Consider the following 72,089-nt stretch of genomic DNA (forward strand, 5'->3'; position numbering starts at 1 on the left):
GGAACGCCGAATGAACACTTGGCGGGGTTGAGCTTGATATCGTACCTGCGAAGGTTGGCGAATGTTTCTACCAAGTCAGTCTGCAGGTCGGAGCCTTTGCGTGACTTGACTACGATATCATCCATATACGCCTCCACATTCCGACCGATCTGGTCGAGGAGGCATTTTTGGATCATGCGCATAAAGGTAGCTCATGTATTCTTCAAACCGAATGGCATAGTGATGTAGCACAAGCACCCGAATGGGGTGATGAAGGCTGTTTTCAATTCATCGGGGCCATACAGACGGATCTGACGATAGCCCGAGTAGGCATCAAGAAATGACAAACACTCGCAACCCGCAGTCGAATCGACAATTTGATCGATGCGGGGGAGCGGAAAATGGTCTTTCGGGCAGACCTTATTGAGATGCTTGAAGTCGATGCACATTCGGAGCGACTTGTCCTTCTTGGGCACCATGACAACATTGGCGAGCCACTCGGAGTGGTGTACCTCGCGAATGAAGTTGGCTGCCAAAAGCTTGGCCACTTCTTCTCCGATTGCCTTCCTCTTGTGCGCGGCGGACCGACGCAGGCGTTCTCGGACAGGCCGAGCAGTGGGATCCACATGCAGTCGGTGCTCAGCCAACTCCCTGGGTACACCTGGCATGTCAGAGGGCTTCCATGCGAAGATGTCCCAGTTCTCATGGAGGAATTGGGTGAGCTCGACTTCCTATTTAGGATCGAGGGTGGTGGAGATGTTCGTCGGGGTAGCAGTGTCGTCTGTCGGGTGGATGCTGACCTTCTTCGTCTCTCCCGCCGACTGGAATGCAGACTCCGAAGCTGGCTTCTTCGCACGCATCAAGTCAGCAGGGTCGACTGTTTTCTTGTACTCGTCAAGCTCGAGGACAGCCATCTACTGATCGGCGATCCTTGACCCCTGCTGCAGACACTCTTCGGCCCGCTGTCGATTGCCTGTGATAGTGATCACGCCTTTCGGGCCTGGCATCTTTAGCTTCAGGTACACGTAACATGGACGGGCCATGAAACGTGCATATGCTGGGCGGCCCAGAATTGCGTGGTACGCGCTCTGGAAGTCCACCACCTCGTACGTCAGCTTTTCCTTGCGGAAGTTCTTGTCGGAGCCGAAAACGACGTCCAACGCGATCTGGCCGAGTGACTTGGCCTTTCGTCCAGGGACGACTCCATGGAACTGCATGCTTCTCTCGCTGAGTTTGGACATCGGAATGCCCATCCCCTTGAGAGTGTCGGCGTACATGATGTTCAAGCCACTGTCGCCGTCCATGAGGACTTTGCGCAGTCGGACTCCTTCCACCACCGGGTCGACGACCAGAGCCTGTCTCCCTGGGGTGGGTACGTGTGCTGGATGATCCGACTGGTCAAAGGTGATCGCAGTCTGAGACCATTTGAGGAACTTGGGGTTGGTAGGGGTGGCCATGTTCACCTCCCTGTTCACCAGCTTCAGTCGACTCTTGCTCTCAACGTCAGCAAAAATCATCAGTGTTGCATGGACTTGGGGGAACGGATCCTCCGTATACTCCTCGTCTTGTTCATTGTCCTTTTCACTCGGTTGCCCTTCGCCGAACCCCTAGATCAGGAGGCGACATTGCCGAGTGGTATGCTTCGGATATATGGTGTTGCCCTCTTCATCCATCTTTGTATGAATCGGACATGGCTGGTCCAGGATGGGATTATTGAACTGCTTCTTCTTGGGGGTGAACTGAGCCTTCCCCTTGCCCTTGAACTTGGCTGTGGTAACAGCTGCAGCTTCTGCCTGCGGAGTGGACGGAGCTTTTTTGCTTCTGCTTCCGAGTGTTACTCCCATCTCCATCGGCGACTGTTTTGTGCTTGCCGCTTCGGATGCGGTCCTCTTCTTCGCCATTTGCATAGCGTGTCGCTATCTCCATCATCTTGCTCCTGGAGATGTCGCCTGTTCGGCCGAACTTCAGGTACAAATCCCTGTACCTCACGCCTGCCTTGAAGGCGCAAACTACTTGATGCTCTGTGACATTCTCCACCGTGTGGTAGAGGGTCGTCCAACGCTGAATGAAATCGCGCAGGGGCTCATTTTGCTTCTGGACACAGTGCTGGAGCTCCACGAGGCCAGCAGGGCGCTTGCACGTCCCTTCGAAGGTCCTGATGAACACTCGGGCCAGATCTGCCCAGTTGTAGATGCTCGAGGGGGCCAACTGGTTCAGCCACGCTCGCGCCAAGCCGTCGAGCATCAGAGGGAGGTGCTTCATGGCGACGTGGTCGTCCCCTCCTCCGATCTGGACTGCCACTCGGTAATCATCCAGCCACGTTTCTGGCTTGGATTCTCATGTAAACTTGCTGATCCCCGTCGCCAATCGGAAGTTGGGAGGGATATCAGCCGAACGGATGGCTCGACTGAAACACTCGGGACCAGAAACGATGGTCATGCTTCCACTCGGACGGTCAATATCGTGACCATCGCGGTGGGCTCGGCCCCTGTCGACCCTCCGCTGGGCGATATGCCCTCTCGCGTCGGGCCTTGGGTCGTAAGTGTCACCGACTGAACGCCGATTATCATGATGTCGAGGCCCGTAGGGCCCACCCCACGGAGGGGTGCGTGAACGTCGACGATCTTCGGGATTTATGGAACGGCTGCCTCCCCTGTGTCGCTGATGAGAACCAGGGCTATGAACTGACCGATGCGTGTTCGCATGAACAGAACTATTGTGGATCCTGTTGTGCGGCTGGGAGACCGCCGAGTTTTGCTGCTGCGCCGTGTGCAGCAGGGCGCGGATTTGTTCGATCCCCCTGTCAGCCTCTGAATCAGTCGGCTGAAGGGAATCGGCTATCTTGGCTGCGGCAACCAAGTTGAGGATGGGCGTGCGGAACAACTCCACGTTGCTCCGCCGAGTGTGCCGACTGGCAGAACGGCGAGGTGGACGGCGAGCGCCGGATGTTTCGCCGATCTCATGCTCGTTCCGGCCAGCTTGGCGGGGACTTTCATGGGAGTTGGCCATGTGTACTTCTGCTATAGGCCCGCGACCCAAGTACTCGGAAGGGATCTCAGTTGGAACCGAGTCCGAGCGCTGGGACGGCGGGGAAACCACAACCGACTCTAGGACCGCCACTTGCGAAGACGCGTTCTGGCGCGCCTGGGCTTGTTGCACCCAATGCTGGAGCCACGGGCAGCGGGACCGCTTGTTGCGGCGCGTGACGGTGGCGTAGGCCGACACCGGAGCCGACTGCTGGAGAAGAAGAATGCCGCGGGCGCTGGCACGGAAGTGCGTAGCTCCGCGACGGGGAAGCGCCTCGACGTCGAGAGCTGCGTCCCGAAGCCATGCTGAATCGTCGATGATGAAGGAGAGAGCGCCGAAGAGGATCTCGTGACCCATGCTCGAATCTCCGCCGGATGACATGACGAAAAGATGTAGTAGCAAACTCGCCGGAAGTCGCTTAGACGCCTGCCCAAAGGTGGGCGCCAACTGTCGTGGGTATAAGTCTGACAGTAGATGTGTAGGGTACGAAAGGATGGGCAGAGCCTTAGCTACGGCGAGGTTGTATGAAGGATGTTCTGGCGGAACGAGAAAAGTCATTGGAGCAGGCCCGTGAGGCGAACAAGGCTTTGACTGCTGAGGTGGAGAAAATGGGGAAATAAAGGACGGAGCTGATGGGGCAGATGAAGGTGCTGAACAGGCGGTGCATAGCACAGGAAAATTACGTCAGTGACCGCATCCAGTTCACCAGCAAACTAAACCTTTTCAGCCCTAAGAGTCTCGTACGTTGTCCCCATCTCGCAAGTTTTCTGCCAATCAGCGCCAAGAGACGGTCAGACAAATTCAACAATAAAAAATCTAAGTTCTTCAGACCCCTGCCGACGCAAGCAGTCGACAGCGGTCTCGGGGACTACACCCAGTGGGTTCACTAAGAGTGACTCCGCCGGCATGAAACTCAAACAGGTCCGCCCTATTGAGCTACATGACAACACCTAAGCCTATGAGGCTACTACTACCCGACCTGAGTAAAATTACCCTCAGGGACTCATTCAGTAGGTGCACTCCGAGTGCCCCAACTGTTAGCATTCGAACAGATTAATTTTTGATCTGCTCAAGTCAACAAAAAATGTGTATAAAGACAACTGTTGGTGCAAGCACTCGACAGAAGTCTCGGGGACTACACCCACTGGGTTCACTTAGAGTGAACCCATTGCAAAAATCATACGATATCCGAGCACACCCAGTGGGTTACAAGAGAAAAGTAAATACTTACTAGCCCACTTACTCGGATATCGTCCCGCAGTTCCAAGCTTCGCTCGTACAGGGACGCGATGGAGTCGTACGCCTTCTTGGCCTCTCCCGCCATCAGCTCCGCCTGCACCATGGCCCCCTTGGCAGCTTCCACCTAATCTTCTGGGAGGCGCTGGACGTTGTACTCGACAGTCGACGGGCCTGGCATCGTAGGAGGCTCCTTTGGCATCCCAAGGCCCGCTCTAGACGGTCCAGCAGCGATCAGCGCCGTTTCAGTCGACGGCATCACCTCAGTCGGCGGCGCGTCCGTGGCGAGAGTGGTAACCGGCGGAACAGCCTCAAGGACAGGCACCGCAGCTTGCTCAGACCTTCCCTGGTCGTCATCCTCCACAAAAATCACCCCTGAGAGAAACCCGACCGAACGGCGTGAGACCACAGGAAAAAGGCAAGACCAAAGACAAAATTGGTGACGCAATAACGTAGGCTCTCGGAGTCACTACGACACACCTGGCTGGGATGTGGCAACGTTGTCCATGTCCATGGGGTCATCCCCCCGGCGTGTCGGAGAGGTGGCAGAGGTTGCAACTCTGTCGAGTAAAATACATTCGACCAATAAGCAGGAGTTCAATCAAGTACTGAAGGAAGATAGAAGGACAATGCACTTACGTTGAGGTGACGCGAACCGTGACCCTCATCCGCGGCAAGGCCTTCCGAGGCTTAGATCCACTCGGTTTTGCTGCTTTGGAGGGTTGGCCAGCGGGCTCAGCGGCAGAATTCCTGGTCCTCTTTGCGCTCCGAACGCTCGGAGCCACGGGAACGGCTGGCGAGGCACTCGGTGCCACAGGAGCAGCTGGGGGAGCTGGCGGCGCACTCAAGGACGCTGGAGGAGCTGAAGGAGCCACTGGTTCATGACGGCGCTTAGTCCAAGGCTCTGGCTGCGGAGGCGGCGAGTTATGCTCCTCATCTGCCTCTTCTTCTTCTGCAGACTCCTCTTCCGTCTCCCCGCTGTCAGAGACGTACTCGCCGCTCTCCATGCTGCCCTCCTGGCTGCCTTCTTCCTCCTCGGCCGGATTCCCGTTCGAGACGGGAGAAAACCAGTTAGTCCACTCCTGCACGAGATACAGTCGACGACATCAGACGTCAGACAGTGATTCAAGAAAGCAATAAATCTAAGACAGTTGTGTGCACTCAACAAGTTGTACTCACTGCGTTTGGAGGAGGGTTGTCCGCCCGGAAGGTCTTCACTCGCCGAGATCCTCTAGGGTTTTCGCAGGCGCCGGTGATGTTGAGGACCCACGACGCCACCATCTCCCCGGTCACGCACTCGACGTTGGTCCGAGTGGAGTCCTCAGGCCCTGTGTAATGCCACATGGCGTGGTCTCGAGCTTGCAAAGGCTGGATATGCTGACCCAGGAAAACCTCCAGCAAATCTATGCCAGTGACTCCCTTTCAGACAACCTCTACAAGCGCGTCGACCAGAGGCTGGATCTCAATTTTCTCCGCCTTCGTAAGCGCGAGCTGCCTAGGAGGAGCTGGCCGGTCTAAGCTAAAAGGAGGGAGTCCAGTGGAAGCATTCGGACAAGCGACGTCCTGGCAGTAGAACCATGTCGACTGCCAGTTCCTAACAGATTCACTCAACTGCAGAGCAGGATAGCTACTTTTACTCTTCTTTTGAAAGCCTAAGCCTCCGCAGAGCTGGAGAAGGTGGGTTTTGTCATCCGACTGGCTAAGCCGTTTGATGGTCTGGGATCTAGCAGAGAAGATATGTTTGAAAAGCCCCCAATGGGGGGGACAACCAATGAAACACTCGCACAATACGACGAAGGCAGAGAGATGAGCTATGGCATTGGGAGGAAAATGGTGGAGTTGCGCCCCGAAGTGGTTGATGATACCTTTGAAGAAGGGGTGTGGTGGCAGAGAAAAACCTCGGTACACGTGGCTGAGGAGCAAGACGCGCTCCCCCTCCCGGGGCGCCGGCTCGATCTCGCCTTCCACCGGCAACCTCCACGATTTGTGCGCGATCATCCCGTGCTCCACCAACTCCAGCAGGTTATCCTCCGTCACCGTGGAGGGGAGGAAATCCCCCTAGATCCACCCCGCCGGGAGCGTTCACTGCTGCCGCTGAGCAGGAGCCGCCGCCTTCCCCTTCTTCTTCTTCGCCTCTAGCTTGCTAGTCTGCCCCTTGGTCATGGCGGAGGGTGCGGATTCGCAGGGGAGAAGAAGGAGGAAGGAGCTTGAGATGCGCAGGGGGTGGAGAGAGGAGCGGAGCAGGCAAGTGCAAGATATCCGACGAGTGTAACGAAAAAACCCTCGCCGCTCAGGTTTAAGTAAGGTTCCGACTGGGTCACTGGCAAGTGGCCCCGAAATCTTATCCCCCGACCGGTCGCGGCGATATCAGTGGAGAAGATGAAGGCGCGGGGATCGAGGCGTCAGGTACTACTCGAGCGCGATGTCGTCATCCCCGCTGAGCGCACGGTAACCGAAATTTGAGGATCCCGGAAAATCCGCCGCTGTCAGTTGACTGGTCACGTCAGAGATACCACGGAAGCACTCGGTTTCCGGCAGTTTGTTTCACAAATACTTCCACTCGGATCGTTGGTCAGAGAAGATAAAATGGATCGAGGCAAGCAACGCGAAAGTCGCATCCGTACCTCAAGCATCGCTTCGTCGTTCCAACCCCAATCCATTCGGGGACTAATGATGGGGTTATAGTCCTAGGGTAGGGTCATAGGCCTATCCTGTAGGTCCTACCCAAGGACTACCCCTCATAAGGGACAAGGCCCTTAGTCAGTTCCGACTGAACTAAGGGCTTCCCATCATCCAGTCGGTAACGAACCCTCCACCATCCAGTCGGAGGTGAGCATTCACAGTATATCAAACTAACCGACTGGATTCCAGTCTGTGCATCGTAACCCCCCAGGAGGGAAACGGTCGTACATTTCCATGTGCCTTTATTAGCATTTAATACATAAGTTACCTATAACATAGGCATTTATTCGCCACTACTCCACCCCTGTGCATCGAACCGTTGTGGAGGGCAGCGCACTCTATATAAGCCGCCCTCCCCCACTGGTGCAGGGGTTAGCAATTCACTGTATTCCATATTCCACTCGACAAAAAGCTCCCAGAGCACTGAGACGTAGGGCTATTACCTCCACCGCAGAGGGGCCTGAACTCATACAACCTCGCCGTAGCTAAGGCTCTGCCCATCCTTTCGTACCCTACACATCTACTGTCAGACTTATACCCACGACAGTCGTTGAGTCTCTTTCTCTGGTGGCCCCTCCGACTCCTCGACATGGCCTACAACTTGTGCAGGTCCCTCATCTACGCATCCCTAGTGCTGGCAACACCGATGTGTTGCCTTCGTCCCCAGTGTGTTCCCAGGCCTAGCAAACATGGAGCGACGCATCATCAACAACGTCTTCGTCCATCTACGCATGCCCAGTGCTATCAACACCGATGCGTGCCTTCGTCCACGAAGTATCCGCGGGCTTGGCAAACCCGGCGCGATGCATCGTCAACTATGTCTCCTTCCCGGCGCATCACTACTTTGACACAACTACGCCCATGACTAACTCGGCACCTCCTTGCGCCCGCGGCTTCACGACGACTTCCTCGACACCGGCTACCCCGACTCAACATCGACCATGGTGTTCTTCGCACGGCTACCTTGATACACGGCTCCCTTGACCACGGCTACACTATCCTATGCTCTCGGCTACCTCGACAACGACACAAAGGGCTACCGCCTTGCTTGAGAAACCACGTCGGTTTCCACTCCGGCCACAACTTTCGCGATGCGTGGACCATTACGACTGTGTGGGAATGTCCATTGGCTTACCTTCGAATTCTTCTCCAGTCTTACCGTCTGGGTCACTACCGTTCAGAAACATAGATAGACAAGGATTTGTTCCTGGCTTGACTTGTACTCCAAAATAATCATGTACTCTTATATATATGTCCACGAGACCCAAACAATACAACAACTATTCCACCAATATCCCTCTCTCCCTTTTCGTGAAGACATGGATTGCTTCCACAAAAGGCACGGACGTGCCTCTTGAAAAAGAAAAAAATATGATTTTTTTTCTTGGAAGGTACGGATTTACTTTTCGCATAGGCATGAATTTGCTTGAGCAAGTGGCACGACCGTGACTCTTGAAAAAAGGAAAAAAAATACCCTTTTTCCTATCATGAAAGGTACAGATTTACTTCTCGTGAAGGTACGGATTTGCTTTCGCGAGAGAAACAGTCGTGACTCTTGGAAAGAAAAAACTTTTTTTCTACCGCGAGAGACACAGATTTACTTGTCGCGGAGGTATGGGTTTGCTTTCATGAAAGGTATGGTTATGCCTCTCGAAAAGGAAAAAACATGTGTTTTCTTTTTTTCATGAGAGGTGCGGATTTACTTCTAATGAAGTCACGAATTTGCTTTCGCAAGAAGCACGGCCGTGTCTCGCGCAGAAGGGAAAAACATATTTTTTTTCTATCACAAGATGGACATATTGAGTTCTAATGGAGGCACAGACTAGATTATGTGATGGTCTCTCTTGAAAAGAAAAAAATACGCGTTTTTTTGTGAGAAGCATGGATTTACTTTTCGTTAAGGCACGAATTTGCTTCCGCGAGAGGCACAGTAGTGCCTCTCAGAAAGGGGGAAATCGTACTCTCAACTTAATTTTTCATGAAAAAAAGTTCACAGAAACCTATCAACATGATATCTGGTTTTGAAGATCTCAACGCAAGAAATTGATGAAAACAGTTTGAAATTTGGACTCACAGTTTGGGAGATAAAACATTTCGAATAAACGAATCTACGAAAAAAGGAAAAACTTTCACGTTGCGACAGGTGCCATACATGCAGTGGGATGCTTGTGGCAACTTGAAATGTGGGGATGACATTTACAAAGAGTACTTTTTAATTAATGATTTCACATGAAATAACCATTCAATGGCATGTTGTGTCACCTTTGAGTCGAGCCGGCCCAAGCATGACCCAGTACAATAAATACTACTCCCTCTGTAAAGAAATATAAAAACATTTAGATCATTAAAGTAATAATATAAATGTTTTTATATTTCTTTACTAAGGGAGTACACTTTAGCATTTTAAGTTAAAATTCTATATTACAACATGCATTTTTTATTTTGTAAATCTCTAATTAATACACCTTATTAAGTACATAAATGCATTTTTATTTGGAAAAAACGTGATTTGTCTTTACAAGAGTATAAGGGTCAGTTTTTTTGTTGACTTTTTTTAGCTTCTAGAATAAGCTGCCCCCTACCCAGCTTATTCTAGAAGCTCAACCAAAACTATTTTTTTAAAAGCCTATTAGTCAAGTCTTAATTAATAGACTTCTGAATAAATAAATTTGATAGAGCTTCTAGAATAAGCTGGGTAGGGGTAGCTTATTTTAGCTTATTCTAAAAGCCAGCAAAAGAATTGGCCCTAAGTAGTCCCTCTATTCCTAAATCTATGACGTTTTGATAGTTCAGTTTAAACTACCAGAACGCTATATATTCAAAAACAAAGAGAGTACTCCCTCTGTTCCTAAATATAAGTCTTTTAAGAGGTTTCATTAGGCGTCTACATACGAAGCAAAATGAGTGAATATACACACTAAATTATGTCTATATACATCCGTATGTAGTCCACTAGTGGAATCTCTAGAAAAACTTATATTTAGGAACGGAGGGAGTACAATATAGTGTTTCTCCTAATAATCGTAGCACGCCTATGGCGTTTTTGGACCCAATTGATTCGACCGGACAAAGCACAACCCGCATCCACGGTGCCAGTCGTGATGCCCATTTTCTTAATTTTCAGGCCCAGGCTGACCTGATTTGTCGTGTCCTGCCAGCTGGGCCGGCTGTTACTTCATGTCGCGACGAGCTTTGGACTATACCGTTTCGTACCAGCCCGGTCCGCTTTACTTTATGTCGTCTTTAGACCCTAACATTTCTCTCGGTTTTGTGTCAGATCAAAAAAGCCCAGCCCAAATCCCAGGTTTAGTCAGGACGCATTTATGTACGTGAGCAACAAGTATTCTTTTGGTTGTATGATTTTTGGAGAATTTATGTAGATTTTTCCTATATATATTTGATTTCTTAGGATTGTGTACACATCTCTACTTTTTGTTCCCCTCGACCCCCCCCCCCCCCTCCCCACCATGTCATGCATTACCTTAACCAAATGAAATGAGATCTTACAAGAACCTCAACTAAATCAAAAAAAAAATTGTCTTCTATACTCATACTTGAATCAAATCAAATCTTATCAAGATTTAGAATATGATAGATGTTGAACCACTAGCGATATGTATGCCCCCGTTGTAACGCATGGACAATTATCTTATTGGTCTATTTAAGTATGTCTCGGACTCATGTAGTTTTTATTTTTAGCAAACTCACGTGGTATTAACAGATGATGCTGAGACATCGCCCCCTTCACAGCCCAATATTCAGCAGCCTGGCCTTACACGAACCAGTCTATAGACATGCCACATTTGGCAGCAAGTGTCGATCTTCTTTGTTCACATATCAGTCTATAGACAAGGCTCTTCAACGGACCCATTTTCCTTGAAACTGTCGGGCAGCCCAAGTGAAGAAACTACTTGTATAGATAGTTCTATTGCATCATTAGAGAGTTGATCCTTGAGCCTGTTGGGGAAGATCCAAATCAGAAACCTGAGCGCGACGAGTGCCACTGCCACTCGCTGTCTGAAGTAAATATTTCTGCAGGGAACTCATTATTTGTTTTGCTGGCTAACACTATATTACTACTACACGGATCGCGTGGCCGTGTGTACTACATATACACTTGACTATTTGTTTTGCTGAAGCATCGAGTCGATGCGTCCATCCTTGTTGTACGCCTCCACGATTTTCTTGGCATACGATGGCATATGCTGCTCCGCTCTGCAACATGAGATCCATTCATTAACACTTCCATATATATTGTGCTAACATGTACTCAAGCATACATATAAATATATTATTCATATCAATATATGTTGAGAGCATATATATGTACCTTGAGCTTCCCCATGCCCGGTTCACATACAGGTAGTTCCTTATCGTGTGGTAGTCCAAAGAGTAGCGACCAAACTCCAGGCCCTTGGGCCCAATCTGCACAAACCAATATATCACCCACAAACGGTTCATCATGCATTATCGAGTCCATCAAATGTAGCATTCATTCACTAACCAGGTTTAGCAGGAAGGCAATGATGTTGCCCACAAATATGGGAGCTGGATTAGAAGGGCCTTTTCCTGAAAAATCAAACCCCAATGTACCACATTTTAGATCCAAGAAACTAACTCTTAGTTGCTGCAAATTAAGGAACACCATTTAGTCATATATATACCCATTTTCGCAGCATCATCAGCTTTCACTGTCTCCATCACAAATGGTTGCCTAGCGCCCTGAAGAAGAAATTAGTCGACATAAAAAAAAAATCATACTTAATCCTAAACCACAGTAGACAAATGCACTTCCATGCATAGATGTGGGTGCATACACTGCTGACTGTTGGCGTGCTCTCCAAAAGGCCCTCTACCAGGCTGAGCATCTCCCTCCCTCGCTCGTTCCTTACGATAAGAAGGAAAATCAACACACTGTTGAGTAATTTGATTTCCTTACCAACAGCTGCTTAAATTTGGCTCACTTCACCTGACTGTAATATATTGAGGGTGCTGAGTCATAGAAACGCCAGAATATTTCGGTACTCCCATATAGCCCACCACTAAATCCTGCGCTTTTCAACAGGCACCTTTAGTTTTCCATATGCAAGGGAAGAAACTGTTGGAATAGAAAGAGAAAAGTACTACTCCCACCGATCCAAAATTAGTGTCATAGCTTTAGTTCAAATTTGAACTAAAACCAAGACACTTATTTTGGATTGGAGGGAGTGGTATATACAAGGGGAACCTCACCGCCAAGCCATTTGTGTAGTCAAAGCAGCTGCAGATGGTACAAGTAAAACCATTAGAAACTTCCAAAAAGAACTATTAGTTCGACATTTGAGAGTGAAATCTGACTTTTTATGGATAAACTAAAGCAATGGATTTATGCAGTGAGCATAGCATACCTGTAGCATGATGGTGCAATGACATCAACCAAATCATTGGCTGGCAGGGAAAAATAAGGCACCTGCTTTAAAGTAGGCAGTCAAGAGACAGTTTCGGGAGACCCGGTTCTGTAGAATGACAGACAAACATGTGGCTTACCTCTTCTATATGCCCATCCAAATGTTTTAAGTGAACCTGCAATATGCTCACAGTTATACAACACTACTATGTATCGAAATTGGGAAAGGAAAACAATCATAACTGTTCCATGAAACTTAAATGTTTTCGGTACATACAAAAAATGATTGTGTTGATTGTAGAAGTAAATGGTATTAAAAAAATGAGATCCATGGGCACTAGCACCCAGGACATATTTATAGAAGGACCCCACCCAGGTGAGGCACCAAAAATCAGCTCCCGACGGGAGTAGTTGAACCATATGACCCTTGCCACTAGGGTACTGCCTAGTTCTCGAAGTAAATGGTATTACATATATGAAACTGTTCCATAATGGGAGAAAGAGTAACGATTGTTTCAAATTAAGTTTCACCTTGTAGTCTTGCATAAATTCGTAATGTAGAACAGTTTCTGGTTCACTGCTTGCAGCATTCAAAAATTTATCAAGTCCTTCACGAGTACCATTGTCCACTGGGAATATTCACTAGAGTAAGCCAAAGCTCCAATATATATTACATGCAAGACAGTAATCAGAAGTCGGTAGAGCATCAGTAGTTACCACAGTTCGTGCCGAGCACATAAAGCTTTTCCAAGCCAAGGTACTTCTCTACAGATCTCAAAGCTGCAGTCAATAATTTCACGTTTGATAACTGTGAGATATGATAAACCGCCAGCAATAGAAATAGAAGAATGATAATACCTTGCACTTGACAACCGACACCACAAAAGAGAAGACGCTTTACACCAGCTGCCTGTCAAAGGAAATCATGAAACTCCTAGTTTTCACAGAGTTTATCAGAAATAGGATGTATGAGGCAACAATCATGTCATCATAATGTAATGTCTTTGGCGATAGCAACTAGAGTGGACTTTGTTTTTGCTACCAGAACTGGAAAGGGAATTGGTTTACGTAAATTTTCAGTCCCTAGAATTGGGGTATAGAAGCAAATCCCTGAACAAACAAGTCCAAGTTCATGTTCTTTACTTTAGATATCGATCATCATGAGCGATTTGTTTTCGTAGGTCAACAATAGCAAAGTATATAGCATGAAGAAAAAGACAGATTTACCTCCACTAAGGCTAGTGTATTGAGATTAGGCGATAATGTTGGCTTGACACCTTTGGCTGCAATCACTTCTTCTGGGGTCCTAGCAAAGCATGGTTAAAAATACTGAATCTTAATGTAATATCAAGAATGGGTATGATGAAGAATGAACGGATATGTACCAATAACAAGGTTTAAAGCTTCATAGAAAAGCATAAATTTAGGGAAATAGGGAGTGTATCTCCAAATAAACAACTGATGAAACTGACAATTAATCAATTCGACATTACCTGGCTAAAACAGGCCTCGGGGCGAACCTATCGTCTGGATCACTGAAGATTGTGGCAATAAATAAACATCATTAGTCAAGTCCATGAGTTATTCTTGAGTTGTTGCAAGAAAAGAATATGATATGGTATCCGATTCTTGTCTGGGTGCCTTTGTACACAAACCACGGCATCAACCATATTTGCTTTCAGCATCTCAACTGCGATTGTTGTGATTATTCCTGTCCACTGGGCTCCTACATGTAAGGTAATTGAAGCTCGTGTCACACACACACACACACACACACACACACACACACACACACACACACACACACATAGATATGGTGGGTTGAAATGAAATGAAATTGAATGTAGAAGTTAGGCAAGTGAAACCTTGAACAGGTTCCGTTTTCCTGGCATACAGGAGCTGCTCGTGCACCCCGTAGTACATTTCGTCCATGGTATCCTTCCTGCCCCTCCCATGGACCACTGGTTCCAGATCCTATGCGAAGCACGCGTTAATGGCCGTAGGAGAGCAATGCATAGAAGAAAAGAAGAAGGAGGAGGAAAATGTGGAGGTACTACCTCGACGCGGGACATGCCGTCCCCGAGGAAGGCGCAGGCGTTGTTGACATGGGCGATGTAGTAGGTGTCGCAGAGGCCGCAGTTGCTGCACTTGTCCTTGGCCGGGTAGACGCCCCCGGGAGGGATGGGCCTGGATTTCTCTCGCCAGTCCTCCCTCAGCGCCTTCCCCTTTCCTCCCTTCCCCCCTAACCAAACCAATTCGATTCGGTTCAGTTTGTATTGTATGCATGCTAGGACTGGAATGGATTTAAGGCGCGTAACTACCTGGTGGTGGCGGGGAGGAGGAGGAGCACCGTGTGGTGAAGGAGGGGCGGGGTTTAGGGGAGAAGTAGAAGAAGCAGCGCGCGGCCATGGCGATCATGGCAGGCAGGAGAGGCTGGAGCCGCTCGTGGACGACGATAAGATTTGTCTGACTCGTCGCGGGCGGGCTACACGCTTCCGTCCACACAAACGAATGCAGACGACGGCCGAAGAAACAATTGGGCCTCAGTAGGCTGAAGTTAACTGGGCCGCAGACTACCGCTCCTCCTCCTCCCTGAGGCCTGACAAATTAAGTGATTCTAAAAGAAAAAGAAAAATGGAACGTGTTCTTCTGATTGGCCAAAAAAAGAAAGTACACTGTTTCTACAATAAATAAGGGGGCTGCTACGCATCCACCGGTAGATGAATTAAAAACATCATCCCCTCCTTCACCGTTGGATTGTGACACAAACAGCCATCAGATCTCTCCTAAGGTGCACGTCGCAAAATGCAACAAGATAGATGTTGCGTAGCTCGCTATGCAACAACACATTTGTTGTGAAATCATTGAAGTGTTGGACTCTGTTGTGTTTGCAACAAACATCTTGTTGCAGAAACATTTACAAAATAGAGACGGTGTTGCAGAATTTTTTGTTCTCGTCTTTACTATTTTTTGCAACATAGATGACGTTGCGGGAGGATTTTTGCAACAAAGGTGGTGTTGCAGATTTTTTTTTCGTCTAAACTTTTTTTTGCAACGTAGATGATGTTGCGGGAAGATTTTTGCAACAAAGGTGGTGTTGCAGAAAAAAAATTCGTCTAAACTTTTTTTACAACATAGATGATGTTGCTAGAGGATTTTCGCAACATGAACGATGTTGCAGAATTCAGGCAACCTCTCCATGAGCACGTTGATGGCTACCCGTGACTGAAACGAGAGATGACAGAGAGAGATCAGAGAGAAGACAGAGTCAGTTTTGAATAAAAAACGAGCGACTCAGGTCAGATAAGGTAGAAAGATGTAGTGCGGTGCATGGGTCCAAAAGAGACATGCGTTGCGCGCCAGAGGCGACGGATGCCTCGAACTGAATCGATCGGCTGACCAGGATGTTTTCCCAATAAATAAAGGGTCGTGCTACCCATCGGTCAACGGATCTTTTTAGGGAATCCGACGCCTCGCGAGAAATCCAATTGTACAAGAAAAGACGTTCTTTCTTCTTCTCTAATTTCCTGTCACACTGTTTTTGTTGCAAACTCTCTTCTTCTCTAACTTTCTGCAATAAGAGTCATGTTACAAAAATTCTTCTTTTTTAATTTTCTGTAACAAGATCTTTGTTACAAAATCTTCTCTTCTCTAATTTCCTGCAACACGACCTCTGTTGTAAAACTTTTTTTTCTATTTTTCTGCAACAAGATCCTTGATGCAAAACTATTTCTTTCCTATTTTTCTGTAACAAGACCCATGTTCCAAAACCTCCATTGCAATAGGACCCAACATCTCCAGCCTCTTATATGTATAATGTATTCCTGTAACAAGACTGTTAACATTTTTACGACGAAGAAAGGACGTCAGTGGCCGCTGCTGATGTGGTGGGGTTGTAGCAACGTGCTTTGTTCGAGAAGAGGTGGGGATAAGATTCATGGAAATGGGTAGGGAATGAAGTGATAGAGAGGTAGGCAGTGGCGGACCCAGGCCCAGGCAGTCAAGGCCTTGGCCTGGGGCGTGGCCAGCTGATCCTTTGTTGATTAGGTATAGCTACAATATATTTTATTGTTTGATATTGTATATATGTTGTTTGTCTGGAGCGTCATTTCAGCTTGAGACCGCTACTGGAGGTAGGGATGGGAGGATCAACGTGACAACGTGTGGCTGTTTCGGTACGCCTTTCCGAAACAGGTGCAGTTGCAAGAACTGAGGTACAAAGCGCTATGCATGTTGAGATGAGATCAAAAGAAAAAGGTTGTGGATGAAGGTTGGATTCAATGCATGGAGAGAAGATAAAAATATATGTGACCATTTCGATGAAGATTGGGATGAAGGAGAGAAGCGATGCGCTGGTCCATCAAAACACGTGTCAAGTGTAGAACGTGGCGGATGTAGAAGAAAAGATCCGCCGGTTGACCACTAGTTTTCCATAAATAAAAGCTCATGAAAGCTCTCCAAACCTGCCTTGTTCTTTTTTTTCTTTTCTTTTGAGAGCATCAAATTGCGTTCTCTTTTTACAACATCAAACCTGCCTTTGTTTTCACATAAGAACACTCGTAAAACTCCGCATCATTCAAGCATGCCCTCTATAGCATCTCATGATATTAACAAAGATATTCAGACGTTGCCTCTTTCAGAGCCCAGTATTCAGCAGCCTGAGATGTGGTTCATCTCGCAGCAAATGAGTAGGATCGAAATTCTTTGCTTGTTCGCATCTCTGACCATCGACAAGGCTCTTCAACGGGCCCATTTTCCTTGAAACTGTCGGGCAGACAACCCAAGTGAAGAAACTAATGGTGCACAGTTCTATTGCGTCATTGAAGAGCTGATCCTTGAGCCCGTCGGGGAAGCTTCAAATTAGGACATCTTTAATGGTTGTATGATCATCGTTGGTAAAATTACCACATAAATGATTTAAATGACATGACGCATAATAAAAAAAGAGAGAGAATGTAATCGTATGAACTTGAAGCAACGGTTCACGCACAAGCTATGAGGCAAGCATGGTTATTTCCACCATGTTTAGTGGACTCGTTTAGTTATTTTACATACGATTGACATAGACTCCATTAAAAAGCTTGTATGATGTGTTGTTGGTTGTTGATGTGGACATTTATATCAACGATTGAACATACGAACTGTCGAAGATGCTCTAACCTGAGCCCGACGAGTGCCACTCGCTGTCTGCGCTGAATATCCTGCAGGGCACTCATTAAAGAATCCACAATGCTTGTCTCTTCCAGACTGCAGTGATGACGCCGTTGGAAATCCTGCAGAGACCTGGCCTCCCGTCCATCATCCCGTCCCATGCATGGCTACTGGCTAGTCCCACTCCATCACCAAATAATCTTGTCTCACTCAGCAATCCACATATTCTGCTGTCTGAACTGCATATTCTCCTGTGCGTTCGGTAATTATTTGTTTCGACGGTCGAAGCGGATAGAGGATTCATCTTCATCTGCATGACTACCCGTGTTTACATGGACGGGGAATTCAAAATCTAACTTTGAGATGAAGGCGCTCATGCCATTCGACAAGTCAAGGGGGTCCAGTACGTATAATGACACTTTGGTCATCCTGCATCTTTTCATTCACGTAGTACTACAGCTAAGCTAGTACTGCACCACGCTACACGTTCGGTCTTTCCCCTCTCATGCAAGTGCAGCCAATTTCAATTTCTTTTGCCGGGAAGCCAATTTAATTCTTGTTTGCAGCCAAAGGCTAGCTACGGTGTCAGCACTCAGTAGGCCAACAAGGTACACGTGGACCCTAGCCATACCCATATGTGCTGCGACATGCCCTCGTGTCTTTGTCTTGGAACGGGTACACGTGACCTTTAATTTGCCAGTCTGGGCATATTGTTTCTTCGTTCGTTTTTATCATTTTTATTAATACTAGCAAAATGACCTGTACGTTGTCACGGAAGAAAAAAAAATATAATCTTTAATGATGGTGACCACATTACGTTCACATATCATCACTTGATTTAGAAATTTTGTACACAAATGCAAAAAAAATGTTTCTTCTTTTAAATTTATTCACACGTTAAAGCAATCTTTACATTTTCAAAAAATATATATCATGATTGTCAAAAATCTTGGTAACTCAAAGATATATTCTGAATTTCAAGATTTTTTTTAGAAAATATACAATAATAATCCGATCCATCCAACAGTTAATTATTTAAAATTCACACAGGTATATTGTCACAAAGACTTAGAAGCATTAATGTTTAACTACATACATTAGATCTTTCGTGAACAATTTTCAAAATATGAAAACAATTTTAAAATCGAGAACATTTTTTACAATTTACAAACATTTACTAAAAATCGTGAATATTTTTATATTTCGAACGGGTTTAAATATTTTCTTTTGAATTGGCGACCAATTCAAGAAATGACGAACATAATTTTTTATGTTGAAGGATTTTATTTTAAATTCACAAACATTTTTTGAAATGCATGAAGTTTTTCTGAATAAAAAAATATTTTAATAAATCAGTAATATATTTATTAAATTCATGGACATTGTTTTGGAATTTGCAAAAAAAATATAAAAATCCAGCGGTTTTTTTGAATCCTATTTTTAATTCGAAATAAAAATTCGTCAGCATTTTAATTCAAAATTCCTATTTTTTAATATGCAAAAGTTTTTGAAATTCTAAATTATTTAAATTATAAATAAAAAAATGGAAAGGAAAATTTTAAATAAAAAAAAGAAACTATCAAAACAAGCATTAGCTATTTTTAAAATTTTATGACATTTTTTAAATGCATTAACATATTTTGAATTAGAAAGCATTTTGTTAAATGCCTTTAATAATTTTTAATACATGGAATTGTATTTGAGATCATGGACTTTTCTTATTGTACAAACATTTTTCTAAAATTGCAAACATTCTATTGTATATGCGAGCATTTTTTACAAAACTCCGAGCAGTTTTTAAAGTCACAAACATTTTAGTTTTTTAAATATGTTGATTTATAGTTTTCAGTTTATCAAAATTTTAAAGATTATTTGAAGTTCTAAATTATTTAAAATAAAAAAATAAAACGGAACCAAAAATAAATAAATAAACGGAACTAAAAGCAGGCGCCTGTGCATGGGCCGGCCCATACGGTGTGCTGGCTATTCTCCCAGCGTGCAGAGCGTAATATAGGAGATTTTTAAATGGGCCGGCCCAGTCCAAGATTTTTCGCTTTGTGAAACGTTTTCTATTACTTACCGGTGGCATGGTGGATAATTTATGCAAATTTTAGGGGTAATTTCCAAGACGGACGACCAGAAACCGTATTTGCTTTATTATTAGGGAGAGATTTTTTCGTCCTCCTCTTTTCCTAGTGCACACGTCCATAAGAAACATAGGACATGTCCAACGACGGAGGCCAAATTTCATGTTTTGACCATTTGTGGTTAGTTTAGAGAGATGTGACCTTGGTTTGATTATTTTTTTCAAGATTTGACATTTTTTCTATCGTAAGGACCCTGGCGGTAGGGTTAGATAGCCAACCGCCAAGGACTCCAGCGGTAGACGACTAATCCACGTTAGCGGTAACTAACGACTGTAGTATCCATCGTTCAATCCTATCGTCGTAGGGCCTGTCGGTAAGAGCATCTACAGCCGAACATTGCAAATATGACCCCCCTAAACATCCGAGAACGCGTCCGGTCAGTGATCGGACGTGTCGCCTATTTGTTCGTCCGGGCACACACATTGTTGGATTTTTGCTAGTAGGCTTTTGGCCCAAAGCCCAACTAAAATCTAAAATTCTCATGGCCCATGTGTGTTGGCTGTTTTGTGATGTGGGTGAGACTAAAGTTTAGTACCATACCGCTAGTTGGAAGAGAGCTACACCTCCTTATAAGGTGAGCTCTTCTAGCGCTTGTAAGAGAGTGAGAAGAGAAGAGGCCCTTGCGCACTCCTCCTCGCTCGACTCGCTACGCCCCGACCCGACGCGGGTTGCGGGATTAAGCCGAGCCGAGCTCATACCTACACGCTTATTTTTGTCGGTCAGGAACGGAGAGTCCTTGACAGACACATGGTTTCGCACCGTTCCAGATCATTGCGCCGCCACCCAAGTCCTCTCCATCCCTCCTTTGGGCGTGCACCGCGAGAAGGGACAACAGGCCTCCGGAACCCCGCCTCTTGTGATCCTGTATGGGAGAGGAGCGATCAGGTTTTTGGGGAGCGTACTCACGCGACTACTGGCAGTGACGACTTCCCCGACCTCAGCAACATCTTCATCAACGACATGGCCGAGAACATCAACACTGGTGGTTCGACTCCCGCTGCACCGTATGCAATCTTCTCCTCTCTTTTGGAGATCATGCAAGAATTCGTATGTCTAGTTTGTGTCGTAGATTCGATCTACTCGTCTACTATGTCAGTATGCATTGTTGTTGTAGTCTACGTGATTGCTGTCATGATCTACTTGATGTTTACTTGGATTAGATCTTGTAGTAATTTGCTCATATTTTCAACAAACCAAAAACATGATTATAGGCAATTTACTCCAAGTGGTTTTGCTGCACATCTGAAGTTGTCCCTCTTCAAGGGTGTGCAATATAAGAGGTGGCACACGAGAGCAGTCTACTAGTTTCAAACCATGTACTGTTATGATGCCACCAAGGACAAGCCTTAGGGCAATCTTAATACTTCACAGCAGGAAGCTTTTGAGAAGATCGATACCCTCTTTAAGGATGCCCTTCTGAGTGTTCTTGATGATTCCATTGTGGATTTGTATATGTCGTTTGACAATGACAATGATACGTGAGTTGCACTGGAGATCAAGTTTGGGGCCTCGGACGCTTGCAGCGAGTTGTATGTCATGGAATAATTCTATGACTACAAGATGACTCATGAGTGCCATGTTGTTCAACAATATCATGAGATACAGTCTCTTGCAAAGGAACTTGAGTACTTCAAGTGTGTGTTGTCGGACAAGTTTGTGGCCGGAGGAATCATCGCCAAGTTTCCACCTTCGTGGAACAAGTTTGCTACCTCTCTAAAACACAAGAGACATGAGTTTTCCGTTTCGGATCTCATTGGATCTCTTGATGTTGAAGAGAAGGCGAGAGCAAAAGACACACGTGCTCGAGCTGTTGAGGGAATTTCTAGTGCTCACATGGTACATAAGAAGAACTTCCATCTCAACAAGCCCCAAAACAACAAGAACCAAACTCAGGGCAAAGGCAAGTTTGTTGCAAAGAACAAGGCATCACACTCTACCAACTTCAAGAAGACTTCCCATAAGAAGGGGAAGGGTCTATGCCATGTCTGCCGTGATCCAAATCACTAGGCTCCAAGATGTCCCAACCGCTATGAGGAGCGCAAACTTGAGAAGAGCGACAAGTCCGCCAATGTTGTCATCGGTTATACTGATACGAAGGATCCTGAGTACGGTATTTTTCCTACCATCCTTTCAGTTTGTCATTCTCCAGATTGGTTAATTGACACCGGTGCCAATGTCCATGTTTGTGCTGATGCCTCCGTGTTTTATTCTTATCAGATCATAGGGACTTCCCCCGTGCTGATGGGGAACATGTTAGATGCTATTGTTTGAGGTGTCGGGACGGTCGATCTGAAGCTTACTTCGGGGAAGATCGTGCGCCTGAAGAACGTTCATCATGTGCCCTCCATAAATAAAAATATCATCAGCGGTTCCCGTTTGTGTCGAGATGGTTTTAAGTTGGTTTTCGAGTCCAATAAAGTTGTAATTTCGAAGTATGGACAATTTTTTGGAAAGGGCCATGAGTTCGGAGGCTTCTTCCGCATGTCTTTGTCAGATATTTGCACTAAAATTATTAATAGTGTTTGCCATAATTCTGAATCTGATATTTTGCATTCACGACTTTGTCATATTAAGTTTGGTTGCATGACTCGGCTAGCCAATCTGATTTTAATTATGAAATTCACAAGTGTCAAGAGCTCTAAGTACCAAGTGTGTGTGCAAGCTAAGCAATCTCGCAAGTCTCAGAAGACTGCAGAGGCGAGAAACATGGCAACACTAGAGCTTATTCATTCTGATCTTTGTGAGATGAATGACATGATGACAAGAGGTGGAAAGAGATATTTCATGACGTTGATTGATGACTCCACTAGATACTTTTATGTGTACCTTCTGAAATCAAAAGGTGAGGCTTTAACCTACTTCAAAAATTGTAAAGCTGGGGCAGAAAGTCAACTTGATCGAAAAGTCAAACGGCTTGGGTCTGATCGTGGTGGAGAGTATTATTCCAATGAATTTGATTTGTTTCATGCGGAACATGGCATAATTCATGAGAGGACGCCTCCCTACTCACCTCAGTCAAATGGGGTGGCCGAAAGAAAGAATCGAACTCTAACTGATTTTGTTAACGCCATGTTAGACACATCGGAGCTCTCTAAGGAATGGTGGGGGACGCATTAATGACTTTGTGTCATGTCCTAAACCGAGTTCCCACAAAGCATAAAACCATTACTTCATTTGAGGAATGGGAAAGGAAAAAGGTGAAACTCTCTTACCTACATACTTGACGTTGTTTAGCGAAATTCAACATATCAATTCCCAAGAAGCGCAAGCTTGGACCAATAATCGTGGATTGTGTTTTTTTGGGCTATGCTTTGCATAGAATTGGCTATAGATTTTTGATAATAAAATCCAAGGTACCCAACATGCATGTTGGTACGATTGAGTCGAATGATGAGACTTTCTTTGAGGACATATTTCCTATGAAGGATATGTCTAACTCATCAAATGAGGAGATACCTACTTTATCTTCTCAGGAATTTTCTGTAATTCCTGAACCTAGCATTGCGATGGAACACATTCAGAATCCCAAGGATGATGATAATGAAACTCCTGTAAGGAGTAAGAGACGAAGGACTGCAAAGTCGTTCGGTGATGATTTAATTGTGTACCTTTTGGATGACACACCCAGGACTCTTCCAGAAGCTTATGCATCTTCTAATAATTACTACTGGAAGGAAGTTGTCCTTAGCGAGACGGATTACATCTTAGCTAATGGAACCCGGGAAGTCATTGATCACCCATATGGATGCAAACCCGTGGGATGTAAGTGGGTGTTCAAGAAAAAGCTTAGACCTGCTGGTACAATTGAAAAGTACAAGGCAAGGCTTGTGGCCAAAGGTTATACCTACAAATAAGGTGAAGACTTCTTTGATACAACCTAAGTTACATGATATGCTTCTCTCAAAAATAGAGAATAAAAAATGACAAGTGAATAAACACTCATCGTGAGAATGACATAGCCAGCACAATAAATATTGGCCACCCCTCACCGCTTCATGAGCGATACGGGCATACAAAAGAGAAAATATTTTTGAGATTTTTTAAGATGGCACATGCAAATTTACTTGGAACAACAATGAAATATGGCATATAGGTAGTATGATGGACACAAGTGGAAAAACAAGGTTTAAGTATAATGGATGCACAAGCAGTATTCCCGCTTAGTTCAAATGAAGGCTAGCAAAAAAGATTGAGAAACGCCCAACTAGAAAATCATAATGATGCACATGCATACATAAAATATAACCAACATCGAACAATACACCATAAGTAGGATATAACTTCATTGCATAACTATTGACTTTTCATGCTTTCATAGGTAATCATAAACCTTAACATCAATTTTTGTACTAGAGCATAATTGACTCACTAACATAACTCACATATCATCATCTACATATCTGAAAACTATTACAAAGAATCAAGTTTTTCATGTCCCATATGATTTTTCGTATGCCAGTTCTAATTATTCTACTTGAATATTCATCAAAAAGGGACCAAGCATCATATATTGTACCAATTACCAAGACTATTTTCACACTATCAAAAAGATATAAGTGAAGCAAGAGAGTGAATTTCTTCAAATTTTTGTAACATTCTCATAGAGATATAGGTGAAGCAAGAGAACAAGTTTCTTCAAAACATATAACATTCTCAAAAATATATAAGTGAAGCATGAGAACAAGTTTCTTCAAAACATTCGCACCACCGTGCTCAAAAAGATATAAGTGAAGCACTAGAGCAACCACCTAGCTTAACAAATTTAAGTGAAGCACAAGAAGCAATTCTAATAAATTGTGATGATGTGAGGCCATCTCAAGCAAATGTGTTCAGAGGTGATGATTGTGAAAAACTAATAAGCAAAGACTCATATCATACAAGACGCTCCAAGCAAAACACATATCATGTGACGAATAAAAATATAGCATCAAGTGTGTTACCGATAGTCGTTAGAAGAAAGAGGGGATGCCTTCCGGGGCATCCCCAAGCTTAGACGCTTGAGTCTCCTTAGATATTACCATGGGTTGCCTTGCTAATCCCCAAGCTTTGGCTTTTGCATCTCTTCATTCCTTCATCCATCGACGTCACACCCAAAACTTGAAAACTTCAATCACATAAAACTCAACAAAACCTTCGTGAGATCCGTTAGTATAACCAAGAAAATTACTACTATAAGTACTGTTGCGAACCCATTCAAATTTTATAATTACATTATAGGTACTGTACTCTAACTTTTCGATGACTTGCACCTCCTGATACAATCCATAGATTCATCAAAATAAGCAAACAATGCAACGAAAACATAATCTGTCAAAAACAGAACAGTGTGTAGCAATATGTCGAAAAGCCATACTACTGAAACTCCAAAAATACTGAAAAATTAGGAAAACGTGGACAATTTGTATATCAGTCACATGTAAAAAATTCAGGCACATTAGACGCTATTATGAATTTATAAAATTCGTGGACTGGACGTCAAAGTTTCTGTTTTTCACAGAATTGCATTCACAATCATCCATATCATCCCAAAGGTATTACTTGGCACAAACACTAATTAAAATATATAAAATCAACTCAAAACAGAAGCAAATAACGGAAAAATAAAAAGAACAGAAACTAAAAGCAAAATTTTATTTTATTCATTGGGTTGCCTCCCGACAAGCGCTATCGTTTTACGCCCTTGGCTAGGCATAAAGCAACACATCAAGTATTGTCATCCTTGTATTTTACTCCATAGGTAGCCCGCGTAATGGATTCATAAGGCGGTTTAATATTGGTCCTTGGGAAATGTTCCATGCCTTTTTTCAAAGGAAACTGTCGGGGGGACAACCTCGGGGTAGGCTCAACGAGCCTGCTCCTTTGCCTTCAACCAAGAAGGAGTAACCAGAACAATTCTATAAAGCCCAAGTCCCTTGGCCGGCTAGGAAGCACCTGCTGGCTGGGGGGCGAGGCGGCCAACTCTCTAGCCGGCCAGGAAGCACTTGCCGGCTAGAGATGAGACGGCTACCTCCCCCTGGCCGCCTAGGCCAAGCCAGCCGGCTAGGGGCGAGGCGGCCGTGCCCAGGACGGCTAGTCAAGCAGGCTAGCCGGCCAGGGATCTCAAGTCACATCAGACCGTAAGTCATGACGAGAACCTACGGTTAAAGGTGGCTACGCGTCAGCAAATGTACTGGATTGGGGTACCAGCGTCGGCGGCCATGCCTCTGACCTCCTCCGGCTCTGATCCATCACCCTGCACATTGTCGGCCCATCAAACTCCCACTCCATTACTGCACTCGACATGGGAACAGTGGAGACGGCCGTACTGTTTGTCCATGACGAATCTCGCTGGACGACGTCGGACGTACCACACGTGTCCCGCGTCAACCTTACGCGAGAGCCTTATGGGCTAGCCAACGGGTCCCATGGCCAGACGGGACATCACAGCCGGCGGGCCCCTCCAGCGACAAGACAAGACCCCCATGGTCCCCATGGCCACCCGACGAGGCTGCCAGCCGGGTCCCATTCTTGTACCTTTTATCCATATTGTAGGTCGGTGGGTTTGTCTATAAACCCCTCGGCCCCCTCCATGCAGAGGGTCGGTCAAATCAGCACACTCACCAACCACATAGGAGAGGCAAACGCGAGCCGGCAGCTCCTTCTTCCTCCTCCGCAATACAGCTCCATGAGCACTTTGTAGTCCCATTCATACATCATACACTTCGGCAGGATTAGGGGCGTTATCTCTACGGAGAACCCTGAACCTGGGTACATCATGCGTTCCATGCTTGTACCAACCTCGTTCCCAGCATCCTCCGGTGCCACTTCGGTTCCCACCATCTTTAGCCTACCCATGGCTTATGTTGTGAGTAAACACCGACATTTGGTGCCCACCGTGGGGCCGTCCGCGGCATCGGCTAGCTTCACGCGCTGGGCGGGGCCCTGCTCTTACACCATCGGATGCATCGCGTCTGGACAGATCTACATGCTCGTGAAGCCTGCCTTCGATGAGGCTTCACCGATGATGATCGACGTCCGAGTCCGTCATGCGGATTCGGACGGGGAATCCGACAACGAGTCGCTCCCAACGTCGTCGTCGCTGCTATGGAGAACCTCAGCGTTCTCTTCAGCGATCTGCGCCTCGGCGACGATCCTCGCTATCCCGTCAAGGACTTCGATATCGAGGCGTTACGCGCCAGCTTCAGTAGGATCTCTATCGCTGAGACGCCTACGATCGATGTGTACCCTAGCAATGTACTCGTCTTCGACGGTCCTCCGTCGTCTACGGGGTTCTTCTCCCCGTATCATGTCGCCACCGTCTCCAACATCATGGAGGTGATGGTCATCGGCGCTGGTACTAGCACGGCTCATAGCAAGGCATCAACAGACGCTGGTGAGCCTGTTGCTATCACCGTTGACACTCTTCAGGCCGCGCTTACCGGCCTGAAGACGCCCATCTCCGCCTCCACAAACCCCACCGATGCACGAGCCTCGCTGGAGGACGCTCGCACGCAGATCTTGGAGGAGGGCATCGCCGTCGCCTCGGCTAAACGTCGGATGGAGGCCACGCAGCGCGAGTATAACTCCGCTTACGGCCTCACTCCGGTTTCCGAGGCCCCTAGCCGGCTTGGCTTAGTCCGCGGCCGCGGCCGGGTCATCGCCGAGATTCTAGGCGGCAAGCAGCCCATCTACGAGACTCCCGCGGCCAACTTACGGGCGGCCCAGGCAGCCATGGCAGAAATGCCAAGCTTGGAGGACGAGGAGCGCGCCTTCCGGGAGAAGCGGGTCAAGGATCTCCTTGACGCCGCCAACTAGCAGCAGATGCGGCTTGACCCCGGTCAAGCTCAATCGGAGTCTCCGGGACCCAATCCTAGAGCGTCCCGTAACCCTAGCGGTCATCAGCAAGCTGAAGAATCTTCCTCGCATCGCACTTTCGGCCAGAAGGGCGAGGGCAGCCACGACAAACGTTCCCAGCGCCATAGCGAGCATACTTCAAGCCGGCGTCGCGGAGATGACGAGAGTGATTTGGTATATGTGGTTCCTCGTCTGGGGAGGACCCACGCTACCGGCTCACAAGGCGCCCTTCCGATTGCGGCTCGGATCGGCGCTCGCGTCCCCCAGGGCGACCACGACGCCCGTAGGCGTCTCAATGCCCTGGCGCAGTCAGCTCTTCTGGAGGAGGATGGTCCCATCGGTCCGGCCTGCTTCGGCCCCCAGATCCGAGGGGAGCCGTTTCCCCGAGGCTTCACGCTGCGTCGGGACACTCCCAAGTACAACGGCCGTGCCAAGCCAGAGGACTGGCTAATCGACTACACCACCCCCGTTGGCATTGCCAGTGGAAACAAGCGCGTAGCCGTCCGCTACGTGCCACTCATGCTGGCCGGCTCGGACATGGCTTAACAGCCTTCCAGCCAGCAGCGTCAACTCATGGGTTGATTTCGAGGAGGCGTTCATCCGCAACTTCACCGGCACCTACAAATGCCCTGGCCGGCCACGCGAGCTGGCCATGTGCGTCCCGAGGTTCGACGAACCCCTTCGTGACTACGCCACGTGCTGGACGGAGCTTCGCAACTCATGCGAGGGAGTGCGTGAGGTACATGCCATCCAGTACTTCATCGATGACTGCCGAGACGACACTCTCCTCAAGCACAAGCTCATGTGCTATGAGCCCACCTCTCTGGTGGTGCTCATGGCCAAGGCGGACAAGTACGCCACGGCCAACTCCGCGATGCGGGTCAAGGTGACCGCCTCCGACAAGGCTATCCCCACGCGGGCTACTCCCAAGCCGGCTGGTGACAATCGAGGCGGCTAGAACAACAACAAGCGCAAGGCGGATCAGCTCGATTCGTGCTCCAACAACAAGCTGGTAGCCAACGTGGAGGGAGAGGCGCCGGCTACTCAGGCCGGCTCTCAACGGAGGCGGACCAACAAGAACGACTGGCAGCCCAAGCAGTCCTTCGAGCAGATGCTTGACGCGCCCTGCAAGATGCCTTCTCGGGCGAAGCCCTCTACCCACACCCTTCGACTGTGCAGCTTTGCACGACGACTATCGCAAGGGGAGGGCCTGCCGGTTGCCCCAGGTGCACATGCAGCGCCTCATGCTCCAGCTCCTGGTCCAGGTCCGACTCCACCACCGGCGCCTCACGACAACGTCCGTCTCCACAACGACTACCCCCATCAAGACGGAGCATTCGTCGTCTTCACCAGTGAAGGAGACGACAAGCACAGCCAGCGCCAGTGCCGGCGCGAGGTGAATGCAACGCCCCCCCGGTTCCGCAATACATGCACTGGTCTGAAAAGCCCATCACATGGAGCCGGGTCGACCATCCTGTGGTGATGCCCAAACTGGGCTCATACGCGCTCGTCCTCGATCCTACCTTCGCCTCCCAGAGGCTCACCTGCCGGTTCTCCCGGGTGTTGGTCGACGGCGGCAGCAGCATCAACATCCTCTACCTCGACACCCTCCTCAAGTTCGGGCTCAAGGAGAAGGATGTCTTGCCGACCAACACTATCTTCCATGGCATCGTGACGGGACAGTCCTGCTCGCCGACAGGCAAAATCCAGCTGGACGTCCTTTTCGTTGACAAGGCTCACTTCCGCCGTGAGTCCATATGGTTCGAGGTGGTGGATCTCAGTAGCCCGTATCACCCGCTGCTGGGCAGATCGGCTCTGGGAAAATTCATGGGTATCCCCCACTACGCCTACCTGAAGATGAAGATGCCGGGTCCAAATGGCATCATTACCATTGCTGGCGACTACAATAAGTTGCTCGAGTGTGCACAGGACAACAGCTGCCTAGCCGACGCCATGGTGATTGCTCAGGAGAAAAGGCAGATTGACCGGCTCGTGGCTCAGGTTACCGAGCAGCCAGCGACCCCTACTCCTCCATCGCAGTCGGCCGGCGAAGTATCCTTCAAGCCGGCTAAAGAAACCAAGCAGGTGCCACTCGGCCTCGTGAACCCCAAGTAGTGCGTCACCATTGGGGCTGGCCTCAGCCCCAAATAGGAAGGCGAGCTCGTCGACTTCCTCCGTGAGAATCGGGACATCTTTGCATGGTCCCCCAAAGACATGCCGGGTGTTCCGATGAGTACGTCGAGCACAAACTTCACGTGCGACCGGATGCAAAGCCGGTGAAACAACCTTTGCGCCGCTTCGCCGAGGGGAAGCGGCGCACAATCGGCGAAGAGATTGCCCGGATCCTTGCCATCGGCTTCATCATGGAGGTTTTCCACCCGGACTGGTTAGCCAATCCAGTCCTGGTGCTGAAGAAGAACAACACCTGGCGAATGTGTATCGACTACAAAAGCCTGAATAAGGCATGCCCGAAAGACCCTTTCGCCTTGCCCCGGATAGATCAAGTGATCGACTCCACAGCCGGCTATGAACTGCTGTCGTTTCTCGATGCTTATTCAAGCTACCATCAAATGAAGCTGGATCCAGCTGATCGCCTGAAGACCTCCTTCATCACGCCCTTCGGGGCCTACTGCTACACCACCATGACGTTCGGTCTGAAGAACACTAGTGCGACATTCCAACGCTGCATGCAGCAGTGCCTACTACCACAGATTGGCAGAAACATCCACGTCTATGTGGATGACATCGTCGTCAAGACCAAGCAGCACTTCAGCCTCCTCGACGACTTGCGGGAGACGTTCGCCAACCTGCGCGAATACAAGATCCGGCTCAATCCGGAGAAGTGCGTTTTTGGGGTTCCAGGCGGCAAGCTCTTGGGGTTCTTCGTGTGCGCTCGCAGCATCGAGGCGAACCCTGAGAAGATCGGCACCATCGAGCGGATGGTGAAGCCGGCTCGAATCCTAGACGTCCAGAAGTTCACCGGCTGCCTGGCGTCCCTTAGCCGGTTCGTCAGCCGGCTCGGCGAGAAGGCCCTTCCACTCTATCAGCTCATGAAGAAGTCAACGAAGTTCGAGTGGAACGACTAGGCGGACGAAGCCTTCCGCGACCTCAAGCGGGTCATCTCGAGCCTACCCATCTTGGCAGCACCAGCTGAAAGGGAACCCACTCTCATATACGTTGCAGCGAGCACTCACGTGGTTAGTGTAGTGCTGGTAGTTGAGCGCAAGGAGGAGGGCAAGGTACTGTTAGTGCAACGCCCTATCTACTACCATAGCGAGGTCTTGTCTGCCTCCAAGCAAAACTACCCCCACTACCAGAAAATGTGTTATGGTGTTTACCTTGCCGCAAAGAAGTTGAAGCAATACTTCCAAGAGCATGCCATCACTGTGGTGAGCACTGCTACACTTTTAGAAATCATGGGCAACCGTGACGCGAATGGCCGGATCGCCAAGTGGTCCGTCTCCATGGCTGACCACGACATCCGCTACGAGCCTCACACTGCCATCAAGTCTCAGGTGGTGGCCGAGTTCCTTGTCGACTGGGCTGAAACCCTGTTTGAGCCACCGCCTCCGGATTCCACTCATTGGCGGATGCACTTCGACGGCTTGAAGATGCGAACTGGTCTGGGAGCCGGCATCGTCTTGACGTCTCCGAAAGGAGACCAGCTCAAGTATGCTCTCCAGATTCACTTCGCCGCCTCCAACAACGTCGCCGAGTACGAAGCGCTCGCTCAGGGCCTTCGGCTCGCCAAGGAGATTGGCATCCGACGACTCCTTTGCTTCGGCCACTCGGACCTCGTGGTGCAGCAAGTCTCTGGCGAATGGGACACTAGGGACGCCAACATGGCGAGCTACTGCTTCCTCATCCAGCAGCTCAACGACCCTTTCGAGGGTTGCGAGTTCCACCATGTTCCCAGGGCGGACAACGAGGCGGCTGATACATTGGCCAAGATTGACTCCACAAGACAAGCCATTCCAACCGACGTCTCCCCCGAGCAGCTGCGTGCTACGGCAACAGACAACAGTGCCAGAAATTGACACGTTGACGGAGGCTCGGCTTGCGTTGGTTTTTCCCTTGAAGAGGAAAGGGTGATGCAGCACAGGAGCAGTAAGTATTTCCCTCAGTTTGAGAACCAAGGTATCGATCCAGAAGGAGGGTCTCGTCAAGTCCAGAGTACCTGCGCAAACACAAACAAGCTTGGACCCAAAGCTTCAAAGGGGTTGTCAATCCCTTCAAGATTGTTTGCAAAGTGAGATATGAAGGCGGAAAGTGCAACGAAGTAAAAAGTGTAAGGCTGAAAATATGGTGTGGAGTAGACCCTGGGGGCCATAGTGTTCACTAGAGGCTTCTCTCAAAATAGCAAATATCACGGTGGGTGAACAAATTACTGTCGAGCAATTTATAGAACCGCACAAAGTCATGACGATATCTAAGGCAATGATCATACATATAGGCATCACGTCTGAGACAAGTAGACCGATGCTTTCTGCATCTACTACTATTACTCCACACATCGACCGCTATCCAGCATGCACCTAGTGTATTGAGTTCATGACGAACAGAGTAACGCCTTAAGCAAGATGACATGATGTAGAGGGATAATATCAAACCAATGATGAAAACCCCATCTTTTTACCCTTGATGGAAACAACAGGATGCGTGCCTCGCTACCCCTTCTGTCACTGGGTGAGGTCACCGCACGGTATGAACCCAAAACCAAGCACTTCTCCCATTGCAAGAATCATAGATCTAGTTGGCCAGACAAAACCCACAACTCAAAGAGAATGACAAGGATATGAAATCATGCATAAGAGAGATCAGACGAAACTCAAATAAGATTCATAGATAGTCTGATCATAAATCCACAATTCATCAGATCTCGACAAACACACCGCAAAAGAAGATTACATCGGATAGATCTCCATGAAGATCATGGAGAACTTTGTATTGAAGATCCAAGAGAGAGAAGAACCCATCTAGTTACTAGCTATGGACCCGTAGATCTATGGTGAACTACTCACACATCATCGGAGAGGTCATGGTGTTGATGAAGAAGCCCTCCGTGTCCGAATCTCCCCTCCGGCAGGGCACCAGAACGTGCCCCAGATGGGATCTTGCGGAGACAGAAGCTTGCGGCGGCGGAAAAGTACTTTCGATGATCTCCTGATTTTTTTGGGATTTTTAGGGAATATATAGGCGCAACCCCTAGGACAAAGGGCGTCTAGGAGGCCCACAAGCCTGTGGGCCACGACCTCCCCCCCGACCGCGGGGTGATGGCTTGTGGGGCCCCTGGGCCCTCTGCCTTGGCTCTCAAGTTTCCTGATCTTCTTCCATTACGGAAAAATTCTTTTCGGGGATTTTATTCCGTTTGGACTCCGTTTCAAAATCTCCTTTGAAAGGGGTCAAAAACATGGAAAAAAATAGGAACTGACACTTGGCACTGAGTTAATAAGTTAGTCCCAAAAAATATATAAAAGGCATGCAAAACATCCAAAGTGTGACAAGATAATAGAATGAAACCATCAAAAATTATAGATACGTTGGAGACGTATCACTGCGCAAACCTTCCATCAAGCCGTCTCCGGAGTCGGCATCAATTTTTGTGTCGGCTGATCCCTCGGTGCAAGCGCCGTCGGCTACACCAGCTATGTCGGCTACAGCTCCTGTGCCGGCTACGCTGGCTCTGCCGACTCCAATTACGGCACCGACTACAACCACTTCGCCGGCTACGACTACTTCGCCGGCTACAACAACAAATTCGGCTACGCCAAGCCTCGAATCCTGTCGTCTCGACACCCAGTGGGTGGACGTCATGGAGGTAGACTGCTTCGTCAAGCGCGGGGGCTGCAGAGGGCCATGATACTCAGGTTGAGACGGAGCCAACCTTTGTGTCGGCTCCGTCATGGGCTCAACCCATCCTGGCCTTCCTTCTTCGCGGCAAACTTCCTCAAGAGGAGGCGGAGGCAAGGTAGATCCAGCGCTGATCTGCAGCCTACGCCATCATCAATCTCGAGCTGGTTCGGCATAGCGTGACTGGCGTGTTCCAGCGCTGCATCGAATCAGAAAAGGGACATGAGATTCTCAAAGACATTCACCAGGGAGAGTGTGGGCATCATGCCGCCTCTAGAACCCTGGTGGGTAAGGCGTTCCGTCATGGATTCTACTGGTCCACGACTCTCGAGGAGGTCGTGGACATGGTCAACAGATGCGAGGGCTGCCAACGCTTCGGCGCGCAGAGCCACATGCCGCCTTCGGCCCTCAAAACCATCCCCTTGTCATGGCCTTTCGATGTCTGGGGGTTGGACATGGTGGTACCATTCAAGACCGCTCGAGGCAGCATGACTCATTGACTGGCACTCTCTAGCAATAGCTAGACGAATGCTGATTCTGTGACAACAGACCTTCCCCTGCAACGGCACCAGAAGAATGCTACCAGCACTCCCCGGCAACAAAACTAGAAGAATGTTGTTGACGGCCCACCAACGCGTGGGTTCGCAGCAGTTTTCGAGGGTAGAGTATTCGACCCAAATTTGTTGATTCGCCAACAGGAGGTGAGAGGATACTCTCGAGTATTAGCAGCTGAATTTGTCTGATTCAACCGCACCTGAAAGATTAGTATCTGCAAACAAAGTAGCAGCAGCAAAGTAACGAGTAATAGCAGTGGCAAGGAACAACAGTAGTGACAACAGTAGCAAGTAGCAACAGTAGCAAGCGACAGTAGTAGCAACAGTAGCAGCAAAGCAAGACAAGTAACAGCAGCAGAGCAAGACAAGTAACAGCAGCAGAGCAAGACAAGTAACAACAACAGAGCAAGACAAGTAACAGCAGCAGAGCAAGAGAAGTAACATCAGTAGTAGGACAAACTCGTAGGCAATGGGTCGATGATTTGTTTGGATGATATTCATCATGCAACAATTATAACACGGAGAGATATGTGGCTAGCTCCCATTCGTCAATGTGATGTAGTCATGCATTCCGTGTGTCGTCATACGTGATTAGGGAAAAGAACTTGCATGACATCTATTGTTCATCTCTCCCGTGGCAGCGGGGTCCAAAAGGAAACTACGGGATATTAAGGTTCTCCTTTTAATAAAGAACCGGACCAACGCATTAGCACTTGGTGAACACATGAACTCCTCAAACTATGGTCATCACCGGGAGTGGTTCCGGTTATTGTCACTCCGGGGTTGCCGGATCATAACACATAGTAGGTAACTACAACTTGCAAGATCGGATCTAAAACACACATATATTGGCGACAACATAATAATTTCAGATCTGAAATCATGGCACTCGGGCCCTAGTGACAAGCATTAAGCATGACAAAGTAGTAGCAACATGAATCTCAAAACATAGTGGATACTAGGGATCAATCCCCATCAAAACTAACTTGATTACATGATAGATCTCATCCTACTCATCACCGCCCAGCGAGCCTACGAATATATTACTCTCTAACGACGAAGAGCTTCATGGAATTGGAGAGGGAAGAAGGTTGATGATGACGATGGCGACGATTTCCCCTCTCCGGAGCCCAAAACGGACTCCAGATCCGCCCTCCAGATGAAGAACAGGTTGTGGCGGCGCCTCCATATCGCAAACGTGACAAAATCTTCTCTCTTGATTTTTTCTGGGAAGAAAGTGAACTTATAGAGCTGAGATTGGGGGTGGCAGAGCCACGTGGGCCCCACAAGCTTGCCATCCGCCACCGGGGGGTGGCGGTGGCATGGCTTGTGGCCCACTGGCCCACCCCCTCAGGTGGATCTTTGTGCAAGTATTTTTCATATTTTCCAAAAATATTCCTCGTAAATTTTCAGGACGTTATGAGAACTTTGATTTCTGCACAAAAATAACACCAAGGCAATTCTGCTGAAAACAGCGTCAGTCCAGGTTAGTTCCATTCAAATCATGCAAATTAGAGTTCAAAACAAGGGCAAAAGAGTTTGGAAAAGTAGATACGATGGAGACGTATCACTCATCTCTTGGTCGCCATAGATAAATTTACCAAGTGGATCGAGGCTAGACCAATCAAGAAGCTTGACGGCCCCACGGCCGTCAGGTTCATCACGGACATCTCTGTCCGATACGGCGTCCCCCACAACATCATCACCAACAACGGCACCAACTTCGCCAAGGGTGCTTTGGTGCTCTACTGCTCCAAGGTAGGCATCCGGCTCGATTTGGCATCGGTGGCACACCCCCAGTCCAACGGCAAGGTGGAGAGGGCCAACGACCTAATCCTGGACGGCATCAAGCCAAGACTGGTGGCACCACTTGTCAGATCAGCCGGCTGCTGGATCGAAGAGCTGCCAGCAGTACTATGGAGCCTCCGCACCACGCCCAACCGGTCAACCGGCTTCACCCCATTCTTTCTGGTATATGGGTCCGAGGCTATCATCCCTACGGATGTCGAGTTCGACTCGCCTCGGGTCGCCCTATACACAGAAATAGAAGCGAAGGAGGCAAGAGAAGACGACGTCGATCTGCTCGAGGAGGCACGAGACCTAGCCTTGAGCCGGACGACCATTTATCAACAGAAGCTGAGATACTACCACAACAATAAAATCAAGCCTCTCTCTTTCAGAGAGGGAGACTTGGTACTTAGAAGAATCCAGCGAACAGCCGGCCAGCACAAGCTCTCATCCCCATGGGAGAGACCCTTCATCATCAGAAGGGCATTGCATAACAATGCGTACTACCTGATCGGTGCCCAGAAGCCAAGGAAGCGCAAGAGGGACGACTCCGGCAAGGAGACGGAACGTCCATGGAACGCGGTGTTGCTTCGCCCGTTCTATTGCTAAGAAGGCAAGTAACAAAAATGGAAAGGGCATGCACATATGTATCTTCCTCCCTCTTCGGGATTTCTAATGAATACAAATGGGTGTTTCAAGCCGATGCTTGAAGCATGCCTCTTTTGGGTCATGCTAGAGTCTTCGCTCATTCTGTGAGTCCCTTGGTCCGGCTCCAATGATTGCCTTAGTTGTAGAAGAACATATAGTGTACGCCGGGTCGAACCCTGGCCGTCTCGTAACAGCTAAAGACTGGCTCCCGGCTGTCCGGCTAGCGAGGCGGCGACAGGTAAGCCTTGCTGCGCGAAGAGTTCAAACTACAAAAAGGGTTGTCGGCTCGGGTTCGTTCGATCCTTTTTTTGTGATCTTATTCTAGCCGGCCTGTGCTGGTTTGTGTTCGAGTCTTTAAGTCTTGATGGCTTCGAAAAATCTTAGTCCCATATTTCCAAAGGCAAAAGCCTCGACCCAGTCACAGACCGGCTCCCGGCTGTCGGGCTGGCGGGGTAGATGCTAGAGGGAGTAAAGCGGTTGGAGAAAAAGAAGTCAAACATGAACCAAAAGATGAAAACACAAAGCAGCACACATGGCATTACGAATTTAATGCAAAATTCATACACTCAAATGCATTGGCCCACGGCCGAAGTTCATTACACCCCCTGATACGTCTCCAACGTATCTATAATTTTTGATGGTTTCATGCTATTATCTTGTCAAACTTTGGATGTTTTGTATGCCTTTTATATCTTTTTTGGGACTAACTTATTAACTCACTGCCAAGTGCCAGTTCCTGTTTTTTCCGTGCTTTTGACCCTTTTCATAGGAGGATTTTAAACGGAGTCCAAACGGAATAAAACTTCCGAAAAGATTTTTTCCGGAACTGAAGATACACAGAAAGCTTGGGAACCAAGGCAGGGAGTCCCGGGGGAGGCCACAAGCCCCCATGGCGCGGCCAGGGGGGCTCGCACCTCCCAGGCTTGTGGTCTCCCTGGGCCTCCCCTGCCCTAGCTCCTCCGCCTATAAATTCCCTAAAATCCCTAAAAAATCAAGGGAGTCACGAAAATACTTTTCCGCCGCCGCAAGCTTCTGTCTCCGCAAGATCCCATCTGGGGCACGTTCTGGTGCCGTGCCGGAGGGGGGATTCAGACACGGAGGCTTCTTCATCAACACCATTGCCTCTCCGATGATGTGTGAGTAGTTCACCATAGACCTTCGGGTCCATAGCTAGTAGCTAGATGGCTTCTTCTCTCTCTTGGATCTTCAATACAAAGTTCTCCATGATCTTCATGGAGATCTATCCGATGTAATCCACTCTTGCGGTGTGTTTGTCGAGATCCGATGAATTGTGGATTTATGATCAGATTATCTATGAATCTTATTTGAGTTTCCTCTGATCTCTTATATGCATGAATTCATATCCTTGTAATTCTCCTCGAGTTGTGGGTTTTGTTTGGCCAACTTGATCTATGATTCTTGCAATGGGAGAAGTGCTTGGTTTTGGGTTCATACCGTGCGGTGACCTCACCCAGTGACAGAAGGGGTAGCGAGGCACGCATCATGTTGTTGCCATCAAGGGTAAAAAGATGGGGTTTATATCTATTGCATGAATTTATCCCTCTACACCATGTCATCTTGCTTAAGGCGTTACTCTGTTTGTTATGAACTCAATACACTAGATGCATGCTGAATAGTGGTCGATGTGTGGAGTAATAGTAGTAGATGCAGAAAGTATAGGTCTACTTGTCTCGGACGTGATGCCTATATGTATGATCATTGCCTTAGATATCGTCATGACTTTGCACGGTTCTATCAATTGCTCGACAGTAATTCGTTCACCCACCGTAATATTTGCTATCATGAGAGAAGCCTCTAGTGAACACTATGGCCCCCGGGTCTACTGCACATCATATTTTCAGCCCTACACTTTTACTTTGTTTCACTTTCCGCCTTCAGATCTCACCTTGCAATCAATCGTGAAGGGATTGACAACCCCTTTATAGCGTTGGGCGGAAGTTTGCTGTTTTTGCGTAGGTACTTTGGAGACTCGGCTAGATACTCCTACTGGATTGATACCTTGGTTCTCAAATTGAGGGAAATACTTACTGCTATTATGCTGCATCACCCTTTCTTCTTCAAGGGAAAAACCAACGCAAGCTCAAGAGGTAGCAAGAAGAATTTCTGGCGCCGTTGCCGGGGAGCTTCAAGTGAAGCTTATCCAAGTAACCATCGCAAACTCATCTCTGGCATTTACTTTTTTTGCCTCTCGTTTTCCTCTCCCCCACTTCTAAAAAAAATTACAAAAATATTTCCCTTTTTCGTTTGCCCATTCTTTTGCTTGCTTTCTGTTTGCTTGTGTTGCCATGTGCCTTCTATATGCTTGCATCTTCGCTTGCTGAAAATCTATTGATATGGATCCTCATCCACTTGCTAATCTCTTTAAGAGATCCAATTATGTTGAACCAATTGCTAGTGAGTTGAGTGCACTTGACTTTCTCTATGGAGTTTTTCTTGAGATGCGTGAATCTGAAAATCGTGATGAAGAAATTTATGAAGTGATTCACGAGGGCTCCTTGAATGAAAAGCATGATTCCAATGGTTTCACTATAAATCCTATTAGTGTCAATCATGCTAAAAATATGCAAAACCCTAAGCTTGGGGTTGCTAATTTTGCTATGACCACTACTTGTTGCAATAATCATGATTGGGGTAATGATTTTTCTTATGATCTTGAAAATTTGTTTAAGCCTCATGATGATTATGATATTTGCAATAATATTGAAAGTGGGATTGGAGAAGTCATGACTTTAGTTGATGATAATCCCACTATTTTTGAAGAGCCTCAACTTTGCATGCATGTGGATCATGAAAAGAATATCCTATGTGATAGCTATATTGTTGAATTTGAATATGATCCCACATGTAATGAGAGAGGAAAATATTCTGATAGAAAGTTTCATGTCACTAAATTACCTCTCGTTTTGTTGAGATTGATATTGTCTCTTTCTTCTTCCTTGCATATGGTAACTATTGGTTGTCTTGACAATTTATTTTCCTATAAAATGCCTATGCATAGGAAGTATGTTAGACTTAGATGTGATTTTCACATGTTTCATGATGCTCTCTTCGTGTCCGATTTCTATCTTTTATGTGAGCATCATTGAAATCCTTATGCCTAGCTAAGGGCGTTAAACAATAACGCTTGTTGGGAGGCAACCGAATGAATTTATCTTTACTTTTTGCTTTCTATTTTGTTGTTTCCACACCATCATAATTCTGTTATGATTGCTTTTGTGTGTTTATTTTTGTGTTTGTGCCAAGTAAAACCTTTATGACTAGTTTTGGTGATGGTTGTTTGATCTTGCTGAAAAAGACAGAAACTTTGTGCTCACGAAATTATTTTAATTCCTATCCAGAAAGAGCTTTTGAGTTGATTCTTTTTGCTGCTGGTTGATATGCCTAATGCCAAAATTGTCATAATTTTTCAGAATTTGTGAGATACCTGAAGTACATGAAGTATACAAATTGCTACAGAGTGGTCTGTTTTTGACAAATTCTGTTTTTGTTGTGTTGATTGCTTATTTTGATGAAACTATGGATAGTATCGGGGGGGGGGGGGGGTACTAGCCATGGAAAAGTGAGAATACAGTAATCTAAAACCAATGTAAATAGAAATCAAGTTTTCTACAGTACCCAGAGAGGTGGTAGTTTGTTTTCTTGTGCTAATGATATCACGAGTTTCTGTTTAAGTTTTGTGTTGTGAAGTTTTCAAGTTTTGGGTGATGTTCTCATGGCCAATGGGATAAAGAGTGGAAAGAACTCAAGCTTGGGGATGCCCAAGGCATCCCAATCCAAATTCAAGGACACCAAAAGCCTAAGCTTGGGGATGCCCCGGGAAGGCATCCCCTCTTTTGTCTTCAATCCATCGGTAACATTACTTGGAGCTATATTTTTATTCACCACATGATATGTGTTTTGCTTGGAGCGTCGTGTATTATAGGAGTCTTTTCTTTTTGTTGTGTCACAATCATCCTTGCTGCACACCTTTTGAGAGAGACATGCACTCATCGTGAATTTTCTAGAATACTCATTGAGCTTCGCTTATATCTTTTGAGTTAGGCAATTTAGCTCACATGTGCTTCACTTATATCTTTTGAGCTAGATAACTTTGCTCTAGTGCTTCACTTAGATCTTTTTAGAGCACGGCGGTGTCATATTTTGGAGAAATAAGAACTCTCGATCTTCACTTATATCTTTTTGAGAGTGCTCTCTTTGAGTAGCTGGGTAGTTGGCTTGTGCTATGAAAGTAGTCCTAAAGATGATAGGCATCCAAAGAGGATACAATAAAACTTCCATATTCATGTGCATTGATTAGTATAGAGAAGTTTGATTCCTCTCAATTAGTTTTGAGACATGGATTTGGTAATACTAAGAGTCATGTTAGTAGGGTGTTGTGAATCTAGAAATACTTGTGTTGAAGTTAGTGATTCCCGTAACATGCACGTATGGTGAACCGCTATGTTAGGAAGTCGGAGCGTAATTGATTTATTGATTGTCATCCTTTGTGTTGCGGTCGGGATCGCGCGATGGTTAACACCTACCAACCCTTCCCCTAGGAGTATGCGTTTAGCACTTTGTTTCGATTACTAATAAAAACTTTCGCAATAAGGATGTGAGTTCTTCATGTGTAATGTGAGTCCATGGTATAGATGCACTTTCACCTTCCACCATTGCTAGCCTCTCTAGTGCCGCGCAACTTTCGCCGGTACATAAAACCACCATATACCTTCCTCAAAACTGCCACCATACCTACCTATTATGGCATTTTGATAGCCATTCCAAGATATATTGCCATGCAACTCCCACCGTACCGTCTCATGAAATGTGCCGTCACTTTCATATTGCCATTGCATGATCGTAAGATAGCTAGCGAGATGTTTCAATGTCGTACGCTAAGCTAGATCGTTGCACACAAAAAAAATATGGAAAGAGGCCGAGGAGACCACACAAAAAAGGAAAAAATGAGAGAAAAAGAGAGAAGGGACAATGCTACTATCTTTTTCCACACTTGTGCTTCATAATAGCACCATGTTCTTCATGATTGAGAGTCTCTTGTTTTGTCACTACCATATACTAGTGGGGATCTTCATTATATAACTTGGCTTGTATATTCCAATGATGGGCTTCCTCAAAAGTGCCCTAGGTCTTTGTGAGCAAGCAAGTTGGATGCACACCCACTAGTTCTCCTTTTGATCTTTCACACACTTATAGCTCTAAGTGCATCCATTGCATGGTAATCCCTACTCTTTCACATTGATATCTATTGATGGGCATCTCCATAGCCCTTTGATACACCGAGTCAATGTGACCATCTCCTCCTTTTTGACTCACAACCTTCACCACACTCTACTCCACCTATAGTGCTATATCCATGGCTCACGCTCATGTATTGCGTGAGAGTTGAAAAAGGTTTGAGAAAGTAAGAGTGCGGAAACAATTACTTGTCCAATACCGGGGTTGTGCATGATTTAAATTCGTTGTGTGGGGATGATGGATCATAGCCAGACTATATGATTTTGTAGGGATAACTTTCTTTGGCATTGTTATTTCAAAAGTTTATGATTACCTTGCTAGTTTGCCTGAAGTATTATTGTTTTCATGTCAATAGCAAACTATTGTTTTGAATCTTACGGATCTGAACATTTATGTCACATGAAAGAAGTTACAAAGGACAAAAATGCTAGGTAGCATTCCACATCAAAAATCCAGCCTTTATCACTTCCCTACTCGAGGACGAGCAAGAGTTAAGCTTGGGGATGCTTGATACGTCTCCAACGTATCTATAATTTTTTATGGTTCCATGCTATTATCTTGTAAAACTTTGGATGTTTTGTATGCATTTTATATCTTTTTTGGGACTAACTTATTAACTCAGTGCCAAGTGCCAGTTCCTGTTTTTTCTGTGTTTTTGACCCTTTCCGGAGGAGAATATTAAATGGAGTCCGAATGGAATAAAACCTCCGAAAAGATTTTTTCCGGAACAGAAGATATGCAAGAAGCTTGAGAACCAAGGCAAAGGGCCCTGGGGGAGGCCACAAGCCCCCTAGCTGCGGCCTGGGGGAGCCTAGCAGGCTTGTGCCCCCCGTGGCTCCTTTGCCATACCTCTTTCGCCTATAAATCCCCGAAAAATCTCAAACCACGGGAGAGAGCCACGAAAATACTTTTCCGCCGCCGCAAAGTTTTGTCTTCGCAAGATCCCATCTGGGGCACGTTCTGGTGCCCTGCCGGAGGGGGGATTCGGACATGGAGGGCTTCTTCATCAACACCATTGCCTCTCCGATGATGCGTGAGTAGTTCACCATAGACCTTTGGGTCCATAGCTAGTAGCTAGATGGCTTCTTCTCTCTCTTGGATCTTCAATACAAAGTTCTCCATGATCTTCATGGAGATCTATCCGATGTAATCCTCTTTTGCGGTGTGTTTGTCGAGATCCAATGAATTGTGGATTTATGATCAGATTATCTATGAATCTTATTTGAGTTTCCTCTAATCTCTTATATGCATGATTTCATATCCTTGTAATTATCTTCGAGTTGTGGGTTTTGTTTGGCCAACTTGATCTATGATTCTTGCAATGGGAGAAGTGCTTGGTTTTGGGTTCATACCGTGAGGTGACCTCACCCAGTGAGAGAAGGGGTAGCAAGGCACGCATCATGTTGTTGCCATCAAGGGTAAAAAGATGGGGTTTATATCTATTGCATGAATTTATCCCTCTACATCATGTCATCTTGCTTAAGGCGTTACTCTGTTTGTTATGAACTCAATACACTAGATGCATGCTGGATAGCGATCGATGTGTGGAGTAATAGTAGTAGATGCAGAAAGTATCGGTCTACTTGTATCAGCCGTGATGCCTATATGTATGATCATTGCCTTAGATATCGTCATGACTTTGCGCGGTTTTATCAATTGCTCGACAGTAATTCGTTCACCCACCGTAATATTTGCTATCATGAGAGGAGCCTCTAGTGAACACTATGGCCCCCGGCTCTACTTCACATCATATTTTCAGCCCTACACTTTTACTTTGTTGCATTTTCAGCCTTCAGATCTCACCTTGCAATCAACCGTGAAGGGATTGACAACCCCTTTGTAGCGTTGGGTGCAAGTTTGCTGTTTTTGCGCAGGTACTTTGGAGACTTGGCTTGATACTCCTACTGGATTGATACCTTGGTTCTCAAACTGAGGGAAATACTTACTGCTAATGTGCTGCATCACCCTTTCCTCTTCAAGGGAAAAACCAACGCAATCTCAAGAGGTAGCAGTGGTGGCCTCGTGTGTCGTCCCGGCTGCTGCTCTTGAAGTGGTGGCTTCACCATCGCCGGCTGCTCCTGAGGCGATGGCGCCGTCTCATTCACGAGAGCTTCCGGCTCCATCCTTGGCGGAGTCGGCATACGCCTCGCCGCTGGAGGCGGAGTCTTCCTCCTCATGGGCCACCTCGTCGGAGCTGCCATTGTCGTCATACAGCTGGAGACGGTGAAGGTCCTCAGGGACCACATTGTCGTCTTCATCCCGCTCCAAGTTGAGCTCGTCCCACGCGGCATACGAGGCGATGTCGCTGGCCCTCACCCGCAACTGCTCCTCCACGGCCTGCAACTCCTCCCCCGAGCCGTCGCGCTGGGCGACGAGCTTGCCCAAGTCCAGGTTCCGATACCAGGACTTGGCGAAGCGCATGGGCCATGTAGGCACCAGCACGCGCAGCCGAGGCGCGTGAGGCGTCAAGGTGGTCATTACCAGCTGCAAGCCAGCAGGAGAGCCGGCTCATCGACGCCGGCTCCATGGCGTCGGGCCACAGAGCATTTATCATCGACGAGCCTGCGATTTGAAGCCGCTCCATAGATTCGCCCAGGGCACGCAGGCGGGCTTTGAGGCCCACGCCAATCTCTTCCACGCTCCAGCCGACACTGGCTTTCACCTCCTACCCGGCAACGCGGCGCTCCTCGCGACTGACCTCGACATCCATTTCAGCCGCTTCCCGTGTCTCAGGGAAGAGTCCTGGGATAGGGGAAGGGGCGCAAAGAAGAATAAGAGGAGGGAGCAGTAAAGAGGAAAAATTCAAGACAAAGTAAAAGAAGACTTACGGTCGAATTGGGTGTCGGTCTCGTAGGCGTCCTCCAGGGTGTGACATCCCCGACTTTTGCTACAGTAATTATTGTAATTAAGCTACAGTGATCAATCGCTAATGATGCCACGTCATCGAATTCCCATCTCAGACCCGCGTTGATTCGAGTCTGTTCGGATCCAAAAATTTGAAAACAAAAGAAAAAGTATTTTATAAATTCATGTTAAATATTAAAAGAATATGTATGTGAAAGAGAGAATTAGAGGTATGTATAATAAATTGTAAAAGAAAGTATAAGAAAAGTATTTAAAAAGAAAGTTAAATAGTATATTAAATAATAAAAGATAGAAAAAAAAACCAACCGGCCCAACTGGGCCAAAAGGCCCAGCCGGCCACCCCCCCATCCCGCAAACCCTAGCCACCCCCCTGGCGAGGGAGCCGCCACCTCTCCCTCCCCCCTCGCTACTCCCTCCCCCCCTGGGCGCCGCCAGCCTCCCCCTCGTGGGGGGCCCCACCCACCCATGCTGTCTCTCTCTCCCGTAACCCTCCCCCACGAGAGCCCCCTCTCTCGATCCTCTCCCCCACCCCACCGACACATCTCTCCCTCCCCACGATCCCTCCTCTCCCTCCTCTCCCGTCGCCCCAGATCCCTCCTCCTCCTCCCGCCGACGAGCCCCCACGGCCTCCTCCTCCTCCGACGGCGAGCCGCCCCCCTCACGGCCTCCTCCTTCCCGCGGCGAGCCCCGGCCCCCCTCGGTCCTCCTTCCCGCGGCGAGCCCCGGCCCCCCCCTCGGTCCTCCTTCCCGCGGCGAGCCCCGGCCCCCCCTCGGTCCTCCTTCCCGCGGCGAGCCCCGGCCCCCCCTCGGCCCTCCTTCCCGCCGGCGAGCCACCCCCCCGGTCTCCTCCCTGCCGGCAGGGGCCCCGGCCTCCTCGAGGTCCCTCTTGCCGGCCTCACCCACTCCGGCCGGCTCCATCTCCGGGGGCCCCTCCTCACCGGGGCCCCTCTCGGCGAACCTCCGGCCGGCTCCTCCTCAACGGCACGCCCGTCTTCACCGGAACCGCGTCACCGCCGTCTCCTCCGCCCCTTCCCGCGAACTCCGGCTTCACCGGCCCCTCCCGTCAACGTCGGTGAGCCCCACCTCGGGCTCCTCCCACCATGTCGTTCTCCTCGCCGCCCCGGTTCCGTTCTGGCAAACGGGACCTCGATCCGTCGACGGTAGACACCGGTAGGAGGGATTGAACTTTCGGTTCTTCTATGTTGAGTTAGCAGAGAGAGTTCTCTGTCTCTGTGTTAACAAAGAGGGAGATGAGAGTTTTGAGAGAAAAGAAATAAAAACAAATGTTGTATTAGATGCGTATGTATGTATGTATGTATGAGATGCGATGTATGTATTTGCGTATAAGGATATTTAGAGGAATACGACATTTGTATGGTTATGTAATTGTGATTAATAAAATGAGTAAATGGCCTTAGGCCACTTACCGGTGGGGCCAATGCACCCGCTGTCTATGACAGGGAGGCCCCACGCGATAGTTAAACTAAAAATAAAAATAATGTTTTTATTAAATAAATAAATAAATAGATATATTAGTTAAATTACTTAATTAGAATAATTAGAGTATGACACGTGGGTCCCCCACTAAATTAATCTGATTAATTAATATTTAATCTTAAATAAAACTTGTGCCTATGACGTTCGGGACCCGCTGGTCAGTTGACCGGTCAAATGTTGATGTCAGCCTGACATCGCGATGATGTCATAATGGGATTTTATTAAATCATTTAAATCTGTTTTTAATTCCTAAATAATTAATAAAACTTTGAAAATTAATATAAAATAATCCGTAAGTCAGATCAAAATAATTTCAACATGAAAGTTGATCAGTAGAACGAGACGAACCCGGATACACGGTCCATTCGTCTGTCACGCGTCCCTAGCATAGCAAACTTGGAACTTTTCCATCGTTTCCAGTATAACCGGTAGTAGCCCGAGACCCGGAAAATATCGTGAGATATTCTTCCGACCCGTCTATGACGGATGTTGCTGCATTAGTTCATGTCTAACCTGCATCTTGCCATGTCATGCTTTGTGTTGCATCGGTGCTATTATTTATTGTTTCTTCCCCCTCTTCTTCCCGGTAGACCCCGAGACTGACGCTGTTGCCGGGTACATCTACTACCCTGCCGATCAGTCCTTTGCCGCAGAGCAGCAAGGCAAGCAAACTCCCCTTGATCATTCCTATATCGCCTATGTCTTTCTTCCTACTGCTTGCATTAGTATTTTGCTACTGTTGTAGTTAGCTCCTATATCTGATGCATAGCCCACTTTTGATGAACTGCTACTTTCAGTCCTGTACCTTTAATCTGCTTAGTATAGGTGGAGCAGTCATCCCCTCTGACCCCGTAGTTCAGTTGCCCCGCTTGTTTTCAAATCTCGATCTCTGATCGACGAGCCAGACCCGACGCAGCACATTCACCCCCTTCGTTGTACGACGCTACAGGGATACTATCGGGTACCGAGGGTGACACCTCGCTAAGTACTCCTGATGATATCTCTGTAGTATAGCTAGTCGGTCGTGGTTATCGAGGGTGATTCCTCTTTCACCATTCCCGATGACGCCTCTGTCGTGCAACCCCGCGAGTGTGGGACCCCCGAGGGTGATTCCTCTAAGCACACCTTGACGGGTACATCGTTCGAAATCCAACGAGGGTGATACCTCGGATTCCCCCCGATGTTACAACCACACAGTTACTCGACCATGTTACTGGGATCATTGGTGCTTAGTTGTAAGACGGGTGGATTCCCGTGAGACTGTGTTGCTGGCCTAATTAAAATGCTAATGGATTTGGGTATTTGATCTGGGTTGGTCGGAGACCTTTTCGCACTAACCGGCTACGCGGGAAGAATTATGGGTACTCGACGTCGCGGTATCAGCCGAAGCTTTTCAGATGCCAGCAATGTAGCGGCGCGCGCCCGAGTGGTCCCGAGATGCATCGCGCTTGTGATTAAGGGATGCTAGGACTGACGTCGGCCGCCCACGCCACGTGCAGGAGCGTGAAGGGGAACTGGGCCCATGAACCCTTTGTGCTTAGGATTTAGACCGGCGGGCTGGCCTCTCTGATTAGTCTTAGGTGGGGCTGCGACGTGTCGATATTCCGAGGCCGGGCAGGACCCAGAAAAGTATGTCCGGCCAGAGTGTTATCGAGCGTGACGGGACATGTGGTGCACCCCTGCAGGGATGAAAATTAACTATTCGGATAGCCGTGTCCACGGTTACAGGACGACTTGGAGTTGTGCCCCGATCTTTTACAACTACAATTGTTACTTAACTGGATCATTAGTTTGCCTCAGGATTGCTTCCTCGCAGGGAGTCGAGGGAGGATCTTTAGGCGTGACCTCACTTTAATATTGCTGCAACAATATGACTATTAATGTGTACCCCTGTTCTACTCTCGTCTATTGCTGCAAGACCCTGAAGATGCTAGTCTTCGATAGGACTAGGCCTTCTCTCTCTATTCTCGCATTGCTGCAGTCAGTCCACATATAACCCCCTTCTTTGATACTGATGCATATTTAGAATAGTTCTGATGTAAGACTTGCGAGTACTTTGGATGAGTAATCACCGCTGCTTTGCTCCCCCTTTGTCCCCTTGATCCATTGCCGCGACCAGATGATGGAGCCCAGGAGATGGAGGTCCCCGCCGCCGACGACTGCTACCCAGACGGTGCCTACTACTACGTGGAGGCCGCTGATGATCAGGAGTAGTTAGGAGATTCCCAGGCAGGAGGCCTCGCCTCGTTCGATCGTTGTATCTTTTGTGCTAGCCTTCTCTAAGGCACCCTGTGTTTTATGTCTGTACTCAGATATTTGTTGCTTCCGCTGACTCGTGTGTTTATCGAGCTTTCGTATTCTAGCCCTTGAGGCCCCTGGCTTGTAATATGAAGCTGATGTTATTTTATTTGTGTCTAGTGTTGTGTTGTGATATCTTCCCGTGAGTCCTTGGGTTTGGTCGTACGCAATTGCGTGTATGGTTAGCGTACGATTAAATCGAGGGCGTCACAAGTTGGTATCAGAGCCAACTGCCTGTAGGTAGCCCCCTTTCCAACTCCTTGGCCGAAGTTGAGTCTAGTGTTTGAAAAACTTTACTAACACTGATGTTGTGGCTTACGGGCCCACATCTCAATTGGGTGGTATTAGTATCTTCTACTCCTTTCCTATACTCTCGGCTCTACTTTCTCTTCTCTTTCGGGTCAAAGATTTTACTAACTCTAACATTAGGTTCTCGAATCACATCGATCCGGAGCGCTGGACTATCTACTCTTTCTCCTGAATATGTATTACACACACTGTCATTGACATCCGTCAATCTTATTTTCAGATGCGTCCCGCAAGACAGCACGTGCGCCTGACACAGGCCACCGAAACGACTGGGTTCCCGGCCATTTTGGTCGATCTCCTGACCAGGCTGGGATATCGCTGGTACCCCGAGTACACTGTGTTCGAGGATTTCCGCGAGTACAACCAGTACCAGTACCAGGCTGAGGTCCGCATCTTCGACCAGAGGGCCGGCGAGACCCTCGAGCGCCACGTGTTCTGTGGTATTGGAGTGTCGGTCGAGATGGCCGTCCATGATGCGTCCTACACCGCCATCACCCGTCTCCGTGGAGCGTACCCTCACCTGGAGGAGAGCCCTTTCAGATACATCCCGCATGCTCCTGCGGGGGACGAGACTGGGTCTGATCTCACTGCCTACGCTTCTGACGTTCGGGAGCGCAGCGACCGTTCCTACGTCGCTGTCTGCGCCCCCTACATGACGCGTCGCTACGACGCGCGGGTTCTGGTGCAGTACACTGATGCAATGGATCGTGCTTTCCGAGCTCTGACTGTGGAGTTGTATGCTACGCGCGCTCGTCTTTACGACGCGTTGAGAGAGCTGCAGCCATCACACTGTCCGAGGGTTCCACCTATGCGCATCCGCGAGCCGAGCAGGACAGAGCTACCATCAGCTCTCGAGTGGACTGATGTTGGGGGTAGAACCCCTGCACTTGGACCTCAGCTGCTCGACTGGATGCGGTACCCTCACCAGAGTCACAACGGGACACACGGTCCTGTCCCTACCTTCTCTCACCGCCAGCTACCAGGATTCGATCGTCCTCTCCGACGTTGATGTAGCCTTATCGCTACATCTCGTTGTGGTACTCTTCCATCATGTGCCTGCGCGCCGCCTAGTGAGACCAGGGTATCGTCAAATGCGTCCGGGCTATCGCCAAATTTCGAATTTGTAATCGTTAGTCTGTAATCGAACTTATGTATGGGTCTGTATGTCGAACTCAACTACTATGGAGTATCTATCGCATTTCCCTTTCATTATGCTTGATTACTTCATGAATGCGTGCGATGCCTTTCAATTACTTTAAGCTAAACTACCCATGCTAAATAATTAACAGGATGGTTAGACCAGCTGGCCGCCCGCGTGCGCCTACCAACGATGCACCACCCCCGCCTCCTGAGTATATGGCAGGGATGATCCAACAGTTTGAGCTGAACCGCCAATTTATGCAAGGGCTCATGGATCAGTTCCAAAGGCCAAACATGAACCAACCACAAGGCATGACACTGCAAGACTTCTGTCGTCTCAACCCTGCGATCTACCGCAGCTCAACTCAGCCCCTAGATGCTGATGGCTGGCTCTGTGACATTTCTTATGAGCTGGAGTCTGCCAATGTGCCCCTGGCGAGCTATGTCAACTTTGCCGCCTACTTTCTGAAGGGTCCCGCTGCTCAATGGTGGGACAGCCACAGGCGCTCTTAGCCCGATGGGACTATCATCACTTGGGCAGAGTTCAAGGCTGCTTTTCGTGCTCGATTCATTCCCCAGGGAATCATGGACCGGAAGAAGCGTGAGTTCCGCAACTTGGTCCAGGGCAACAAGACTGTGGATGCTTATCAGCGGGAATTTCTGGAATTATCTCACTATGCTGAAGAAGACATTGCGACTGATGCACGCAGGCAGGAGAAGTTCCGTGAAGACCTCCACCCTGATATCAAGCTGACACTCCTCGTTCAGGACTATGCTGACTTCGCCACCCTGGTGAACAAGGCTATTCAGGTTGAGACTGGTCTGCAGGAATACAAAGATAGCAGCAAGCGCAACCGTGACATGGGCTCATCTGCACAGAAGCGGAAGATCTGGATCCCCAACAACATGTACCATGCACCTGCTCCTACTCCGAGGCCGTCCTATGCTGCACCTCGCCTGCCTCCTCCACCACCTAGGCAGCCGAGGCTTCCAGCTCCACCGCCTCGAGTTCCTCCTTCCCGTCCTGAGGACGGGCTGTGCTTCAAGTGTGGCCGTCCAGGTCACCGTGCTAGAGACTGCAGGCAGAATCCGAATCAGCTGGCACTCCCCGCAACTGGCCGTGGCAACAACCAGAACCGCAACTTCAACGCTAAGCCTGCTTATGTTCGTGGTCAGGCCAACAACATTGATATGGGTCAAGCTCAAGACCAGCCTGCTACCGTGATGGGTACACTTCTCGTTAACTCAGTACCTGCTTCTGTATTGTTTGATACAGGAGCATCGCATTCCTTTATGTTGGAAAATTTTGCATACATGCATGACATTAGGAGCGAAGAGATGAACATCCCGATAGTGGTAAACACCCCTGAGGGCGAATGCCGAACCTCTGTGGTTTGCTCCCATGTTCCAGTTGAAATTGAAGGATTAGAATTCCTTGCCAACCCCATCCTACTAAAGTCATCCAACATTGATCTCATATTGGGGATGGACTGGTTGAAAGCTCATACGACATCGATCGTTTGTGCCACCAAGACCGTCCACCTCCTACACCCTTCAGATGAAGTAATAAGCTACCATGCGCATCTCGTCCGTAATGCTGAGGCACGGCTGTATGCTTTGAATGCATTAAATGCGTCGCCTCTTGAAGGGATTGAAAACATACCAGTGGTCCAAGAATTCCAAGATGTCTTTCCATAAGAACTTTCGGGGATTCCCCCTGCTCGAGCTGTCGAGTTTGTCATTGACTTGGTACCCGGTACCACTCCTATTGCCAAGCGTCCTTATAAAATGCCACCACATGAACTCCTTGAGCTTAAGCAAGAAATTGACAACTCGCTCCGTCTGGGTTTCATCCGTTCGAGTTCCTCTGCTTGGGGAGCACCTTCTCTCTTTGTTAAGAAGAAGGATGGGACAAATCGATTGGTTCAAGACTACCGTCCTATCAACCAGGCCACTATTCAGAACAAATATCCTCTCCCGCGGATAAATGATTTGTATGATCAACTTGTTGGTTCCACCGTTTTCTCTAAGCTCGACTTGAGATTCGGATACCACCAGATCCGTGTTCGCAAGGAGGATATTCCAAAGACCGCCTTTGTTACTCGATATGGATCATACGAGTACACCGTCATGTCCTTCGGCTTAACCAATGCACCGACAACCTTCTCTCGACTGATGAATTATATATTCATGGACTACCTCGACAAATTTGTCGTGGTATATCTGGATGATATTCTGGTGTTTTCGAAGAACAAAGAAGAGCATGCTGAGCATCTTCGTCTTGTACTGGATAAGCTTCGGGAGCATAAACTCTATGCGAAGTATTCCAAATGTGAGTTTTGGCTAGACGAAGTGACTTACCTTGGTCATGTGATTTCCAAGGATGGTATTGCGGTCAACCCCGAACGAATTCAAGCTATTCTTGACTGGACTCCCCCGAAGAATGTCAAGCAAGTCAGAAGTTTTCTCGGACTCGCCAGCTATTGCCGTCGATTCGTCGAGAACTTCTCCAAGATTGCGAAGCCCTTAACCAACCTGCTTCACAAAGGTGTTAAGTATGAATGGACTGATAAATGCCAGGAAAGTTTCCAGGCGCTCAAGGACAAGCTGACGTCCGCTCCAGTACTTGCTCCTCCAGATACGAAAAGGGATTTCGTCATATACTGTGATGCTTCTCGTCAAGGAATAGGTTGTGTCCTAATGCAGGATCGCAAGGTGATCGCTTATGCTTCACGACAACTGCGTGCTCATGAAGAGAACTACCCAGTTCATGATCTCGAGCTTGCCGCAGTCATTCATGCATTGAAGGAGTGGCGACAATACCTTGTCGGTAATCGCTGTGAAATCTACACCGACCATCAAAGTCTAAAGTACTTATTCACTCAACCGGAGCTGAACCTGCGTCAACAAAGGTGGATGGAGCGTATAGCAGATTTTGACTGTAGTATATCATATACCCCTGGCAAGGCTAATGTAATGGCTGATGCCTTAAGTCGCAAGTCATACTGCAACCACCTCCAGGTTCATCAGGTTCACGATCGTGTGCAAGAGGAATTCCGTAAGCTGAACCTCCACATTGTTCCTCAGGGTTACCTTGTTCCCCCTCCTGAAGATTATCAAAAGATGAACCTTCGTGTTGTTAATCAGGGTTCCCTCAGTAACCTAGTGGTTGAACCAGATCTTGTGAGCTCCATAAAGAATATACAAGACTTTGACGATGATGTCGACATGATTAAGAGCTATATTGCAAAGGGTAAACCCTCCTTTTTCACTGTTGATGAAGGTGGCGCCTTGTATTTCAAGGGTCGCCTATTCGTCCCAAATAAGAAGGAAAATCTCAGGATGACTGGGAAGGTGATGGAAGAAGCACATGACACACCATTGTCTATTCATCCGGGTAGTACCAAGATGTACCAAGACATCCGACAAAGATTCTGGTGGCCCAATATGAAACAAGACATTGCACGCTATGTGGCAGAATGTGATATATGCCGGCGTATCAAAGCAGAACACCAAAAGCCTGCTGGAACTCTGCAGCCTATCTCTATTCCTGAGTGGAAATGGGACCATGTTGAAATGGACTTCGTCACTGGTTTTCCCAGATCTCAGAAAGGTAATGATGCTATTCTAGTCGTCATTGATCGACTGTCCAAAGTTGCACATTTCCTGGCCGTCAAAGAAACGATTAATGCTAGTCAGCTGGCGGATCTTTATATGTCAAGAGTTGTTTCACTTCACGGTATTCCGTTGGTAATCAGTTCGGACCGTGGCAGCTTGTTCACTTCAAAATTCTGGGAAAGTTTTCAGAAGGCTATGGGGACTCATCTGTCCTTCAGCACTGCATTTCATCCTCAATCCCAGGGACAAGTTGAACGAGTCAACCAAATTCTCGAGGACATGCTTCGAGCTTGTGTCATTTCTTTCGGTAAGAAATGGGAGGAATCTCTCCCGTATGCCGAGTTCTCTTACAACAATAGCTATCAAGCTAGTCTGAAGATGGCCCCTTTCGAAGTATTGTATGGGCGAAGGTGTCGAACTCCTCTGAATTGGTCAGAAACTGGGGAACGATCACTCTTCGGTCCGGATATTATTCAACATGCCGAAGATCAAGTCCGCATTATTCATGAGAATCTGAAGGCTGCTCAGTCTCGCCAGAAGAGTCAGTATGACCGTCATCACCAAGATATGGTCTATCAACCTGGCGAAAAGGCTTATCTTCGTGTCACACCAATGAGAGGTGCACACCGTTTCGGAATCAAGGGCAAGTTAGCTCCTCGTTATATTGGTCCTTTCACTGTTCTTGAAAGGCGTGGAAGAGTGGCTTATCAATTGGAACTGCCGGCGAACCTTTCTCAGGTTCACGATGTCTTCCATGTTTCTCAGCTCCATCGTTGCTTCAAGGACCCTATTCGAGCAGTGGATCACGATATGCTTGAGCTACAACAAGACCTCTCTTATAAAGAGCATCCGGTCCGCATTCTCGACCAAGATGAACGTAAAACTCGTCGCAAGGTCACCAAGTTCCTTAAGGTGCAGTGGTCAAATCACTCTGAAGATGAAGCCACTTGGGAACGCGAGGATCATCTTCGTGATGAATACCCCGGGCTCTTTCCCTCTACCTCTTAATTCTCGGGACGAGAATTCTTGTTAGTAGGGGAGAATTGTGACATCCCCGACTTTTGCTACAGTAATTATTGTAATTAAGCTACAGTGATCAATCGCTAATGATGCCACGTCATCGAATTCCCATCTCAGACCCGCGTTGATTCGAGTCTGTTCGGATCCAAAAATTTGAAAACAAAAGAAAAAGTATTTTATAAATTCATGTTAAATATTAAAAGAATATGTATGTGAAAGAGAGAATTAGAGGTATGTATAATAAATTGTAAAAGAAAGTATAAGAAAAGTATTTAAAAAGAAAGTTAAATAGTATATTAAATAATAAAAGATACAAAAAAAAAGAAACCAACCGGCCCAACTGGGCCAAAAGGCCCAGCCGGCCACCCCCCCATCCCGCAAACCCTAGCCACCCCCCCTAGCGAGGGAGCCGCCACCTCTCCCTCCCCCCTCGCTACTCCCTCCCCCCTGGGCGCCGCCAGCCTCCCCCTCGTGGGGGCCCCACCCACCCACACTCTCTCTCTCCCGTAACCCTCCCCCACGAGAGCCCCCTCTCTCGGTCCTCTCCCCCACCCCACCGACACATCTCTCCCTCCCCACGATCCCTCCTCTCCCTCCTCTCCCGTCGCCCCAGATCCCTCCTCCTCCTCCCGCCGGCGAGCCCCCACGGCCTCCTCCTCCTCCGGCGGCGAGCCGCCCCCCTCACGGCCTCCTCCTTCCCGCGGCGAGCCCCGGCCCCCCTCGGTCCTCCTTCCCGCGGCGAGCCCCGGCCCCCCTCGGTCCTCCTTCCTGCGGCGAGCCCCGGCCCCCCCTCAGTCCTCCTTCCCGCGGCGAGCCCCGGCCCCCCTCGGCCCTCCTTCTCGCCGGCGAGCCGCCCCCCCCCTCGGCCTCCACCCCGCCGGTAGGGGCCCCGGCCTCCTCGAGGTCCCTCTTGCCGGCCTCACCCACTCCGGCCGGCTCCATCTCCGAGGGCCCCTCCTCACCGGGGCCCCTCTCGGCGTACCTCCGGCCGGCTCCTCCTCGCCGGCACGCCCATCTTCACCGGAACCGCGTCACCGCCGTCTCCTCCGCCCCTTCCCGCGAACTCCGGCTTCACCGGCCCCTCCTGTCAACGTTGGTGAGCCCCTCCTCGGGCTCCTCCCACCATGTCGTTCTCCTTGCCGCCCCGGTTCCGTTCCGGCAAACGGGACCTCGATCCGTCGACGGTAGACACCGGTAGGAGGGATTGAACTTTCGGTTCTTCTATGTTGAGTTAGCAGAGAGAGTTCTGTGTCTCTCTGTTAACACAGAGGGAGATGAGAGTTTTGAGAGAAAAGAAATAAAAACAAATGTTATATTAGATGCGTATGTATGTATGTATGTATGTATGTATGAGATGCGATGTATGTATTTGCGTATAAGGATATTTAGAGGAATACAACATTTGTATGGTTATGTAATTGTGATTAATAAAATGAGTAAATGGCCTTAGGCCACTTACCGGTGGGGCCAATGCACCCGCTGTCTATGACAGGGAGGCCCCACGCGATAGTTAAACTAAAAATAAAAATAATGTTTTATTAAATAAATAAATAAATAGATATATTAGTTAAATTACTTAATTAGAATAATTAGAGTATGACACGTGGGTCCCCCACTAAATTAATCTGATCAATTAATATTTAATCTTAAATAAAACTTGTGCCTATGACGTTCGGGACCCGCTGGTCAGTTGACCGGTCAAATGTTGATGTCAGCCTGACATCGCGATGATGTCATAATGGGATTTTATTAAATCATTCAAATCTGTTTTTAATTCCTAAATAATTAATAAAACTTTGAAAATTAATATAAAATAATTCGTAAGTCAGATCAAAATAATTTCAACATGAAAGTTGATCAGTAGAACGAGACGAACCCGGATACACGGTCCATTCGTCTGTCACGCGTCCCTAGCATAGCAAACTTGGAACTTTTCCATCGTTTCCAGTATAACCGGTAGTAGCCCGAGACCCGGAAAATATCGTGAGATATTCTTCCGACCCGTCTATGACGGATGTTGCTGCATTAGTTCATGTCTAACCTGCATCTTGCCATGTCATGCTTTGTGTTGCATCGGTGCTATTATTTATTGTTTCTTCCCCCTCTTCTTCCCGGTAGACCCCGAGACTGACGCTGTTGCCGGGTACATCTACTACCCTGCCGATCAGTCCTTTGCCGCAGAGCAGCAAGGCAAGCAAACTCCCCTTGATCATTCCTATATCGCCTATGTCTTTCTTCCTACTGCTTGCATTAGTATTTTGCTACTGTTGTAGTTAGCTCCTATATCTGATGCATAGCCCACTTTTGATGAACTGCTACTTTCAGTCCTGTACCTTTAATCTGCTTAGTATAGGTGGAGCAGTCATCCCCTCTGACCCCGTAGTTCAGTTGCCCCGCTTGTTTTCAAATCTCGATCTCTGATCGACGAGCCAGACCCGACGCAGCACATTCACCCCCTTCGTTGTACGACGCTACAGGGATACTATCGGGTACCGAGGGTGACACCTCGCTAAGTACTCCTGATGATATCTCTGTAGTATAGCTAGTCGGTCGTGGTTATCGAGGGTGATTCCTCTTTCACCATTCCCGATGACGCCTCTGTCGTGCAACCCCGCGAGTGTGGGACCCCCGAGGGTGATTCCTCTAAGCACACCTTGACGGGTACATCGTTCGAAATCCAACGAGGGTGATACCTCGGATTCCCCCCGATGTTACAACCACACAGTTACTCGACCATGTTACTGGGATCATTGGTGCTTAGTTGTAAGACGGGTGGATTCCCGTGAGACTGTGTTGCTGGCCTAATTAAAATGCTAATGGATTTGGGTATTTGATCTGGGTTGGTCGGAGACCTTTTCGCACTAACCGGCTACGCGGGAAGAATTATGGGTACTCGACGTCGCGGTATCAGCCGAAGCTTTTCAGATGCCAGCAATGTAGCGGCGCGCGCCCGAGTGGTCCCGAGATGCATCGCGCTTGTGATTAAGGGATGCTAGGACTGACGTTGGCCGCCCACGCCACGTGCAGGAGCGTGAAGGGGAACTGGGCCCATGAACCCTTTGTGCTTAGGACTTAGACCGGCGGGCTGGCCTCTCTGATTAGTCTTAGGTGGGGCTGCGACGTGTCGATATTCCGAGACCGGGTAGGACCCAGAAAAATATGTCCGGCCAGAGTGTTATCGAGCGTGACGGGACATGTGGTGCACCCCTGCAGGGATGAAAATTAACTATTCGGATAGCCGTGTCCACGGTTACAGGACGACTTGGAGTTGTGCCCCGATCTTTTACAACTACAATTGTTACTTAACTGGATCATTAGTTTGCCTCAGGATTGCTTCCTCGCAGGGAGTCGAGGGAGGATCTTTAGGCGTGACCTCACTTTAATATTGCTGCAACAATATGACTATTAATGTGTACCCCCGTTCTACTCTCGTCTATTGCTGCAAGACCCTGAAGATGCTAGTCTTCGATAGGACTAGGCCTTCTCTCTCTATTCTCGCATTGCTGCAGTCAGTCCACATATAACCCCCTTCTTTGATACTGATGCATATTTAGAATAGTTCTGATGTAAGACTTGCGAGTACTTTGGATGAGTAATCACCGCTGCTTTGCTCCCCCTTTGTCCCCTTGATCCGTTGCCGCGACCAGATGATGGAGCCTAGGAGATGGAGGTCCCCGCCGCCGACGACTACTACCCCGACGGTGCCTACTACTACGTGGAGGCCGCTGATGATCAGGAGTAGTTAGGAGGTTCCCAGGCAGGAGGCCTCGCCTCGTTCAATCGTTGTATCTTTTGTGCTAGCCTTCTCTAAGGCACCCCGTGTTTTATGTCTGTACTCAGATATTTGTTGCTTCCGCTGACTCGTGTGTTTATCGAGCTTTCGTATTCTAGCCCTCGAGGCCCCTGGCTTGTAATATGAAGCTGATGTTATTTTATTTGTGTCTAGTGTTGTGTTGTGATATCTTCCCGTGAGTCCTTGGGTTTGGTCGTACGCAATTGCGTGTATGGTTAGCGTATGATTAAATCGATGGCGTCACACAGGGCCTCGAGCTCCCGCACCTTGCTCGCTTGGACCGCGCGGTAGACCTCTTCCTGAATGGTCGCGGCCGTCTCCAGCGCCTTGGCCAACTACGCCTGCTTCTGGATCAGGGCCTCCTCCTTCTCCTTCAGGGCGGCATCCTTAAGCTTCATCTCTTTGAGATGAGCCGTCCGGGGGCGCTCCACGTCGACGGCATGGGAGGAATCCTTCTCCTGCAGAGTGGCGCGCAGCTGCTCCTGCTCAGCCTGGCGGGCCGTCTCAAGCTCCTTCTCTGTTTGGAGAAGAGCCAGCTAGTGCTGGAGCCGTTGGTCCGTCTCGCGCAAGGCGTCCTGCTCCGTGACGACCTCGCCCAGCCGGACCTGAAGATCGGCAACCTGGCCGTCATCCGCCTGGTTCTGAGCCTGCAACGTGTTATACGCGTGCACTTGGGCGTCGTGAAGCTCCTACGAGCAAAGCAAAGAAAAAGAAAAATAAGATTCGACCCGGTTAATTCATAACCGGCCCGATTCACGGGGGCTACACCCAATGGGTGCGCTGGCGCGCCCCCCACTAAAAAAGCAAAGACAAGTGACAAGCTCGAAGAGATTCGGCCCAGCCAATGCTTGGCCGGCCCGATTCTCGGGGGCTACACCCAGTAGGTGCGCTGGCGCCCCCCCACTGATTCAAGAGAAGAAAAAATCAAAACGAAGACAAGGAAGACACAAAGGATAAAGCATTTACCCTAGTGCGCTCCTCCAAGCGCTCCAGATCGCTGTCCGCCATGCGGGCCGCCTTCTTCACCTTGTCCCGGCTGCTGGCAAACATCGACACGAGCTCCGGGACGCCATGGAGCACGGTTGCAGCAGACAGCGTCTGGTGCTCGAGGTTGGCTGCCCGCCAAGCCTTCATAGGCTGGCTCCCGGTACTGGGGCCGGCTCCTGGAGCGGTCGGGCCGCGGCTGGAGACGACGATGGTGCCGTCTCGAGGCGTCTGATTGGCGGCCGGCGGTGTCTCCGCAGCGGGGGGTGGATTGGCCACGTCCGGCGCATCCATGGCCATCTCTGGCGCCTCCAGGTTCAGCTCCGGCGCATCGGCCGCCGACTCGGCCTCTTTCATGTCGGGGATCACCTCAAGGTCAACTGGCGTGGAGGCGTCCGGCTCGGATGGCTTGGCCGCCTCGGCCCTCTGGGTATGCCTTGGGGCTGCCTCGCTAGTTGGCTCCTCCACGCGAGCACGCACGGAGGGGTCATGTCTAGCCTTTGTACACCTCTCCTTGGGCATCTCAGCCCGGAGGGGCTGAGATTGGCCTGCGGCCATCTTCCTCACTGCCTCCTCGCAGCAGCGGGAGGATCGATCATCAAGGGCCTTCTGGGCAGCATCATCTGCTGCCTAGCCGGCTCGTTCGGCGGTGGCGGCAGTATCTTCCTCTACGTCCTCCGCATCCCTGCAAAGTATCGCGTTGAGGAGCCTATCCTCACGCAAAATAAAGCAAAAGGGAATGCAAAGGAACCCTTGCCCCGCAACGATGGGCACCTGCCTCCTGCCGGCACCAGCACGACGCTTCTTAGCGCCGCCTGCTCGTCCTCCGGCTGGAGGTCCTATCGCGACACGCTTGGGGGCCGGCCTGGAAGCTGTGGCACCCTTGCCTTTATTCTTGGCTGCCTCGCCAAGACCGGCCGTCTCGGCCGCATGGCGGTGGACACGCGTCAGGGGTGGGCTGGTGACCTCCTCCACCCCATCGGAGTCTTCCTCGAAGGTTGCATCAGATAAGGAGGGCGGTGTTTCGTCATCATCCGTCCAATCAACAATGGAGGGCTTCAGATGCTCACCAGGCGGTTCAGAGCCCTCCGACTCCAGCGCATCCTCCGAATCCTCGGAGGCGGCTGATACGTCTCCAACGTACCTATAATTTTTGATGGTTCCATGCTATTATCTTGTCAACTTTGGATGTTTTGTATGCATGAATATGCTATTTTATATCTTTTTTGGGACTAACCTATTAACTCAGTGCCAAGTGCCAGTTTCTATTTTTCCGTGTTTTTGACCTTTTTCAGAGGAGAATATTAAACGGAGTCCAAACGGAATAAAACCTGCGAAATGATTTTTTCCATAACAAAAGATACGCAGGAAACTTGAGAACCAAGGCACGTGACCTCGGGGGAGGTCACAAGCCCCCTAGCCCCAGCCTGGGGGGGGGGCTAGCACGCTTGTGGGCCCCCCGTGGCTCCTCTGCCCTACCTCTTCTGCTCATAAATTCTCTAAAAATCCAAAACCACCAGAGAGAGCCACGAAAATACTTTTCCGCCGCCGCAAGCTTCTGTCTCTGCAAGATCCCATATGGGGACCATTCTAGTGCCCTGCCGGAGGGGGGATTCGGACACGGAGGGCTCCTTCATCAACACCATTGCCTCTTCGATGATGCATGAGTAGTTCACCACAGACCTTTGGATCCATAGCTACTAGCTAGATGGCTTCTTCTCTCTCTTGGATCTTCAAATACGAAGTTCTCCATGATCTTTATGGAGATCTATCCGATGTAACTTTCTTTTGCGGTGTGTTTGTCGAGATCCGATAAATTGTGGATTTATGATCAGATTATCTATGAATATTATTTGAGTCTCCTCTGATCTCTTATATGCATGACTCGTATCCTTGTAATTCTCTTCGAGTTGTGGATTTCGTTTGGCCAACTTGATCTATAATTCTTGCAATGGGAGAAGTGTTTGGTTTTGGGTTCATGCCGTACGGTGTCCTCACCTAGTGACATAAGGGGTAGCGAGGCACGCATCGTGTTGTTTCCAACAAGGGTAAAAAGATGGGGTTTATATCATATTGCATGAATTTATCCCTCTACATCATGTCATCTTCTTAAAGCGTTACTCTGTTTGTTATGAACTCAATACACTAGATACATGCTTGATAGCGGTCGATGTGTGGAGTAATAGTAGTAGATGCAAACAGTATCGGTCTACTTGTCTCGGACGTGATGCCGATATGTATGATCATTGCCTTAGATATCATCATGACTTCGCGTGATTCTATCAATTGCTCGACAGTAATTCGTTCACCCACCGTAATACTTGCTATCATGAGAGAAGCCTCTAGTGAACAGTATGGCCCCCGGGTCTACTTCACATGACATTTTACGATCTACACTTTTACTTTGTTGCATTTTCCACCTTCAGTTCTCACCTTGCAAATAATCATGAAGGGATTGACAACCCCTTTATAGCGTTGGGTGCAAGTTTGTTTGTTTTTGCGCAGGTATATTGGTGCCTCATCTTGATACTCCTACTGGATCGATACCTTGGTTCTCAAACTGAGGGAAATACTTATCGCTACTATGTTGCATCACCCTTTCCTCTTCAAGGGAAAAACCAACGCAAGGTCAAGAGGTAGCAAGAAGAATTTCTGGCGCCGTTGACGGGGAGGATCAAGTCAAGAATCGTCTCCCGTCAACGTGCCAATTTCTGGCGCCGTTGCCGGGGAGGATCAAGTCAAGAATAGCCTCCCGTCAACGTGCCAATTTCTGGCGCCGTTGCCGAGGAGTATTCAAAGTGAAGCATATCCAAGTAACTATCGCAAACTCATCTCTTGCATTTACTTTATTTGCCTTTTGCCTCTCGTTTTCCTCTCCCCCACTTCTGAAAAAACAAAATTTACAAAAATATTTGCCTTTTTTGTACGCCCTTCCTTTTGTTTTCCTTTCCTTTGCTTGTGTGCTATGTGCCTTCAATACGCTTGCAGCTTCGCTTGCTGAAAATCTATTGATATGGATCCTCACCCACTTGCTAATCTCTTTAAGAGATCCAATTATGTTGAACCAATTGCTAGTGTGTTTTGTGAACTAGATTATCTTTATGAAGTTTTTCTTAAGATGCGTGAATCTGAAATTGTGATGAAGAAATTTATGAAGTGATTCACGAGGGATCCTTGAATGAAAAGCATGATTGCAATGGTTTCACTATAAATTCTATTAATGACAATGATACTAAAAATATGTAAATCCCTAAGCTTGGGGATGCTAGTTTTGCTATGTCCACTACTTGTTGCAATGATCATGATTGGGGCGATGATTTTTCTTATGATCTTGAAAATTTGTTTAAGCCTCATGATGAATATGATATTTGCAATAATATTGAAAGTGGGTTTGGAGAAGTCATGACTTTAGTTGATGATAATCCCACTATTTTTGAAAAGCGTAAACTTTGTATGCATGTGGATCATGAAAAGAATATCCTATGTGATAGATATATTGTTGAATTTGATTATGATCCCACATGCAATTGTTATGAGAGAGGAAAATATTGTGGTAGAAACTTTCATGTTACTAAATTACCTCTCGTTATGTTGAGATTGATATTGTCTCTTTCTTCTTCCTTGCATATGGTAGTTATTGATTGTCTTGATAATTTGTTTTCCTATAAAATGCCTATGCATAGGAAGTATGTTAGACTTAGATATGTTTGTCACATGTTTCATGATGGTCTCTTCGTGTCCGATTGCTATCTTTTATGTGACCATCATTGAATTATCAATGCCTAGCTAAGGGCGTTAAACAATAGCGCTTGTTGGGAGGCAACCCAATGAATTTATTTTTGATTTTTGCTTTCTGTTTTGTTGTGTCCACACCATCATAATTCTATTATGATTGTGTTTTTTATGTTTCTTTTAGTGTTTGTGCCAAGTAGAACCTTTATGATCAGTTTTGGTGATGGCTGTTTGATCATGGTGAAAAAGACAGAAACTTTATGCTCACGAAATTATTTTTATTTCCTATACAGAAAGAGCTTTTGAGTTTATTATTTTTCTGCTGGTTGATATGCCAATTGCCCTAATTTTCATAATTTTTCAGAATTTTTGGGATACCAGAGGTATACTAAGTATACAGATTGCTACAGACTGGTCTATTTTTGACAGATTCTGTTTTTGTTGTGTTGATTGCTTATTTTGATGAAACTATGGATAGTATCGGGGGTACTAGCCATGGAAAAGTGAGAATACAGTAATCTAACATCAATCTAAATAGAAATCAAGTTTTCTACAGTACCTAAGGAGTTGGTAATTTGTTTTCTTATGCTAATGATATCACGAGTTTCTGTTTAAGTTTTGTGTTGTGAAGTTTTCAAGTTTTGGGTGATGTTTTCATGGACAATGGGATAAAGAGTGGAAAGAGATTAAGCTTGGGGATGCCCAAGGCATCCCAAGCCAAATTCAAGGACACCAAAAAGCCTAAGCTTGGGGATGCCCCGGGAAGGCATCCCCTCTTTCGTCTTCAATCCATCGGTGACGTTACTTGGAGCTATATTTTTATTCACCACATGATATGTGTTTTGCTTGGAGCGTCGTGTATTTTAGGAGTCTTTTCTTTTTGTTTTGTCACAATCATCCTTTCTGCACACCTTTTTGAGAGGGACATGCACTCATTGTGATTTTGCTAGAATACTCTTTGAGCTTCACTTATATATTTTGAGCTAGATAATTTTGCTCTAGTGCTTCACTTAAATCTTTGTAGAGCACGGCGGTGTCATATTTTGTAGAAATAAAAACTCTCGATCTTCAATTATATCTTTTTGAGAGTGCTCTCTCTCAGTAACTTGGTAATTGGCGTGTGCTATGAAAGTAGTCCTAAAGATGATAGGCATCCAAAGAGGATATAATAAAACTTCCATATTCAAGTGCATTGATTAGTAAGAAATGTTTGATTCCTAACAATTAAGTTCTGAGATATGGATTTGGTAATATTAGAGTTACATTAGTAGGGTGTTGTGAATCTAGAAATACTTGTGTTGAAGTTAGTGATTCCCGTAGCATGCATGTATGGTGAACCGCTATGTTAGGAAGTCGGAGCATAATTGATTTATTGATTGGCATCCTTTGTGTGGCGGTCGGGATCGTGCGATGGTTAACACCTACCAAACCTTCCCCTAGGAGTATGTGTTTAGCACTTTATTTCGATTACTAATAAAACTTTCGCAATAAGTATATGAGTTCTTCATGAATAATGCGAGTCCATGGTATAGATGCACTTTTACCTTCCACCATTGCTAGCCTCTCTAGTGCCGCGCAACTTTCGCCGGTGCACAAACCCACCATATACCTTCCTCAAAACAGCCACCATACCTACCTATTATGGCATTTTCATAGCCATTCCGAGATATATTGCCATGCAACTCCCACCGTTACGTCTCATGACTTGTGCCATCACTTTCATATTGCCATTTCATGATCGTAAAATAGCTAGCGAGTCATACGCTAAGCTAGATCGTTGCACATCTCGGTACACTGCTGGAGGCATTTCCTATAGAGTCATCATTGTTCTAAGTATTGAGTTGTGAGTATATAAAAGTGTGATGATCATCATTATTAGAGCATTGTCCCATGTGAGGAAAAAAAGAGGCTAAAGATGCCCACAAAAAAAAATTGAAAAGAGGCCAAAGAGCCCAAACCAAAAAAAGAGAGAAAATGAGAGAAGGGACAATGCTACTATCTTTTTACACACTTGTGCTTCAAAATAAGCACCATGCTCTTCATGATAGAGAGTCTCTTGTTTTGACACTTCCATATACTAGTGGGAATTTTAATTATATAACTAGGCTTGTATATTCCAATGATGGGCTTCCTTAAAACTGCCCTAGGTCTTCATGAGCAAGCAAGTTGGGTGCACACCCACTAGTTCTCCTTTTGAGCTTTAACACACTTATAGCTCTCGTGCATCCATTGCATGGCAATCCCTACTCATTCACATTGATATCTATTGATGGGAATCTCCATAGCCCATTAATACGCCAAGCCAATGTGACCATCTTCTCCTTTTTGCCTCACAACCCCCACCACACTCTATTCCACCTATAGTGCTATATCCATGACTCACGCTCATGTATTGCGTGAGAGTTGAAAAAGTTTAAGAAAGTAAGAGTGCGAAAACAATTACTTGGACAATACCGGGTTTGTGCATGATTGAAATTCGTTGTGTGGGGATGATGGAGCATAGCCAGACTATATGATTCTGTAGGGATAACTTTCTTTGGCCTTGTTATTTCAAAAGTTCATGATTACTTTGCTAGTTTGCTTGAAGTATTATTGTTTTCATGTCAATAGTAAACTATTGTTTTGAATCTTACGGATTTGAACATTCATGCCACAAGAAAGAAGTTACAAAGGACAAATATGTTAGGTAGTATTCCACATCAAAAATTCAGTCCTTATCACTTCCCTACTCGAGGACGAGCAGGAGTTAAGCTTGGGGATGCTTGATGGTTCCATGCTATTATCTTGTCAACTTTGGATGTTTTGTATGCATGAATATGCTATTTTATATCGTTTTTGGGACTAACCTATTAACTCAGTGCCAAGTGCCAGTTTCTGTTTTTTCCGTGTTTTTGACCTTTTTCAGAGGAGAATAATAAACAGAGTCCAAACGGAATAAAACCCGCAGAATGATTCTTTCCATAACAGAAGATACACAGGGGACTTGAGAACTAAGGCAGGGGACCTCAGTGGAGGTCACAAGCCCCCTAGCCCCAGCCTGGCGGGGGGGCTATAAGGCTTGTGGGCCCCCCCGTGGCTCCTCTGCCCTACCTCTTTCGCCTATAAATTCTCTAAAAATCCAAAACCGCTAGAGAGAGCCACGAAAATACTTTTCCGCCGCCACAAGCTTCTGTCTTCACAAGATCCCATCTGGGGACCGTTCTGGTGCCCTGCTGGAGGGTGGATTTGGACACGGAGGGATTCTTCATCAACACCATTGCCTCTCCGATGATGCGTGAGTAGTTCACCACAGACCTTCGGGTCCATATCTAGTAGCTAGATGGCTTCTTCTCTCTCTTGGATCTTCAAATACAAAGTTCTCCATGATCTTCATGGAGATCTATCCGATGTAACTTTCTTTTGCGGTGTGTTTGCCAAGATCTGATGAATTGTCGATTTATGATCAGATTATCTATGAATATTATTTGAGTCTCCTCTAATCTCTTATATGAATGATTTCGTATCCTTGTAATTCTCTTCGAGTTTTGGGTTTCGTTTGGCCAACTTGATCTATAATTCTTGCAATGGGAGAAGTGCTTGGTTTTGGGTTCATACCTGCGGTGTCCTCACCTAGTGACAGAAGGGGTAGCGAGGCACGCATCGTGTTGTTGCCATCAAAGGGTAAAAATATGGGGTTTATATCATATTGCATGAATTTATCCCTCTACATCATGTCATCTTGCTTAAAGCGTTACTCTGTTTGTTATGAATTCAATACAGTAGATGCATGGTGGATAGCGGTCGATGTGTGGAGTAATAGTAGTAGAGGCAGACAATATCGGTCTACTTGTCTCGGACGTGATGCCTATACGTATGATCATTGCCTTAGATATCATCATGACTTTTTGCGATTCTATCAATTGCTCGACAGTAATTCGTTCACCCACCGTAATACTTGCTATCATGAGAGAAGCCTCTAGTGAACACTATGGCCCCCGGGTCTACTTCACATCATATTTTCCGATCTACACTTTTACTTTGTTGCACTTTCCACCTTGAGTTCTCACGTTGCAAATAATTGTGAAGGGATTGACAACCCCTTTATAGCGTTGGGTGCAAGTTTGTTTGTTTTTGCGCAGGTACATTGGTGCCTCATCTTGATACTCCTACTGGATCGATACCTTGGTTTTCAAACTGAGGGAAATACTTATCGCTACTATGCTGCATCACCCTTTCCTCTTAAAGGAAAAAACCAACGCAAGCTCAACTGGTAGCAGCGACAAAGCGCGACTCGATCATGCCCTCGTCCTCGATCTCCGAGGCGTCGGATGTCACTACGTCGGCGACAGGCGGGTTGAGCGCTTGGAAGTTCTTGAACAGTTGTGCAATGGAGTCGGCGGCCGACTCAAAAAGAAGATCGACTACTTCAAAGATGAGAAGAACAACATCAACAAAAGTTCTTACCATCGGTGGCGGATGGGCCCTGTCATAAGGGACTAGCCCCCACTCCCAGTTTCCGCTATCATCCAGGCGGGCGGTGGAGATCTGGTTCACGCCCCGAGCCACCGCGCTGCTGTGAAGTTCTTTGTGGAGAGTCGGCATGGATCATACCGGTTTCCCATCTGACAAACCATATGGGGCCGCCTTTGCAGGGACAGGATCCTGCGGGTGATCATGGTGGTAAGCAGGTCGTGGCCCAGGAGGCCGCGATTCTTCAAGCTATCGAGGTAGGCGCCGATCCGCGCCACCTCGGGAATGGGCCTCATATATTTGGCCTGCCAATTCTTCCTCTCCATCAGAGGCTCGATGGAGAAGGGAGGCATGTTGAGGGCGTCGTGTGCGGGGCTGGCGTTCTTCACATAGAAGAAGCATTTCTGGCACTGCTTGATGGATTCTTGCAGTGGCATCTGGGGGAAGCCGGATTTCGATCGATGGTGCACCGGTGCGACTCCGTACGACGTCATCGGGCGAGGGCCGTCGAGCTTCTCCAACTCAGCCTTGTCCATCTTCTTGGACTGTTGCTTGAGGAAGAACAAGCTTTGCCAGAGGTCGAGGCGGGGCTCGATCCCCAGGAAGCCCTCGCACAGGACGACGAACGAAGCAAGTTGGAGAATGGCGTTTGGTGCCAGGTGGTGCGGCTGCAAGCCGAAGAAAGTGAGAAAGTTGGAGAAGAAAGTGCTCGCCGAAAGCCTGAATCCTCTGTAGAAGTGCTCGCCGAACACGACGATCTCTCCCTCCTGCGGCGTTGGGGTGGTCTTGGCGTCGGGAATCCGCACCGTCACAAGTGAGGCCGGAGGCAACATCCGGCGGTGGCGGAGCGCCTCGATGTGGTCGTCGCAAATCTTGCTGCCGAGCCAAGCCCCGTTGGACTTGCTCTTCTTCGAGGAGGAGCCGCTCGCCATGACTGTGGGCAACGGGTGCTTGGGGAAGCCGGCGGCGACGGGTGGAGCGATGACGACGGAGAGGATGCAGACGAAGACAGACGACTTCTTTCTCTCCGGGCTCAGGGAGGAAGAGGGTGCTGATGCGGGGCGAGAGGGGGGCGAATGGCCTCCTCGGTACCCCCGCGCCCCATTTAAACCCCACGAAGGATTGTGGGGAGGGGATCCGGTGCGCACAAGACCCCACTAATCCCGTTTATTACGGGCGGTAACGCTTCCCGAGACCCAACCGTCGCGGAGTAAATCCGAAGAGGATCCTCCACACGGGGGCCGAGGGGGCGTCATGGCGGGACCCAGGGCCCAGACCCAGTCCCGTCACCTGCGTAAACCATCGTCACGTCAGACCGGGCCTGGCACGTGGCGCGATTCACGCGGCCTACGACGAAGCCGAGGCATCGCTTGGAAGCCAGCCGTCTTCTAAGCCGGCGTCCCCTGCCGTAGGCGTCGGCAGTAATACAACAACAAACAATCAAGCCGGTGAGGCCACCCGCTCCAAAGCGGCGGGCCTCCCCAGCTTCGGAGACTACTGTCGGGGGGATAACCCCGGGGTAGGCACAACGAGCCTGCTCCTTTGCCTTCAACCAAGAAGGAGTAACCAGAACAATTCTACAAATCCCAAGTCCCCTGGCCGGCTAGGAAGCGCCTGTCGGCTGGGGGGCGAGGCGGCCAACTCTCTGGCCGGCCAAGAAGCACCTGCCAGCTAGAAACGAGACGGCTCCCTCCCACTGGCCGCCTAGGCCAAGCCAGCCGACTAGGGGCAAGGCGGCCGTGCCCAGGCCGGCTAGTCAAGCAGGCTAGCCGGCCAGGGATCTCAAGTCACATCAAACCGTAGGTCATGAGGAGACCCTACGGTTAAAGGTGGCTACGCGTCAACAAAGGTACTGGATTGGGGTGCACGGCAAGTACCAGCGTCGGCGGCCACACCACTGACCTCCTCCGGCTCTGATCCATCACCCTGCACAATGTTGGCCCGTCAAACTCCCACTCCATTACTGCACTCGGCGTGGGAACAATGGAGATGGCCATACTGTTTGCCCATGATGAATCTCGCTGGACGATGCCGGACGTACCACACGTGTCCTGCATAAACCTTATGCGAGAGCCTTATTGTCTAGCCGGTGGGTCCCACGTCCAGACGGGACCTTGCAGCCGGCGGGCCCCTCCAGCAACAAGACAAGACCCCCATGGCCCCCCTGGCCAGCCGGCGAGGCTGCCAGCCGGGTCCCACTCTTGTACCTTTTATCCATATTGTAGGTCGGTGGGTTCGTCTATAAAACCCCCGCCCTCCTCCATGCAGAGGGTCGGTCAACTCAGCACACTCACCAACCACATAGGAGAGGTAGACGTGAGACGGCAGCTCCTTCTTCCTCCTCCGCAATACAGATCCAGGAGCACTTTGAAGTCCCATTCATACATCATACACTCCGGCAGGATTAGGGGTGTTATCTCTACGGAGAGCCCTGAACCTGGGACATCGTGCGTTCCATGCTTGTACCAACCTCATTCCCAGCATCCTCCGGTGCCACTTCGGTTCCCACCATCTTTAGACTACCCATGGCTTATGTTGTGAGTAAACACCGACAGAAACAGAAACTTTATATTTCCCTCTTTCATATCATCAGTGTACCAATGGTGCGTAAAAACGGTCTACCAAGAATCAAAGAGCAAGACGGATTGCAATGATGTCAAGAACAATAAAGTCCACGGGTACATACTTCCTATTTGCAACAATAAGAACATCATTGATCCTCCCCAATTTCATTTTCATAGTGGAATCCGCCAAATGCAAGTTAAGAGAAATAATAGAAATACTTGCAACCAAATCACACAAAGCATTGCACTCATTTTTTTAATCTTAACTTTCATAGTAGGCTCCCACTCATCATATAATTTTCTAGGAATAGAAATCTCCAACTCAAGGTTTTCTTCCAAAGTTTTCACTAAGGCATCCACGATATGCTTAGTAAAAGCCTTATTTTGTTCATAAGCACTTTGTGAGTTCAACATAGATTGGAACATAGAAATACATTAAACCAAAGTGCAACTATCATAATTAAAGTCTTTGTAATCCAAAATAGTGGGTGCATCACTAGCTAAAGTTCTAACCTCTTCAAACCCACTTTTAACAATTTTTGCATCAAGATTTTCACCCTCTGAATCATGGAGATGCCCTCTATCTAAAGTTGAATCTTCTTCAGTCTCCTTTTCATCAAAACTAATATTACTAAACAAAGAATCAATAGATGACACACCAATCATCTTTAGATCCTCATCCTTACCAACTGGTTCCAAGGATTCTGGATTAGCGACCATATTATTTACTAAAGTAGATTGTGCATCAGAATTTTTTTCGAGCAAATTCTCAGTAAGAGAAAATTGTGCCTGGAGGTGAGAAACTTCGTCACTAACATCATCAAGTTGTTTCGAAATAGCATCAATCAAAATTGAATCAGCCTTGAGTTCTTCGGTGAAGAACTTATTATGCTAAAATTGTGTCGTCATGTAATATTTGGTATTTTTCTCAATCTCATTCAAGTTCCTATGATAATGGGTATCTTGAATATTTTCACGAGACATCATGATTGGAGAAAACGAGCGAATAAGAAAACAACAAAGAAAAAGAGGCAAAAGAAAAGGCAAATATTTTTGTATTTTTTTAGAAGTGGGGAAGAGGAAAGCGAGAAGCAAATGTCAAATAAAGTAAATGCAAAGATAAGAGTTGATAGTGTAGGTGCTTGGTAGTGGAGCCAGAGATTGGCAAGTTGATGATGTTGGCTTGATCCTCCTCGTTAATGGCGCCAGAAATTCTTCCTACTACTTGTAAACTACGTTGTATTTTTATCCCCGAAGAGGAGAGGATGATGCAACGCAGTACAGTAAATATTTCCCTCAGTTAAGAAACCAAGGTTATCAATCTAGTAGGAGAACCAAGCAACACCGGCACCTACACACAATGCAAACCTTCGCACCGAACGCATATGAGAGGTTGTCAATCTCCCGGCGGTCTAGAAGCGAGATTAAAGGATATATGATAGATTGATAAATAAATAAAAGATAATAAAGTGCACCAAGTATTTTAGGAATTTTTGTATAAGTAAACGAGATTGATCTTATAATAAAAGTTGACCCGGGGGCCATAGGATTCACTAGTGGCATCTCTCTCAAGAAAATAACATATGATGGGTAAACAAATTACTGTTGGGCAATTGATAGAAAAGCAAATAATTATGACTCTATCCAAGGCAATGATCATGATATGGGCATCACATCTAAATCAAGTACCGACTCCTGCGTGCATCTACTACTATTACTTCACATATCGACCGCTATCAAACATGCATCTAGTGTATTAAGTTCATAAGAACAAAGTAATGCATTAAGAACGATGACACGATGTAGTCAAGGCAAAAGCATATAAGAATTCATCCCAACTTGTTATCCTCAATGGAAACAACACATGCGTATCAACTCCCTTTCTGTCACTAGAACTGAACACCGCAAGATCGAACCCAATACAGAGCACCTCTTCCCATTGCAAGAAGATCTAATCTAGTTGGCCAAACCTAACCAAAACTTTGGAGAAGAAATACAATGATATACTAAGTCATACATAAAATAGATCAGCAAAGAACTCAAATAAAACAAGGATAAATTTGATCATAAACTCACAATTCATCGGATCCCAACAAACACACCGCACAAAGTCATTACATCCATTGGATCTCCATGAAGATCATGGAGACAGTTGTATTGAGATACATTAAGCGAAAGAGAGCCATCTAGATACTACCTACGGACCCGTAGGTCTATGGTGAACTACTCACGCATCATCAGAGATGTGGCAAGGTTGATGTAGAGCCCCTCCGTGATGAGTTC

General features: G+C 47.7%; 1 protein-coding gene across 1 annotated transcript; it reads right to left on the minus strand.

The window, feature by feature from the left end:
- Positions 1-10,696: 10,696 nt before the first annotated feature.
- Positions 10,697-27,119, minus strand: LOC123399523 (7-hydroxymethyl chlorophyll a reductase, chloroplastic). Its single transcript, XM_045093926.1, has 19 exons — positions 27,027-27,119; positions 14,632-14,902; positions 14,368-14,552; positions 14,176-14,284; positions 13,952-14,036; positions 13,804-13,845; positions 13,538-13,616; positions 13,169-13,220; positions 13,028-13,090; positions 12,842-12,939; positions 12,451-12,486; positions 12,312-12,373; positions 12,157-12,184; positions 11,894-11,973; positions 11,742-11,811; positions 11,589-11,646; positions 11,429-11,493; positions 11,255-11,349; positions 10,697-11,139 (listed from the first exon to the last, which is right to left on the minus strand). Exons 1-19 carry the CDS (start codon positions 27,117-27,119, stop codon positions 11,046-11,048), a joined length of 1,665 nt encoding a protein of 554 aa, XP_044949861.1. The 3' UTR covers positions 10,697-11,045.
- Positions 27,120-72,089: the final 44,970 nt, after the last annotated feature.

This window comes from Hordeum vulgare, chromosome 1H (genome assembly GCF_904849725.1).
Source record: "Hordeum vulgare subsp. vulgare chromosome 1H, MorexV3_pseudomolecules_assembly, whole genome shotgun sequence".
Classification (NCBI taxonomy): domain Eukaryota; kingdom Viridiplantae; phylum Streptophyta; class Magnoliopsida; order Poales; family Poaceae; genus Hordeum; species Hordeum vulgare.

What these genes read in the sequence shown, in the direction of transcription:
- LOC123399523 (XM_045093926.1), bottom strand. Translation starts at nt 27,119, where the DNA reads ATGCCCTCCTCCAAGATCTGCGTGCGAGCGTCCTCCAGCGAGGCTCGT. An exon ending in AGATGGGCGTCTTCAGGCCG is followed by an intron (nt 14,903 to 27,026) that starts GTAAGCGCGGCC and finishes GTCAGGCCTCAG; the next exon opens with GGAGGAGGAGGAGCGGTAGT. An exon ending in GCCGTGGTTTGTGTACAAAG is followed by an intron (nt 13,846 to 13,951) that starts GCACCCAGACAA and finishes CACAATCTTCAG; the next exon opens with TGATCCAGACGATAGGTTCG.